Raw genomic sequence first — 60,948 nt, forward strand, 5'->3', positions numbered from 1 at the left:
ATCAAAGTGAAATGCACAAAGGAAAATAAATAGAAATAAGGGACACTAGGATCTCTATCAACACTAACTGAGGTCCGATTTGTCTAATTTCAAAACTATTAGGACAAAAGAAGCATTAAATAAAAGTAACGAAACGTACGAGCATGTTACCAGATATGTGTGGAATGCAAGATATTTTTTTGGTTAATCTAATTAATCTGTAAGATTACTTGGCATATTACCAGTTTCATGAGTTGACTTGAAACAGATCAGTTCAACCGAGAAACCGAAAATCAAAAGACTAACCGGTTTAACGTCTGATTTGGTTTTCATTCTTGGGGAGAGGAAGATAAAAGATGTAATCGCAAACAAAAACATTTTGAAGCAGTAGCATAAACAAGCTAGCAATGTATATGACTTAAACTTGATTATTAAAGAGCTTGTATTGTACAAAGCACAAACCAAATAACACAGAAATCCTCGGTATGGAATATCAATAATACATAAGCATGCAACAACCTTAACAAGCCATACATCCACACAACACATGCAGACAGGCCTTGACTCGTTTATTACTGACAATCCGAAGTTCCATATTTATACTAGGGTTCTATAAGACAGTATACCTGAGAGACGATTGCTGCCGATTTCATGCTGCAGTATCAACAGCTTGACCACTACCTTCCTTCTCCAAAAAGTTCTGAATATACTCCTTCCTGCAATGGAAATAAAATGTTGATTATGATTGATCCCCTCCGGAAAACGTGAAGAGGAAGTCGAGATTTTCACCACATTCGGAGGAAGAAACATACCTTGCGGGAAGATGATCATGTGGACGATTGAATGGAGTCCAAACTGGATCACCGACAAAGAGACGCATTGCCTACATCGATAAATTTGTGGGAGTGGTGGGATAAGCAGAGACAATCTTTTCAAACATTATCGAACTTTCATGCTCATTTATTAAAATAAGCACTTTTTGGAAGACGAAGAAGAAGAAGGTAGGTTGCTTAGTACCTTAATATAGTTGTCCGTATCCAGAGTAAAGCGATGATAAATCCCGGCAGGTAAAACTATCATGCCTCCTTTCTTTACCCACACGCGAATCCATTTATCGTTGTGATCCCTGACATCAAAATAGCCTTCACAAAGAAATAATTGATAAGAGAGGTAGCAATTAGCAACAGAAATGATAATCGATAAAGAAAATAGTCGAATATGATCATTTTTACCACTTCCTGCCACACAGTAACGGATCTCCTCATCAGTATGAAGATGTTCTTCAAAGAAGTTTTTGATCTTCTCTTCATAGTTAGGCAGCTTCTCTGGACAAACCTCGCAAAAGTCCTAAAGAAATAGAGTATCTTGTCAATGAAAGGGTGTTGTACAGTCCGGTTAAAGGCTATCAAGAGGAAGAAGAGAACAATTAGAAGCTTTAAACAAAAACCACGAAACCGACACAGGTATGCAGGCAAACAAACAAGAGGAGACCGAGAAAGTCCCCGCCCCCGGATCCTTAAGGCCAAGAATGATTCATTTGTTTACATCAAAATCGTAGGGACAAATTTTTAAAAGAAAATTAAACAAGGTACACACCATGTAGGAGTAACCACGTTCTTCACGTATTTTCTTCAACTCTTCACCATTTTCATAGTTATCAGCATCCAATCGCCAACTGAGAACTCCAAGTTCTTCAAGGTAAACATGACTACCGCGATGAGTATTATGTCAAAAATCTTTCGATAATCAAGTAACAATTGTTTCTTGTTGGATGCTTACCTGCAAGTTTATCCAAGGATATAAATTCCTTCGGCTCACGGTGATGAGGAAGCCTCTGGTCTTCATCACTATCATCCATGTACCATGCTTGAATCACTTCCTCCCTCTACAGAAGTACATAACACAAAAGCCTCATTTATTTTTCCAGTATTCTTAGAACATACATAACATATCGATCCAAAGAAAACCCGAAAATCAATATTAACTAGTTTATGAACCAATTTACTCCTCACAATGCCACATCATAAACAATCAAGCAATCATTAAACACTAGACAACAAGCTTATTCATCAAATCCTCAATTGGAGGAGTGATTCTTCAAAAATGACCAAAAAGGGTTTAGGATTTTGACTTCTAATCCTTAAAGCACATGATTCGAGCAACATACCAGCATGCATCAATATCAACTAAACACGAATATTCAAAAGAACACATGTAAATATAAGACCAAAGTATAATTAACACCAAAAAGGAGCACACATCAAGATAAAGATACCCAGTAAAGCAAACAACTTTACCAAGCCAGGCCAGTAATTGAAACAAAGGTAATAGCTTTCCAATTCCATGGCTATAATTTTAAATTTATAAAAAGAAACCCTTTGTTTTAAAATAAATCCCCTCAAATTCAGCAGCTTACCAGAAAGGAAATCTAAAAACCCAAAATCGGAAACACTTGACATAAACAAGAACTGTTCATCGAAAAATTTTCTCGGAAAAAAATTTAATTATGCGGTAAAGAATTTTTCCAATAAAACAAACAGCTTACCTTGTCCAAGGCAACCATGTTCAGAGATTTTTTTTCGTCGAAGAAAAACGAAAAAGTTCTCCCCTTTCTTCTATAAAAAAATCGCTTCGAGGCAACGCTATATGGTGTGGAGAATTTGAGGATGGAGGTTTAAGAATTCGCTGGTGACAAATGAAATGACCGATAGACCCTTTATATTTGTTTGGGCGTGCAAGCGTGAAAAGTCTAGAATGTTGACCTGATGAATTGAATCCTTAAGAAACAGAAAGAGATGAAGGGAGGACTTTATTGTCATTTCCCATGAGGAGGAAATGACACGTCCATATCATTAGTTTTATCATCATGACTAGCATTAGAAATAAAAAAATGGATCTTAAATTCTAAATTAGGTAAAAATCATCAAAGGTTTTTTTGTATTATTTTTGTATATCTTTTAATTTAAAAATAAATTCAATGTTTTTTGTTGACAATTTTTACGATGTTAACATGACAGTTTATTGTACTGACATAACATTTAATTTTAGTTGATAATGTGACGGATGATATGACTGATAAGTTAAATTGATAATTCAATCATAACAGATAGATTCTCAATCATGATAGATGGACTGTCACAACAGTACCATAGACTGTCAAGTCAGCACGTGAACTACCACTCCAACATGATAATGGTCAACGAAGGAAAAACGTTAATCGAATGATCACATTAAGTTTATTTTTTGAATTTGAAGATCACATTAAAAGGAAAAATAATATGATAACTACGTTATTTTTTTTTAAAATACATAAACCTCTAATACCTAGTTGTCTTTAAATTAAAAATTCTAAAATCTTAATCTTTAAACTTCAAATAAAATAAACATTAATATTAATCTCTACTTATAAAATACTTTTTCCACTATTAATATATGTATAGGACAATAACTCTAATAGACAATAGATAATAGACCAATATTTAATTTAATAAAATAAATTGTACAAATATATTTGATCGGTTGTTGAAGTTGTTCATCTTTATTCTCTCATATTTTCTTAAGTAATAGGTTCTAGACTCACTAGGAGTACTATCGTTCATTCCCTTAGAGTCCTCTTTTCCCTCGTATTCAGGTAAGATTATAATTAAATTTAAAAGTTATTGAAAAATTAATAGATTAAATTAATAATTTAATAGAAATTAAACAAGATATAAAAGTTTATAAATCTATAAATAAAATTTCACAATTGATTTGCCAATTAGTTTACAACAAATAAGTGGTATCTTAATCAGTTGAGACAACGTTAAATTTTATCTTAAAAAAATTAAATTAAAACGAAAAAAATTATTATAAATATATATAAAACATGTCATAAAAACAGGAAAAAAAACGTGACCTAAGCTTCTATAATTCTCGTTGAATTTCATATTTGTTTATTTTAGGGGATATGGTCATTTTTATATCCAAATATTAGGTTTAATATTCCGTAAATTCAGCTATGGTCAACTTGAACTTTGGGATAAAATAAAAAGTTTGAATTCGAATTCCAAATTTATAATACTAAGGGTGTGTTTGGTTGGGGGAATGTGAGATTCTCATGGGAATAGAATCCACATTCTCCCGTTTTGTTAGCCGGGAATGTCATTCCCCCGTTTGGTTAGCCGGGAATGTCATTCCCGGTAATCTTACATTATTAATAGTGGATTTTTTGGGTATATTACCGGGAATGTCATTACCTTTATTTCCTTAGGTATTGTTGGATTACCGACGTTTTGGACTAAAATGCCTTTAACTTTTTTCTTTATTTCAAAAATATCCTTATTCTGTTATTGAATAATAAAAATTCTATGAAGGTTAAATTACAAATTTATCTTTAAACTATTTTAGATTTACAAAAAAAATCTATAATTAAAATTTTATATGAAGTTCAGGGGTTAAAATAAAATTTTACCCTTTCATTAAACCTTTTTATATTTTTTAATTTTGTAAAAAAAATTATATAAATTTTATGAATTTAAATTTTTTAAAGAAAATATATAAATATTTACTAACTTGTTAAAAAAAACAAATATATAATAATGACAATTTGATCAAATATATATTCCAATAATATTTTATTCATTTAACCAAACACGGTAATCTTACATTCCCGCTAAACCAACCAAACACAAAATATAACATTCCCAGTAATCCTATTCTCTGGTAATCTTTTATTCTCACTGGTAATTTTACATTCCGTGAACTAAACGCACTCTAAAGGTGATAATTATTTGATTGATTTCAAATAAATAATTAAAAAATTATTGTTAAACTTAAAAGATATAATGACATTTTTAGCCCCCATTTTACTAGTTTAATCATTTTGACCCTTGAACTTTTACTACATTTCTTTCAATTTATTACATTTGTCATAATTGAGATGTTGCCATCGACTTACTTTTTTTTAATAAATTTTAAATGTCTTTTACGATGTGATATAAAAAAATAAATTAGCTGACATTAACATTTTAATAAAGAAAAATAGGGCTGCCACTCATCACATTTGAGTCAATTCGACAAAAAAAAAGTCAGATGTCGAAAAGAACATAAAAAAAGATTAAGGACTGAAATAATTAAACTAATATAATTAAGGGGCAAGAAGGTCATTATGCCAAGTTAAAAGTGTCTTCCAGTTATCACCTCCACGGCCAATAGAAGATTCCTTGATTAACAATTGAAATCATGGTCATAGGTGAATTGTTGATGGCTTTTCATACATGAACACACACCCGGTTGAGATTGAACGCTCACACCCATATCATTCATGCTGCTCGAATTCGAAACCTCAAGGAACAACAACAATGCTCACACTACTAACATTTATGATGCTCGAACCCGAAACCTCAAAGAACAACAATAATTCGTTTATCACTGAGGTTGCTAGGTTTTATTATAACCTATTGATCAAATAAATTAAGAAAAATAACATGTGGACCTTGAAAATAAAAATGTCTTTAATACAACATATCAATGAAAAACAATGCATCTACTTATCCTTCATTAATTGTTGAAATAATAGTCTTAAATCCTAAACCTAAACCCTCAACTGAACATGTCACAAACAACCTTACACCATATAGATAAAGCATCACATAGTAATAGATTTTAATTTTACATCATCCTATGATGATTCCACCGATGTTACCGGGTTTCCAAATGCATGAACTTCAGTTCATAAGATGAGCAAACCAGGAGCGCCATTGGCATCGGAATTATCAGGGCATAGAGGGCATTTAACTAATCTCCATTTGCTCACCATCTTCGTTTTGTTCCGTTTGATCCTCATCGATCTGTTCAAGGTTTGTGGTTTCCGTTTTATCCTCATTCGTTCCTTTTTCGTCCACAGTGTCTTCTTTAAGCTCGTTGTTTTCTTCTTCAGGGACATTTTGTTTAGGAGGCTCCGGCAACACCTCCACCACCAAATTAACCAGCTCTTCTAGTTGTTCTCCAAATCGCTTTTCGGATTCCTCTATTATCTGGGAAGAGAAAAGGCAAAATTAAGTAAAGTAACTACCAATTACTAAATAAGACGGGTAAAAGATTGCAGATGTTGGAATTTGAACTCTAAACCTACTTGAGACCATCTCTACAAGTGGCTACCCTGGGTTCAAAGAAGACGGTTCATTGACAAATCAATGTGGCTATGCAATAATGTCACTCTCTAATGCAGAACAATTATATTATGCTCCAACATTCGACATACTATTTAACATGAAGGAATTAATCGAAGCATAAAAGAAAGTCCACGGGATGTCATACTGTTCACTGCTGGCATAAAAAATCCCATATCCTAGTGAATGCAACGTAGCTATAAAAACAAGATTCTGCAATGGATGACATGAATAAGATACTGGTTCTCAAAGCAATACATCACTAGAACACACCAACATGTAAAAGAAAAGTTTTACCGGGTCGATTTCAACTAATGCAGATGGTCTCAGGTTGATGATATTGAGCACCTCAGCTTTTGCAAGTTTATAACTTTTACACCTTGTCAAGAACTTGTTGATTTGTTCTTTTGTTTGATTGCAAGCGGGGCTCTCCAGTAAATAATCATAAACCTAGAATACAATAAGAAAGACGACGGATACCGTTTCTCATTTCTAATACTTATACCATTACAGTCTAAATTGGAAACAAATAAACATAAAAATTCAACCTTAAACTCGGATGGTGCTATTGGAGCAATAACTCTTGTCGGATCCTTCGACGCCCCTCGAGATCGTAGAAAGTCGAGTACTTCAAAATTCGTAAGTGCGCCGGCATTAGCTTCTTTTCTGTAGAAGAGTCAACCTTATTACAGAAGATAAATGGCCAATAATTTGACTGAAAATGATAAGATTACAAAGTAAAGCTAAAGAAGGAATGGGACATACATCTTCATCCTCAAGGGTAAGGGCAGATGATAAATTATAAGGGCAATGCACAAGCACAGGCAGCGTCAACTAGAAGGCTAGGTCCTGCAAATGTGAAAACAGGGAACTAAGTACACAACAATTGAAATAATGCATAGTGAAATAAATCGAAAAATAAAATAAAATTATGCCTTCAACAAATTCAATTGGGAAGAAAACAAAAAAAAACTAATTCAAATAAAAAAAAGAGCGCAGGAAAACAAGGTCCTCTCGAATCATGATCGAAAAGCCAGTGAATATCCCCAAAAAAAGAGCTAGAACTCACGTTCTTAAGCCAGAAGGGAAGCAGCGAAGAAAGTAGCAAAGAAGGTTGCACCAAAGAAGACACCGTCGGTGGAGGCGGCGGAGGAGGGAGGAGGAGCGACTAGGTCAGCTGAAGTCTCGTAGGCCGGAGCAGCGACGGTTGCACGAATGAATTTGGGATTCTCTTTTCAGAGATTTTCAGAATTTGGGTTAAAAAATAGGGTTAGCTATCAGTCATGGGTTGGATTAATAGGGAGGTAACGAGTTTCCTAATCGGGTTTAGTTGGGCTTGTCTAAGAAACATTTTAGTCCCTTTATTATATTTAAAAGTTTATTTTAGTCCCTCTACTATAAAATAATTTTTTAAAAAATAATTTAGAGTCATTACAAAGTAATATTTATTCATAATCTTTTTTAAATACTGATAACATATACACTCGTAGACACAACTGATTGAACCCAGAACTTCTAACATTTGAAAAGTAAATATTTATTCAAAAATACCTCTCAATCATTTGACATTAAAAGTTTACACTTTTAGCATCTATGGTGTTCGAACCTAATTCCTTAAAGAATAACAACAATTCATTTACCACGAGACTGTTTGATTCGTGCCAGACTTAAAAGTATAACTAAATAGAGAGTCACATATATATATATATATATATATATATATATATATATATATATATATATCATAAATCCAAAAATAACAATTTGTCATTAACAAAGCAAACAAATACAAAATCATATACAATTCAATTAAAAGAATGTACATATAGCATAAATACTTCTCAATGTTGATCCTTCAAAGCCCAGGAAAAGGCATAATTTGATAAATGATCACGTGTGACAGTCTTAATATACTGTTAAAAAATGTGTTATCGGTTTTGTTATTATTTAAATAACAAAACCGGTAAAAAAATTACCGGAAACATTATTATTTCTACTGGTTTTGTTATTATTGGGCATTTTACCGGTTTTTGTTAACAAAACCGGTAAAGCGCTACCGTTTTTGTTATTGTTGGACACTTTACCGGAAATGTTAAAAAACATTGATGTTTTAGGTAATTTTTTACCGATTTTGTTATTTAAATAATAACAAAATCGGTAACAACTTTTCTTAGTTGTATATTAAGAGTACTGCACTATATAACTTCCCGCATAATTTGGTACATTGGAACAGTTTCTAAGGCATTCTTATAATTCCAAACAACTAGAATCTAGGTTTAAGGATATATGTTGTACTAGACTAATGAACTATACTTGCATGACTGAGGGCTTAAGGCCATAAAACACTGACAATGCCCAACAAGATCAACTGAGGTAACCTAGCTACTCACCACTGACAATGTCCCATTAAGGCAACTGAGGTAACCTCATCACACATTGGCATAGTTCGACATACTAAGATAAGATCATCCTCTTTACTAGCTACTATCTCATTCGTCCTTTTATATAAAAGGTTATTAGTCTATTATTTCTGATAACTCATTAAGTTACTCTATTATAATTATTGTCTCTTAAGGGTATTTTAGTCATTTCTATATTTAAAGAGGTCTTTATACGTTTTATGATTTTATGATGATTATTGTATTTGTTGTTCACTGTCTGTAATACTAGCTAGCTTGATATCTGACTCGGTTTCATTATTGGGTAGCGACACTCTAGTCGTTCTTATCGCACTTATCTTCACAACCCCTTGAATTAGAGTGACAACTTATATGTTCTCGTTCACTAACGTTTTTGAAGTATACGACTTCGCTACTACGTAATCTGACTTACTTATCGTATCGTTTGTCGATACATCTTCTACAATGATCTTGGTTCTTAATTATTTGATACGTGCTCAATTGAAGATACTTAGACATATTACGCTCTGGTATGATTACTTATGTTTTAGTCCACTCTTATGAGTGTTTATAGGCTCCCTTGGTCACTTATGTCCCTCATGGGCTAAGTTCCTTCATTACAAACCATCCTTAACTTTTACAGACCTTAACGAGGTCAAATCTAACCATCTAAAGTGAGTAGTATCGATACTCTGCTTACATTATCGATATCCTAGGATCAAGTATTGATACCCCATGAGTATTGATACAAAAATGGCTTCTATTTGTTGAAAATTGGCCCAATGTCGATACTAGGTATCTTTAGTATTGATACTATAGGGGCAGTATCAATTTCTCCCCCCGGTATTGATACTTCATGCTATAAATGCCTAGATTTTGTCCCAGTTGATCCAATATCAATACTATTCATCCAATATTGATACTCGAACCTATAAATGCCTTGTTTAAGTTCGGAAAACGCCAAAAACAATCCCAAAGGTCTTAGTATGGTTCAAATTCATGTGCTAGAGCTTTAGGAAGTTATTTAGGGTAATAAAGTGTCATAAAAACACATGTTTTACATCAAAAATGTCATTTAATCATGAAATCAAGCATAAACCCTAAAATGCTCAAATACTAAAATTTTAACAAATCTTCATGCTTATAAAAGCCTTAACACCACAAAAGATTGTAAATACACTACCTTGATGTTAGAAACCCGAAATGAAGCTCATTTCGCAACAAACTTTGCTTCTTTCTACTATTCTTGAACTAAGATTATTCTCAACCCCTTTTTCTAGCCAAAAAGAAAAGTTATGAGATTCTAAACATATAGGATGTTACTAATGAGATTAGGGACGAATTATAAAGCATAAATGGCTCACCTTTAGCTGTGGAACTTAGAGAAGAAATGGGAGAAGGAAATGAGAAGAAAATGAAGAGAAGAATGAGATAAAAGCTCTTATCTTTAAGAAATGGGATAATTACACTTTTGATATCATTTTTCTACTATGTAAAAATCACTTTTTATGATTATTTGGATCCAATTCTCATCCAATTAAACCCACACTCGGCCCAACGAATTAAATTATGAAATCATCGAGACATATGCCTCTTAGAAAAACCTTAAACTATTAGCCTAAAATTTGAGGTGTTATAAAATATCTATAATTGTCATCTATACGAATAGATTTCATTATCCGCTAAAAATGAATGTCTTAATATTTGTCCAAATAACATTTCCATTATCCATCTTTTCATTATTCATAGTATTTTATTTTTGGGTAGGTTACATGTTTAGTATCTTAATTATTACTTTTGTTCTATTTTGATACTTAAACTTTATTGTTTTTCAAAAGTATACCTAATGTTTATTTTATGTTTCATTTTGAGCAAAAATCGTTGTTAAAAACTTAACTGATATGTTGACATGTCATCATAAGATAATGTCATGTCATTATTGAAAAAAAGATATGTCAACATTTATGCTAATTTTTTCACGAGAATGTGCCAAATTGAAACATAAACTACATGTTAGGTGCAATTTAAAAAAATTATGTACTAAAACGAAATAAAAACGATAGTTTAAGTATTAAATATGTAATTTATTATATATTTTTTGATTTTTTTTTCAATTGATTTTTTTAATATATAAGTATATGCTGGGTGGATTCTGCCTACAAGATCTTTTTTTATGTCCATAAAATAAAATGGATTTAAATTGTAAAGAGTGTTAGATCTAGAAATATAGTTTGACTGTTACCTGATCGGGAATATAGATCTTTTTTGATGTCCATAAAAATAAAATGGATTTAAGTTGTAAAGAGTATTAGATCTAGAAATATAGTTTGACTGGTAACTGATCGAGAATATTAAATTAAAAATATGATTTTTTTTTTGAAAAAACGCCTTATTTTGGGGGGGGGGGGGAATGCGGAATCTGTACTTGTTCAACAAGTGATTAAAACATTCCTTTTACCAGACAAAGGGATGTATAGTTCCGATGTAAGTTTATTGAGGTTTGTGTCTACTAACATCATGTTTTTAGGAGAAAAATGTGGAAAATTTTATAATTAAAATGTAATTATAACAAATTTATAATTGGGTAAATTATACTATGGTCCCTTTATTATAGGGTATTATTTTATTGAGTCTCCGACTATCAAAAATTACAAAATGATCTCTCAAGTATATGTTGTTGTTTTGTTGAGTCCTTTTAAGTCTTTTTTTTGTATGATCATCGGTATCCGATCTATTAATCGACTAATCTGGATCGGGTACTACAAAGGAAAAGACGACCCTCTCAACCCAGTTTACTCCATTCGTATTTATTAGGATTCGAACTTCTAACCTTACTTAATAGATCTAATGATTCTTCCCACTAGACCAATTGATTGTTGGATATTATATAGATAAGTACTTTTGAATCAACAATTTTAACGGTACTAATTAAAACTTAATTAACAAAATATTTTATTTTTCAATTCGTTTTTTAGCCAAAATCTTTATAACATTTGAAAGTTATCAATTTAAATCACCCACTCAATTTATTTTCATATTTAATCTATGCATTTTTTAAATTCTAAAATTAGAATTAAAATACAATAATTTAAAATGATAAAATTAGAGAATATGAGCTAATCAATTATCAATACATCACAAACTTAATTGATTATATCTAACAAATTAAATCTTAAAATAAATTATATATATATATTTTAAAAATTTAACTCAATCTAATCTATAAACAATTATTTCATAAAGTTTAAATATATACGAAAAAAGAACTATTTTTTTCGTTGAAGATGGAATGTTGTCGTTGTTCGAAAACCGAATATTAACGATGATATTGATACATTATGGATAAAGTCAGTTGCGGATCTAGAAATAATTTTGAGAGTGGGTACACAAAGACTAGTAATCGAAAATTTTGGACGATAAACACAACTAAAATTTTAGGGTAAACTCCATCAGTAAAATAAAGAATTAATCAAAAAAATATAAATTGTGTTGAAATAATATAATGTAAAGTGTCTAATAAAATTTATGCATTGTTGTTATATATATATATAATTTATGATATATTGTGGATGGTTATAAAATAGTATATGTTCATTTTTTTTAAATTATTAATAATATATACTCTGCAAACATAATTACTCGACTTCAAACATCAAGAGATAACAACGCTCTATTTAATTATTGAGATCGTTCAATAGATTCGATACATATTAGTATTCATTGAAATAAATGAAAGATATCAAAATTTTAACGGGAATGAAACTTAAACTATTTGATAGTATTATTTTAGAGCCAGTCAAACCTTTACTCTCTTAAATGATAAAATTTTAACTTTAGTCCCTTAAAAATATAAAATTATAACATTAGGATCATGCTTTTATGATAATAAAAATTTAGTATTGACCACAATCTAGAAAGAAAAAAAAACTTATTTGTTCCTCTTTGCTCATGGAATTGTTGTGTATATATCTCATTTTCATCATTTAAAACTTCATTGCTATGCTTTCGTGGTACTTTACAGACCTTGATTATTAAGATACTGTAAACAAGGATGAACCGAGGGACGGGTGGAGGTATTTACGCTAAAAAAAATTAATTTTTTTTATATATTGTAGAGTTTTTCTATGTATTTTCAATTAAAAATCTGTTTTAGTTTCCGCTGAAATTTTATAAATTCAAATTCATCCCCAAAAATTGATATCCATTATTCATTTTTATTCACTTAAAAAATTCATACAATTTTTAAATTTAACACTTTAAAATAATTTTTCTCGAAACTTGACACCCAAAAATAATTTCTCGAACTCCATCCCTGTATAAATGAACTCTTAATTTAAATAGAAACTCGTATTATATTAATAAGAGTTTTTTAAAATATAAATCAACCACCAATAACTTATTCCAATGAAAATTAAAATTTTCCAAATGAGATTAGCTTAATTATAAGGAAGATACCATAAATCCTTTGGGATTACATTTTTAATTATTTAAGTGAAAAATATAAAAATTAATTATTTTATTTTATAAAAAGTAATAACATGAAAAAAATAAAAAAAATACATAAATTATCAATTTTGATATGTTTTAAAATTAATATTATTACTAGAAAAATGAAAAAGGAGAAGATCAAAGATCAATTATTAAATTTAAAATTGATATTATTATCGATAATGAAAAAATAAAAAATTGACAATTTGTTTATCCTAAACAAATTGACTGCTGCTAGAGCTATTAGACCCAAAAGTCCAACAAGGCGGCTACACAAATGCACCACTTGCTTCTTGCTCCTCACTCGAAGGAAATCAACTAGGTTCTTAGCAAGTTCTTCAAGCCATCATCTTCTTCATTCATATATATATATATATATATATATATATATATATATATGATGCAGGGGATCCGAGACAGATGATGCTGAGCTATCAGATTGCACTTTGATGACGTTGAGATATCATGAGTTGGAAGATCAGCGCAAAGGCGGGAATTGATTGTGACATGTTCCTCATTGGAGTCGTTTTGAGTGTGTTTCAGTCTTTTGGCCATAACTTTGGCTACAGGTGTCAGAATCGCGTATAAGACCTCAATCCGAAAAGCTCTTTTCGACGCGCACGCTCTCCACATGGAGCGTCGCTCCATGTGGCATTTTTTTCAACCTCAAATTCTGTCATTTTCCCATCCGAATCACTAGATTTATATATTTTTTACTATTTATGGTAATATTTTGATTGTCAATTAGGAAGTCAATTTAAATCCGTTTTAGGTCGGATTTTTTGGAGATTGCTTATTTTATTTCAAATTTCAATTTAGAGTGATTTTCGAGATTTTGCTATTTTTGGCAAAGTTCGAATAAAGATGATTTTTGACTATAATATTTCGGCTTGTGGACTGATTTTGGATGGTTGGTTTTTATAATATTTTATTAAACCCTAAAAAAATTTTCTCTGATTTTTTAGGCGAATTTTCTCTTGTGAATCATCTGTTAGAATTAGCCTTCAGGATAATCATTATTATATATATATATATATATATATATATATATATATATATATATATATATATATATATATATATATATATATACCATAGCTAAATATCCAAAATTTTCATTTCATCACATCCAGGGACGAACCCAGATTTTCTCACAAGAAAAACAAGCATGGAAGCCACCTTTGTCGTTCAATCACATCAAAACAAAGCTCAGGATGAATGTCCAAACCTGTATCTTCGGCCATTAGATGTTGCAGACATAGATGCTTTCATGGTCTGGGCCACCGACGAGAAAGTGGCACGCTTCTGCACTTGGGAGCCATACACCAACAAAGAAGACGGCTTGAACTTCATCAAGAACGTCGTGCTGCCTCACCCTTGGTTCCGAGCAATATGCGTCGACGACCGTCCGATCGGGGCCATATCGGTGACTTCGAATCCGGGGAGCGATAAATGCAGGGGCGAACTCGGGTATGTTTTGGCGTCGGAGTACTGGGGCAGAGGGGTCGCGACGAGGGCCGTGAAGATGGTGGCTGGCACCATATTTGATGAATGGCCTCATCTGGAGAGACTCGAAGCCCTTGTCGATGTGGGAAATTTGGGGTCTCAGAGGGTTTTGGAGAAAGCCGGGTCTGAAAGAGAAGGTGTATTGAGGAAGTACGTTATTTTGAAGGGAAGGACTAGAGATATGGTCATGTTTAGTCTCCTCTCTACTGATCATCGTCCAACTTGATGATTGTTTGTGAAAAATGTTTTAAATGCTCTTGTTTTCTGGCAAAAATGGCCGAATAGGTCAGACCCCAAAAAAATAGTTTATTAGTTCATTTCTAAAATTATTTTGTATCTACCGCAAATGTTACAGTACACATAAACACGTCAAGCTTAAATAATAAATGTATTAAAATAATATACGAATTTTAAATCACTATAACAAATATCATATATATTTAAATATGTTTAAGTCACTAAAATAAATATCATACATCCATAAATAATTTACTGTGTATTATTAGGTTAAATAATTAGCCTACCTGTGATATTGATAGGGATGGGCATAGGTCGAGTTGGGTCGGGTTTTTGATACACCTGACCCGACTCGAGAACAACGAGTCCTCCACCCGAGACCCGACCCAACCAAAATAACTTTTCACCCTACCCTGACCCGATATATAACTTAAAAACCCGACCCGACCTGAAATAATTAAAAAATTATTTGTATTCAATAAAAACAGTTATTTAATTGAAAAAATAATATATAAAGGGGTATTATTGTAATTATTCTTAAATATTTAAGGAAAATTATATATTTTTTCTGGGTTGAGTCGAGTATTTTTCAACCTATACCCGAACCCGACTCGACCTGAACATTACATTAAAAAACTCGACCCGATCCGAACCTGTTTTTTTTTTTAAAAATCCGACTCGATCAGATTATGCCCGTCAGGTTCAGGTCCGTACCCATCCCTAAATATTGAGGCAAATTAGCCTTGCTTTCTTGGTTACTGTTTGTAAAATTACAGGCTTATGGCCCATATGTTCTTGAATAGTGTAAGTAAATTGAATGCCATGCTAGACATGATTCATTCACATGGTACATAATTTTTTTAATTTTAGATATTTTTAAGATAGTTGAACGAGTTTATATAAATAATTATAATTAATAATAAAATATGAGTAAATATTTTAAAAATATATATATTCAGAGTTCAAATTGTTTATTTTCACTCACTAGACGATTTTAAAAAATAAAATTAAAAGTTGTATACTAGAGGTGAGTGAATTCTAATACACGTGTGTATATATGTGTAATTTAAAATATAAGGTAAATTATACGTTTAGTATATAAACTATCAATTTCGGTTTGTTTTAGTATTTAAACTTTTAATTTTTTCATAACTATACATAAAGTTTAGTTATTGTTTCATTTTAGTATCATACTGTTAAAAACTTTAGCTTTTGTTTCATTTTAGTACCTCCGTTCAAGATCTAACGTTAATTTTTTTTTAAAAATTAAAGTTTTAGGTATTGAAACGCACTAAAACAGATAGTTTAGCTACTAATTTACTAAACGCTTTAAGTTTTTAACGGTTGGGTACTAAAATGAAATAAAATAAAACATTATGTATGATTTTTAAAAATATTAAAAATTTAGATACTAAAACATACTAAAATTGATAATGTAAGTTCTAAATTCATAGTTTACCTAAAAGATAATAACAAACTATAGATAGTAAAATATTTTAAGAACTCATTTAATATATAACACTAATCCCTAATATCTATTTATAATTATAGTTATACACTTATACTATTATAAATTAAACTTGTTTAATAAAAATATAATTATATTAGGTTTACTACTATTAGTTAATATAAAATAAATTAAACTTCCTACTCTCAAGGTTTTTTTCTTTTTTCTTTTCTCAATATTCTCTTAATTTTATATTTTATTAGATCAAACTCTCGTTAAATTTTAAGGTAAAGTACACATTTAGTATCTAAATTATTAGTTTTAGTCTATTTTAGTACTTAAACTTTTATTATTTTAAAACCATACCTAAAGTTTAGTTTTTTATTTATTTTAGTATCCACTGCTAAAAACTTTAGTTTTTGTTTAATTATAGTTCCCCGTTCAAAAGTTAACGTTAAATTTTGAAAAATTTAAAAATTTAGATACTAAAATAGACTAAAAATGATAATTTAGGTACTAAACATGTTAAGTTTTTAACGACGGGTACTAAAATGAAAACTAAATGTTTTGTATGATTTTGAAAAATTGAAAGTTCAGGTACTAGAATAGATCAAAACTGACAGTTTACATACTAAGTGCATAGTTTATCCTAAATATTAATAATATATTAAGGACTAAAATGGCTATTTGAAATACGTTTGAGGGCTAAAGTGTCATTAGGCAAAATAATGGTTGAGGGCCAAGATCCGATAGAGAAAAAGAAAAGAGAAGGAAAAATACGCGGCCAGATAGCTCAGAACTTTAGCGACGATCATAAGCTACAAATCGATCACTACCAAAATCCAATTCAACAACACAAATCTCTGTTGCTAAACCCATCGTCCCTGTAAGAATTTCCCTCTCTTTTTTTCGGTTTTTTTGCAAACCAAAGCGAATGGACCCTCTTTCCGCCCTCCGCTACTTCACAATCCGGGGCGAAGTCGACAAAATCGTGCGAGTCAACGACGAGTTCCGATTCGGCACCGAGTATTCCTTTCCCTGCTCCGCCGAGACCGCCTACCGTTCCAAGCAAGGGAATCTCTACAACCTCGAGACCCTGGTTTTCTACATCCAAAACCACCATCTCAAGCACACCGATTACATGCACAACTCTCTTGCGCTCCGCATCCCCGCCGTCACCTTCACCGACCGGAAACCCCTCCTCGATTACTTAACCGGTAAAGTCTCCACCTCCGATTCAATCGTTTGGAACCCACCCAAGTTCCCCGACGAGTTTCGACCCGACCCATCTGGGTTCGATCCGGATAGCGCCAAACCCAAAGGTAATAACACCAACGATGTTGTTTTGGATGATGTAGGAGATACCCATTTTAGTGTTAAGGATAAAGATATTGAAATTGCTGATTACATGGGAATAATTCGATCGATCGAGAAACCCTTGAAGGATAGGGAAGGGATTTTGGAATGTAAGAATAAGGATTTTTATAGTGTTCTTGTTGCTGCTACCAAAAGGGAAGAAGAAAGGCAGAGACTTGAGTCTCAGCAAAGGAAAGATGGGTTAGTTGCTAAGAGTAGGTTAATGGGTGCTGAAGAGGGGGGGTTGGGGTTAAGTTATGGGGATGATATGATGGGATATGATTCGAAACCGAAAATGCATTTGAAAGGAAGCAAACTTGGGGAAGGAGTGCCGATTATTCTAGTGCCGAGTGCTTTCCAGACTTTGATTACTATTTATAATGTGAAGGAGTTTTTGGAAGATGGGATTTTTGTGCCCACAGATGTGAAGGTGAAGCAGATGAAAGGGGCGAGACCGGAGTGTGTTACGGTGCAGAAGAAGTTTAGTAGGGACAGAGATAGGGTCGTGACGGCTTATGAAGTTAGAGATAAGCCTTCTGCTTTGAAGCCAGAAGATTGGGATCGCGTGGTGGCGGTATTCGTGTTGGGGAAAGAGTGGCAGTTCAAGGATTGGCCTTTCAAAGATCATGTGGAGATTTTTAATAAGAGTAAGTGGGATTTTTTCTAGGTTTAACTGGACTGTTGTTTGTGTTTCTATTATCTTAGTGCTGGCCGTTTTAAGTGTCGTGTAGAACTCGACTCTGCTGTGAATTTCGTCTAATATGTATGGTGATCATTATAAACTATGCATATGGTGAGTTTGTGCAGTTATGGAGTTAGAATACATGATAGTTTTTTGCATGTTGTTTTTCACCTGTCGAGATTTAAGGTTGCCTTCGCATTGTAGATTAGCATAAATCCTTTGGTTTCGTGTTCTTGATTACTAAATGCTCATCTTGAATTTTATGCAGTTATTGGGTTTTTCATGCGGTTTGAAGACGACAGCGTAGAATCTTGCAAGATTGTGAAGCAATGGAATGTGAAGATTATATCGGTAAGAGTCTAAGAGATCCCCCCAGCCTGCCGTACTATTGGTGGAACTTAGTTATTTTCCTGTCATATCATGTTTGCTGTTTTATCTCAATGTGCAGATTAGCAAGAACAAGAGACACCAAGATAGGGCTGCAGCCCTGGAGGTCTGGGACAGACTAGAAGAATTTGTGCGGGGGAGATCGCATTCGTAAATCGAGCAGCTTCTAGGTAACATTAACATGTACGTGTCCGATGTTCGCGTGCTATGCTCTCCATCCCGGATGTATTTTGGACTTCTTTTCAAGAACTCAAGAATCTTGATAAGCATTTTATGACAGTAGGGGATATCTTTATATATTATTCTTGTGATGCATTGCAAATTAAGTTGCAGCTTCAAAATTATAATTCAAGTTCCTTTCCTTCCTGACCACGTACACTCGACGGCTTTGCATTTTAAGACGAGTTGTGGCCTGAGTAAGCTCGTGTGGAATATGCTAGTGTCCATGACAACGGTTGGGCGCAATTGAAAAAAAAGAAAATATTGAGGGCTTTTTTGTTATAATTTCTTTTTCATTCTTGATTACTTTAAATAAAACAATCACAATCAGTCATTAGTAATTGGACGCAAGATTAGTAGATCTATGTACAGATATCACTTATGATCATCTATAGGATAATTTTTTTATATGAAATGTTTTTTTATTAACATCTTTAGTGTAACAAATTTTAAATTTATCAGTTTTAAACTCACATAATTAATTACAAGCTAATCAATTATAAATTAATAATGTCAAGTTATCTTCGTGGTTAAAGGATTGATAGTTATTCCTAGAGATTTTAGGTTCGAACACTAAAATTGAAGGGTATTTAGGCGTTCATTGTCAAATCGTTGAAAGTATTTAGAATATATATTACCAATTGTAAATACCCTAAATTGATATATATATATATATATATTATCAAGATAAATGAGTTTCAAAGAATATTGGAATATTATTTATAATTTTCTTATTTACAATATCATATTTCTTTTAGTTGAATTTTTATTTTATTTATATTTTTTTGGTATAACTACTGATTTTCGATCTATTGATCGACTAATCCAGATTGGATACTACAGAGATAAGAGCGACCCTCCCAACACAATTTGCTACATTCACAATCGCCATGATTCGAATCCCTGACCTCTTAAAAGATCTAGTGTATTGTCCCACTAAACAAACTGGTTGTTGGTATACTTCTTATATTTTTTAATCATTCAAATAATGTTATTTTATAAAAACAAATAATATCATAAAATAATTTTACACATTTAAAATAAAATTATAAGTAAAGAGTAAAAACCCTAATAGCAAAACCCCCCTCAATATTTATTTTTTTAATTGTGTCCTTAGCATTATCATGCTAGTAAAAATGTTAACAATTAGTTGATCATTCAAAAATAATTTTTTAAAAAAAAAAAATATTATAACTTAAATTATAAAAGGGAAAAATCAAGGAATTTTTTTTTTAAATTATAAATATTGAAGACTTCCTTTACCATTATGGATTTAAATTTTTTGTACAAATTTGACCAAGTTCCAATCTTGACATATTTTCTTGCCGATAAACAATGGCCCCAAACACTTGGGCGAGTTTGCCGATAAGCCTTTAATTGCTTCAATTACAAAGCTAATCTCTGATTGTATGTTTTAGTTTAAGCCTTCTAATTCCAAAATCACTTCCCAATAATCCCATTTCTAATTCATCTTGTACGAAACAGTCCCTCTTGTACCCTACAATCCTCATAAACCAGTCTCCATGTACCATAGAATCTTAGAGCCGGGTCTTGCGATCGCGATGGTGACAGTAACCGTGCTATGGGGTCGAACATTGGCCGAATCGGACTGCAACAGTGTGCTGATAACGATGGCTCCATGCGCTGATTTCGTGACCGGAAACTCCTCGACCCCGACGGCTGCATGCTGCTCGAAATTAGCTCATGTCGTCGGCACGCAACCGAGTTGCCTTTGCCTGGTGATCAGTGGGGATGGTCCACCGGGAATGCCGAAGATAAACCGGACACAAGCTCTAGCACTCCCTGAACTTTGCAATGTGACAGCTCCTAGCGAGTGCAAAAGTAAAAAAAAAAGGACCAATTTGTTCAATTTCATTAAATTTGTACTTATATTAGTGTTCGTAATGATTGTGATATCTGATTTTGTGTAGTTGCTGCTGCTAAAGGACCTGCTGAAGCTTCAGTATCCTCTCCTCCTCCTTCTCCTCCTCCTCCTGAACACGAATCGCATGATACCCCACCCCCTAAATCACCACCATCAGGTGCGAGTGTTACACATAATACGCGTACGATAAGATATCGATATTTTGTTTAAAAAAAAGAATTCAAGATATTTTCGATTCGACTCATCGTATGTTCTTCGTGTGTTTGAACATGTTTAAACATATTTGAATTCAAGATATCTTTGATTCGGGTCATTTATAGCATTGATTCAAATGGGTGCAGGTGCATGTAAAACAAAAGCTACCCAGGGTGCTGTTATCTTCAAAATTCTACTTCAGTTCATCCTTCTGTTGCTGCCCAATATGGGCATATTGTAAGGTTCCCATAGTCATATGGGACATGCCTCAATTACTATTTATTGAGGATATGTCTTATTTATTGAAAAATATAATCAAATTTTTTTTTTAGCATTTTAATTTATTTTAAATATTTAAATAGATTATATATTCGAATACACTCAAATCCGAACAAATAAAAAATAAAATTCTACCGTTGAACAGTTCAAAATCAAAATCACATCATATTCAACAAGTAACCACAAGTAATTCATATATATATATATATATATATATATATATGTGTGTGTGTGTATTGTATTGTATGTATAATATATGCTAACAAGTATCACGAGAGGTAGGGCAAAACTAGAGAACATTCTCAGTGTGACAAGAAGATCGAACTATATGATGTAGCCAAAAGAAGGAAGATGAACGACGCGATCGACAATTTGGCGGTGCTTCCGTCCGATGAGCCGTCCTCCTGTGCCGACGGTACGCTTTTAGATCCATCTCCTGCATCCATTGTTAACGTTTTTGAGTTCAAGGTGAACTAGATGCCTGTGCAAGGGAGTAATTCGGATAACTATCGTTTTATACCTGTTGGTATAGTTGTCCCGGATTCCGGTGATCCTACCGGAGCATCTACCGGAGAAGCAGCTGATAACATGCAGGCAATGTATTGATCAGTACTATTATTCTTGTATTGGTACAACGAAAATGCACACATGTAATTGCATACTTACCATTACAGAGGCTGACGGGCGGAGTCCGAACATTGCACGCGCCGGGTAAGGCCAAAGCTTGAGTCTGGTTGACGGTGATCCCGAGCGATGAAGCGCCACCGTTAAGGACCTGACACAGGCATTGCGGCGAGGAACGCACGATGCTAGCGAGCTGCGTGCAGCACTGTTGAGACGGGGTCGATGAGGTCCCCGTGATGTAATTCAAACAGGGGGATAGGCTGATCAATACACTAGTGCAAGCAGACTGAGCCGTGGCCCCTGCACAAAGCATACCTACTAGAACCAGAACGAGATATGGCGCCGTTGCCATCTTCCGGTTCGCCGTTTTTTTTTTGTCTCGTTATACGGTATTGTCTGAGAATTCCTGCAGATTGTGAGGCTTTTATAGGGGGAGACTATGCAACGACGGCTGTTGTAGGTGACCAACTAGAGGTGTTTACCTTTGAACTGTTCAACGGTGGAAGATCTTATATAGGTGACCAACCTATATATACACATATACATGTATATATGTATATATATATATATAATGAAAATTTGATGCAAAGATGCATGGATTCAACTATGAAGAAAGCATATATATATATATATATATATATATATATATATATATATATATATATATATATATATATAATTTCATGGAGGCTTGTTTAAAGTGTTGATTTTAACAGAGACTTGACATAATGAAAGCATTAGATGAATCGAGTTTAGGTCTGTTCAAACTTCATTTAAATTGGAATTAATTGGTTAAATCGAACTACTTAAATTAATATAGGTTACTAGGAATAATTTGATCGATAATTATTTTTAAAAAAAGTTTAATCGTAAATTAATTAATCGAATTAACTTCTATTAAATAATTGAATTTGATTATTAAATAATAAATCCTTTATCTTGATCGGAGTTATATAACTTATTAAGCGATCTTACTGATAAAATATATTATGGTTCTCCTTAAAAATTATGGGTTCGAGTATCTGTGTATATAGAGTGTGTGTGCATTATTAATGACTATGAAGAATTTTGAACAAATATTATCTTCTGATCATCCGAAGAAACTTTCAAATTTTATAAAATCATACCTAAAGTTTTGTTTTTGTTTCATTTTAGTACTCCACCGTTAAAACTTAACGGTAGAGCTGACGTGGCATTTTTTATGAAGACATTTAAAGTAAGATTCTAATCATAACATTGGTAATGGACTTTCGTTAACCTTGACTATCCAAATTTTAATATTCAAAGATATAATTCTAAAAAGTTAAAATCAAATTGATAAAACTTACTCATCTTTAATTGAAGTTGGAGTTTAATATTTAAATCGGACAATTAAAAAGGCTTAATTCGTATAATTAAAAGCAAAGGGATTAAAATTTGAAATATCCAAAAAGTATAGGGGTTGAAGGCAGAATTAGACCTTAATAATATTAATAATTAGCTTATTATCTCATTTACGTGATAACATAGACTAGTACAAATAAACATAATTTGCTGTCACTTGAGACATGAAATGACAGTAATTGGAGTAACAAGAGAAAGGCAACTCCTTCAAGAATAGAGGCTTAGGTGGAATTGACGATAATACTAAAGGGTAAAGTATATAACGGTCCCGATTATAGGGTATTATTTTATTCAGTCATCTAAGTTTTAAAGTTATAAAATGATCATCGATGATAAGGTATTATTTTTTTTAAGTCCGTCGATTATTAAATTTTATTCACTTCATGCAAAAAGCCCATAGGAACTTTGTCTTCATCAACCTCAAATTTGATAAAGATTTTGACATTTGATAAGGTTTTAGGTCAAAGTAAGCTTCTTCTACACAAACGTGGCTAAGCAATTCTCCATTGCTTCACTCAAATTATAATATAGTTAAAAGGTAGTTGATCTTCAGAACCAAACCCTTCCCTTTCCCTCCTCGTCACCTTTACCTATAAATTCACATTCCCATCATCTTTGTCTTCCAATCATCAAACTCCATTTCCAACATAAATAAAAAACACCAACATCGGAATTCCCTCTGCAATGGAGCTCTACAAGACATGTTCTCGGCTTGTCCCGCTTCTGGTCGTTGCTTGGACAGCATTGTTGTTGGCGCCCGTTTGTGCGCAGAGTATCAACACGCCGTGCAATCCGTCGGTGCTCGGCATCGGCTTCACTCCATGTATGAACTTGCTTACCAATAGCAGCGGTAATGGTTCTTCGCCGTCGGCGGAATGTTGTGATTCTCTTAAGAATTTGACTTCCGGTGGCATGGACTGTTTGTGCCTCCTTCTCACCGGAAGTGTTCCGTTCAGTTTGCCGATCAATAGAACTGTGGATATTTCTCTTCCTCGAGCTTGTAACATGCCCGGTGTTCCCGTTCAGTGCAGAAGTGAGATATATACATGGAAAAATGAAAAATTGCATTTTACATTGTTTTTGTCCATAATATATACGTAGATGCGTGAGTTAATACATGTGAGTAGAGTGGGGATGGACAAGAAACAAGTTGATCGGGTCGAGTCAGATAAATGATATGTAATTTTCGGGTCAATTTAGATTTGGGTGGAAGATGCATAGTTTTAAGTCGGGTCGGATTTACCAAAAGCTCGACTTTAACCTGATTCATTACCATCCCTAATCCTATCTCTTTGGATTGAGTGCCGTTTTATCTATTTTGACTAATGGAAATACTTATTTGAGAATTTTCTTGTTTTGCAGCCCCTGCCGGTGTACCTGTTCCTGCCCCAGGTATGATTGGCCCAACATATCTTGCTAGGGTCAAATTATGATTGTGGGTCTTATAGTATTCCAAAACATTGGATTCAGTCCTTGTACTTTAATTTAACATAAATTTGTCGATTATTTGCTAAGCTTTGTTTTTGTCCTCCTACTTTTAAAATATCATTGGTGAGTACAAATGTTAATACTCTGAACTATTCCGATTAAAATGCTGATTAAATTATTATTGACAGGTCCGAGCTCATTTGCACCCACCCTTTCTCCAGGAGCTTCACCAACTTCAGCCCCAACAGGTTCCATTGTCCCGGAACCAACCGGATCCGCCGAATCACCAGAATCCGACACCGTGCCGACTTTAACTCCGCCATCCTCGACGGCCGGTTCCTTAGCCCCGACCGCCACGACAGGGGGCCGCCCTGCACTCGACCCCCAATCATCAGCTGCCGGTCGTTCTTGCAGTTTTTCAACATCATCACTTGTGCTGTTGACATCGGGATTTGTTGTTTTGAAGTACTACCACTAGAAGCCACTATCTGATATCTCAATTCATGTGTTTTTATTCTTTTAGTGGTGTGAAACTATTGTTTTTAGAGCATATTTTGGGTGATTGTTTCGAAATAAACTGAAATTTTAGTGTTTTTATTAGTAAATAAAAGAAACTCAGTTGACTTTTATAATGGATCTTCTTGATTACTTTGGTTAATTCGAGGTCCCAAACAAATAATTATGTATATTTGAGCATTGTTGATACTGAAATTAAATCTCGACAACTTGGATTTCTTTTCCAATTACATGTGTAATTTTTTTATTAATCAGATAATAAATTTAATTTTGATAAATTATAATAAAAAATAATTATTTTTAATTAATTTTGAATCCAGGCAATTACACTTATATATATAAGTTATCTTAGTTAAAGAATATTCTAATAATATATTAAATACCAAAATAAATCAAAAAAATATTTTTAACACTTATTCGTAAAAAAATATAATTCAAATATTTATTTTATATTTAAATCATGATTTTATTTATAGATCACATACAAAAACATAACATCCATCACCATCTCTTCACGATAAAAAAACATTTTTTTTTAAAGAGGATCAACAAACATAAGATAACATGAACGTATTGTCAATCAACCCATCAGAACAAACGAAGACACGGTATCCACACTACTGAGCGGCCCTGGAGGTGGTCTCAACATTCTCGCCGGAACCAGCCGACGAACCGATGTCTATAACCTTAGATCGCCGCTTGACCTCCTCGGCGAACTTGGGCACGGTGATCTTCAAAACCCCGTCTTCCAAATGAGCCTTGATGTGATCCAAGTCGGCATTCCCGGGCATCCTGAACTGCCTCCAGAACTTCCCGTTCGTCCTCTCCGCTCTGTGCCATTTCTCTCCTTCCGCTTCCTGTTCCTCTTTTCTCTCGCCGCTGATCCTCAACACTCGGTTCTCTTCCACCTCGATCTTCACATCTTCCTTCTTCATCCCCGGGATGTCGACGGAGATGACGTGGAACCGCGGCGTTTCTTTCCAGTCGGCGCGAGCCAAAGCCACTGGCTCGGTGGGTTTTGGGACGGCGAGGGGTGTGTGTTCGAGGATTCGGAATGGGTCTTCGGGGATCATCATGTCCCATAGTGACCTTGTGTAGGGCATTAAACCGTTCACTTGGATGGTTGCTGCCATTAGGAAGATGAAGGCTCTGGTGAGGCTTTCGATGGCCATTTCTGGTTATGGGAATTCGGATAATTGGAAACTTTGGTTAGCTTTGTTGGTGATTTCTCAATGTGAAGTGATGATGTTGTTGACGACGACGATGGTATTGGTATATATACGTTGAAGGGATTTCTCTGGATTTTTCCCGTTTGTTGAGGAATTTTCTAGGAAAAAATTGAAGTTTCTGGATCTTAATGTCCCGAACGACACGTGTTGCTCTGGGCGACTGGGATTACATTCAATGCTTACCAATTCCATCTGTTACCTTTTAATTTCATTACAGCAAAATTTTGATATTTATTTAAAGGCTAAATTACAAAGTTGGTAATCGAAATTTACTCTTTCTTCTATTTTATTTTAAATTCTTTTAATTTTTTTACTAAACTTAATATATCAAGTTTTTTGGTCATTCATTCGTTTTTCACTAACGACGCTTTAAATAGGTTTTCATTTAGATGCAAAACGATGTCGTTTTGGTGAAAATTTTATTATTTTCAAACAATATTGTTTTAACGCAATTAACTATTTAACGGCGGAGTGAAAATAACTCAATGTATTAAGAGCCAGTTTGACATGTCTTTTGAAAAGTGACTTTTTAAAAGTGTGGTAGATTATTTTTTAAAAAGTGCAGTTTAAAAATTTAACTGTTCGAAATTATTGTTAAAAAGTGAGTTTGAAAAGATAAAATTTCTATAGACATTATTTTATAAATTAAAATATAGAATTTAAATTATATTTACACCTATTAACATTATGATATATGAATTATATAAATTATAATAAAAATATAAAAAATATTTTAAGATAACTCATTAATATATTTTATAAATAAATATTTTATTAAGAAAAATATTATTAATCCTTTTGAACATTAGATATAAAATTATTACGAAATAATAATTTATTTACTTGCTTTGACAAAAAATATTACAAAAAAATACATTAGTGCTTGTAAATTAAAATTAATTTTAATATATAAACCATGAATTTTATTTACTTTTAAGTAATTAAAAGAAATTATTAAGTAAAAAATTATTTTTAAGGATGTTAACATTAAATTATTAAAATTAAAGATAAATATATAATTGAGTGGAGTCCATGCATTAGTAAGGATAAAATTATAATTCGTTTCCACCGTAATTTTTTTTGCCCGTTTATCATTGATTTTACGATCAAAACGGGATTTCTAGTTGAATTGCGTTTAGAAAGACACATCAAACGGGACCTAAGTTCAGTGAGGAAATTGAAGATTTTTAAAATTTAATGAGTAAAATATGAAAGATAGTAAAGTTTAGTGATAAGATTTATATTTTAAATTGTAATTAAATAATTTTTTTTAACTCGTAAATTATAAATTTAAAATGTTCAGAGATTCTATGGAATTATTTTTTATAATGGTGAAATTATTATGAAAATGAATAAATAAAAATATAAAATATATGAACTTATTACAATTTATATTAAACTAATTATTAAAATGTATCATTTTAAGTAAATTATCGACCAAGCCCGTAGTCTAAAATTAACATAAAGAACTGATAATAGAAACAGAGCAAGTTAAAACAAACAGATCAAAATATTCAAGAAACTTGACCTAACCGATCCCACCCAATAAGTACTCTATTGGCAATGCATCACTAAATTTAGATGGAAACACACAATAACTCAATGATCTTCTCTGTACCTGGACGCACACAAATGTTTCCATTCCAAGATTAAAAATAAGAAGCATCATCAAATTTCCAAATCTTTTTCGCATAATCAAGCCAGTTAAACATTGCTTTTAATACTAGTTTTGGCTGCGCCGAGACACGTTGTTTCCTATCGGTAAATGCAAATTAAACATCCAGAACCGAAGGGCAAGTCCACCACAAGTATCTTCAGGCTGAAGCAGCTGCAGCATCCTTGACAGATTCACGCCAGGCGTACTCTCTGGCCCCGTCTTTGTCGACGATCTTGATGACAAAGTTTGGTGGAGCCACAACCAGTCTTGATCTGATCTCCGTTATGCATTTATCAACTAAATCGATGGCTTCTTCCACTGTCATGCCACTGTGGTAGTGCCTGTCCATCATGGACAGAGAGAAGTAGGATCCATAGCCAAATGCTCCCTTATCCACCTTATGAAGTGTAGCGATGTAGTCGATATAGTACAGAGACGGGCCTGTCTCTTTGTCATAGCCAGCAAGAAGGATGTTCACGGAATATGGATTCTGAAAAGAAAATCGCCATTGTTAGGAATAGGAGAAACAAGGAGGTGAGAAAGAGACCAAATTTAGCATTCTTATGGCACGCAACAGAGAATTAAAAATTCTTTCTTGTGCATGGATGAATAGTTAAGGTGTGATTGAAGGCACTTGAAAGCAACAAGAGTACAACCGAAGATCAAAACTTTAAGCGACAGTTCTAGGAAAGAGTTTATTATAGTAAAAGGACATTAGATACCCACATCAAAACTGAAGGCGAAAACCCTATACATTAGTTCAATTTGGTTGAACAAAGGATTTCTATTTAATGCAGTACGCTGTTAAGGAATACGATAATGACACCTCATTAGAAATAAAGTTTTCACAACTGTATTCGAGGGTGCTAGGCACACTCAAGGCACTAAGACACCTCAATATAACCTGAGGGGCAAGGCACGAAAATAAAGCATGCCTGAGTAAAATGGCATAGTATAAATGTAAGGTAAACCGGCATAGTTTAAACTTTAGACTGTTAGATAATTCAAGAACAAAAGACAAGTCAAATAGGTGAAGCCCACGTGGGATCTTCTTTTTGAGTAGTCTTTTTCTGGTTTTCCCAGTTTTCCTGTATCCCTCTCTTGAGTCTATTCATTTTCTCCCAACTCTGTTCCATTTTCTTTCCTTTTCTTTTTGCCTCAAAATATTACACTCTTAGGTCCGAGGAAACTAAAAATATCTTCATTTTTCTCAAGTTTTCAACTTTATTTTCTGGGCTTTTGAGCAATTCTCTTCCCTTCTCTTTTTTCATGCACAACAGAGGGGCCAGCTTCAATGAGGTGAGCTTTTTTCTCACCTTGCTTTGAAGCCCAAGGAATGGTGAAGTAGAAAAAGGCGAGCGCCCTTGACAACATTGGTTATCTATATTCATTTTTGAAAACCTCTAATGAGATGACATAATTTGGCACATTGACAGTGCATGTATCGACCATAGATGCATCAATTATGAACTCTAAAAATAAATTCATTGCTAAAAGAAATAACTTATTTCAGAACTAGATGTGCAAGATTCCAGGAAAACAAAGACCAATAAGTGCACCGAACTCCAGGACACAGCAGCTGATCAGATAAAGAAGAAACAGAGGTCCCAAAACAGATGAAATGTTTTAAGTTATCACTGGAACACCAAAAAGATAAAATATTTTCATGGTATACTTCAAGATTCCAGAACTGTTCAAAACTGATATTCTACTAAAACAACAAGGACCAATTCCATAAAGGTTCGAAAGGTGTTCCATCATAAACTACATCATACTAAATTGAAGAGAGGTAAGATAAGGTCATTGATTCATGAATCATGCAATAAAAGTATCAACTCTACTTTGAATCATATATCAACCTTACATGGTATTATGTCTCTCTAGTTCAAACATTCTAGGTAAAAAAATAGCACAGGAGATTCTAGCCTTGTTTAGCACATGCAATTGAAGCAAGCGTTCTAAGTACCAAATTCCAATGCCTACTCTTCATAGATACAAAATTCCACTGAAAGAATACATTTACAAGAATCTCATTCAAGAACGTATGGAATAGGAAACCTCACAATCTTACCATTCTAAGTAAGTCACGCAATAATTCCAAAGAAAACATCTAAAGAGCCAAATAAAACCTGAGGCAAGTGAATCCATATCCAGCAACCTCAAGCATCATAAACAAATGCAGTTATCAAAATTAGTTTCCTTCGGTAAGTAAATGAGGTTTCCAAGCAAGTTCAGAATTCTCTATAGGTTAGCTAAGAACTTCATTTACATCACCCACGGAAAGTAGCAATCATTACCTAGGGATCTCCTAAAATTTGGCCATAAATAGATATTCTGCTATAAGTAAAAAGCAAGACAATTAGAGCTTAGCAGTCATTAACAATGCTTCATCTCAAGTCCAATTTGTTATACAGTAAACAGGCAAAGAAGCATGGTGAAGCTTTATTGTACAAGGTGATTGCTACAATTCTAGAAGGCGAAAATCTCCAACTCATCAAACCCTCTCTACGATTTACACCTAAATTTTAACTAAACAAAGGCCATCAGAAGTTTAAATTAGTAACAAATCACGACCTATTGAAACCCTAATTACAAGTCAGCTGATTTGATACCTTCCTTAAGGCAGTGGCAAGCTCACCGCGAGTGAAATTAGCGGCCGCCGCAGTCGTCAAAGGAATACCGTTTCGGAACTGGTACAAAGCCACGTTTTTCTGTATGTACTCCGTGAACTGCACTCTGATATGGAGAAAAAGCAAGTTACATTACTATTTTCTTTGAATTCTACTATGACGAATAAATATACCTATATTTGCACGGAGTGAAACAAATAATTGGAAAAAAGAGGGGAAACCTGTCGCCGGGTTCACCGCTGGCAGCGACGAGTTTGTGAGAATCGAGGATCATGATCTTGTCTTCGTTAGATTTGTGGACGAGGATGCTGTGAACCGCAGATGTGTCCGCCGCAACGACGGCGAAATCGTTGCCCACTAAGCCGAACACACACTCCATTTTCACTTCGATCTGTTAATTTTTTAGGTTATTTCGAGTTTGTTTTTGTCTATTCTTCTTCTTCTGTATTTAATGGAACTGTTTTGAGGAGAAGTCGCTCACAGAGTGGCAAAATAGGGGATTTTGGAGAAATGCTGGGGGCTATTTAGTCATTCAAATGTTTGTCTGGCCCAATAAAGAAATTTAAGGGCCCAAAAGCCTATAACCGAACGAGAGCACACAGCCCAAACAAACAAAACAAATAAGGATAAAATACATTGTAAGCCACTAAACTATATTCAAATAATCGTTTTGCTATTGAATTTTTAAAAATTATAAAATAGTTTTAGAGATAATTTTATAATAGTTCAATAAATTTAGGGTCAAGTATAAAAATGGTCCCTTGACTATAGAACAATGCTTTCTTGAGTCCCTTGACTATTAAAAGTTACAAAATGATCCCTCAATTATAGTACATTATTTTTTTGAGCCTATCGACTATTAAAAGTTACAAAATGGTCACTGACTATTCATTGTGTTCCAAAATCGTTATTTTTCGATAAAAAAATAATGGAAATTTGAGTTGGACGCTAACATGTTGACTAAGATATGATAGTCGTTTGAGATTCTGGGATCATATTTTATCATATTCCAGTTAGCTTGTTAACATCTAACTCAAGTTGCCAGCAACCTTTTAACGGAAAATGGCGAGTTTAGAACATAATAAATAGTCATGCGACCATTTTGTAGCTTTTAATATTCTGGGGACTCAAAGAAGTAGCATCCAATAGTCAGGAGATTATTTTATAATTTTTAATAGTGAGAGACTCAATAAAGGAATACCTTGTACTGGAGGGACCATTTGTGTACTTTACCCTAAATTTAATGATCAAAATGAATAATTGAAACATCAACGAAAACAAAAGCAACTGAATAATAATGCATACACACAAGTTAATAGCAACTGAATAATGCCAGTATCAGCCTCGGTTATTTTGCTGTTATAGGAAACTAAAAGGTTTAGTCCCATAACACCTGTGTTTTAAGTTCTTTGAGAGTGATGGATTTCTTCAAAGCGAAAACCCTTTTAGAGGAGCAAATTTAGAAAGTATTTCGGCCTCTCGTCTTTCCGCATTCTCCTTCTTTCGATCCCATTTCGGCTTTTTCACGTTCGCGAGCTGAACTTCGTGTACGACTTTTGGAATGGAGTTCGCCACCAGCTTTTGGTTGTATGTCAGTTCCTCCTTGTCTTTCTTCCTGTTTTCTATCAACTTATTAAGCTGTGCACGACGGGATTTGAGTTGCGCGATCTGATTGTCGATTTCTTGCACGGTCGAGGTGTTGGAATCGACCTCGGATTGTATACGTGTTACTGTTCTCTTAAGTCGCTGTACTCTTGTCGGAGTGAAGTAACCTTGGCCTTGTTGGCCTCGAGCGTTGTAAAGAACTTGTCGGCCTGCTCCATAATTTCCTTGTTCTCCAAGAAAACCTCGCAGAACGATGGAATCTCTTCGATCAGCTTCAACTTCACAAGTTGTTCAGCGGTAAGGGTAGGATCCTTCCGAAGTTTAGATGCTAGACTTGTGAGTTCATCCAGGTCTTTGAAGCAAATCAACGAAGGGAAATCCATATCGAGAAACGAAGACAGTTTCATTCGAGCTTCAGCCATTTCGTTTTCTGCAGCGAAGTAGTTGTGCAGCTCTGGAAGAGAAACCGGTTCTTCGGACAGAGGTGGCACGAGCATTTCATCCAAAGCGTTGAGATAGTTGTCAAATTCCGCTGTAAAAACATATGAAAGACAACGCTAAAACGTGCATTGATGCTTTAAAATAAACAATGGTTTCATATTCTAACCTCTTGTTGTTTCATCATCCAAGAAAGACAATTCAGGAACACCATTTGTATCTTCGGTTTCGGGTGGGGGCGGGGCAGAATTTTTAACACGCTGCCGAGTTTTTCGCTTAGGTGTGACCGATGCTGGTCCTTTAGTCGTCTTCTGCTTTTTCGGACTGCTTCAGAAACGGGAGTCGTCGGTGGGGGATTCCTCTTCCTCCCGCTACCATGAGGGGTCTTTTTGTTACTTTCTCTTTCAGCATCAATAGTGTTACTTTCTCTTTTAGCATCCTCCATTCCTACTGCTGGTGCTGAGTAAGTAAACAAGTATGCTCAGCTTTGAGAACTGTACACCTCGACTAATTCGATTAGGCTCGAGTGAAAGCTCACTCTTCTTCCCTTAGAAACTTAATGAAAAGAGCAAATGCAAAGCTAAACATGCATACTAAATGATCTAGTACCATTGTTTATTACGACACACACCGGAAAAAATGCTTGTGAACAGTTTTGGCTACGAACGAGTCCGTATTAAGTGTCCCACAAGGTGAAGTATATATGCCTGTGCATGCATCAGTGTCTATATCTCTTAGGAGTCTAGGCTATGTTCTTATTTCCGGCACTAATGCATTTCAAACTTCTTTAAGTAGTTGATATGAAATTTAATGACTCGACTCATTAGATACCGATTCGAAACAAGCACAAAACAGAGATCGTTGTTCACCTTAAGAGTTCACAGATCGATCATTTAAAAGGGCAGCAAAATACAGAGAATGGTATATGATTTTCAGCCAACCTTTCATGGGAGACTCCAAAACTGCAGGGATCTTCCAAACAAATGAAGCAAAGAACGCGTTCATATCAGCATCCGGAAAATGTGATAGGAGAAAACGTTCAAGCGTTGGCTTGCTGGCAAACATTTTCGGACTTCCTCGAAACCAAAGACATTTCGGAACATTGATGAATCGATCGCTGTAAAAGCCATCCTTGTTGACCCTCTTCCCCACTCTCCAGCTCCAAACATCACCGGTGTTTGGCCAATCTATAGGAGCATAAGGCAATCCTTGCCCCGAAGTACAAGGCGGAACCGGTGCAGAAGCTAAATCGTTCTCCTTAATCGTAGGAGGAGCGTCATTAATTCCATTAGGGATATCATTCATCCGAAACTCTCTTTCGGCGGCACAGATGCAATCGGAGTAGATCCACCGTAGTAACTGTAACCGAGATAAAAACAGCATTTAATCGAACACAATGTTGAAGCTCTAAGCTCCCTAATTGTTGATACACCAAGACAACAAATCAACAAGAGGAACATTATGCAACAATATACGAATTCGAAGCAAGAATATTCGATTTTCCCAGGATTCTAAGTGATGAGATTTCCATGCTTCTTCCATGAAACAGAAAACTATACATATTGCATTGTACAACAGCCTAAATTCCCATGAACATCACTGATCATTAAAACAGAAAACAAGAAAAATGAGCAATTTTAAAGAGATCAAACGTACTCTAGAAACAGATCTTGATGAAGATCAATATGAAGAGGATCACCATCAATCTCAGGACGAGTTTCATGGATCGATGGAGAAGGAATTGGCATCATTGGAGCTGAATTCTCTATTTGACCTGCAAAACCTAGGCACTCCAGAGATTAGAAGAAAATCAAAGCTTTGAACTTTACTGATTCTCAGTCAACTGTGATCATTGATCATAGGAAACTGGATTTGCAGATTATGTAAAAGAAGAATAGGAAACCTGGGACTTTGAGAAATGATGTCTAATCATTTATCGAGTAAGCTCAATGATTAAAGAGATAATTAATTTTCTCGAGATTCAATGTTTGAATATCTATATCAGTATATGTGCATTGTCGTGACTATTAAATAAATTTGTATAATTATATATTTAATTCTTCATATTTATACAATCAATTATTTATTCTTAATTAAAAATAATAATGAATCGAGCCTTTAATATATATAAACCAGTTTTATCTAGGGATAAGCATGAGTCGAGGTGGGTTTTATTGCAACCTCCATCCGAATCGAACCCGACATGTCCATTTGAGATAACGTTCGAATTCAACCCGACCTGAAATAATATATTTATAAAAATAAAAATAGGGATTTAATTGAAAAAATAATATATAGAGGGGTCTTATTGTAATTACCCTTAAATATATAAACTAAAATTATATTTTTTGGGTCGAGTCAGATAGTTTTCACCCTAAATCCGAACCTGACCAGCCCAAATATAATCTCTAAAAAATCTGACTTGAACTCGAATTTGTTTTAAAAAATCTCTTCTAATAGGGTTGGGTCGAATCCTGTCGGATTCGAGTTTCATGTCAATCCCTAATATTTTTCCTAATTTTAATTAAAAATAATTTAATATTTTTCTCCTATAAGTCTAATAAAAGATGTTATAAGGGTAAATTATAAATTTCAGTACTGAACTTTACTCTCTCTCCTATTTTGCTCACTAAACTTTAAAAAATTTCAATTTCCCTACTGTTAATATATTGAGTTTTTTTTTGTCATTGAACTTTGTCATCTCTTCCCTATTTTGGTCACTACACCGTTAAATAGTTAACATCATTTAAAACGATGTCGTTTAAAAAATGGTAAATTACACCAATCATCATTGAACTTTACTCTCCCCCTATTTAACTCATTGTACTTTAAATTCGTTCAATTTCCTCACTGAATTTAATACAATTAATATTTTTGGCCACTCAACCATTTTGTCACTAAACGGTGTCAGAAAGGAGCTGTTATATAGATGCAAAACGACGTCGTTTTGGTGAAAGTTTTATTTTTCTAAAACAACGTTGTTTTAACATCGTTAAATATTTAATGGCCGAGTGATAAAAAATGCTAATTGTATTAAATTCAGTGAGGAAATTGAATGAGTTTAAAGTACAATGAGTGAAATAGGAGAGAGAGTAAAGTTCAGGGATGATGGTGTAATTTACCCTTAAATACAAAATTTTCACCAAAGTGACATCGTTTGCATTTATATAACTGCTCATTTTAACGTCGTTAACTATTTAATGGCCGAGTGACCAAAAAAACCCAATGTATTAAGTTAAGTGGGGAAATTGAAAAGATTTGAAGTACAATGAGTAAAATAAAAGGAGTAAACTACACGCGGATACTATATAGACAAGAGAATGTCCATTTTGATCTCTGTTTTCCAATGTGGAAAAAAGTAGTCAATCAACCCACTTGGTTGTTTCCATGTAGTTTCTGCATACTAGAGAAAGGGGAAGTAGAAGGAATACAACAGCTTTGCCCAACGAAGAATACAAGTCAAAGTAAACACTTGAAGTAAAGGGAACGTTGGGCAAAATCTTTCCAATTGGTGGAAGAAGATGCAATACTGAGCTTGTATTTATTCATTACTCTGGAAAAATGCAATAACCGAGCCTGTAGCACACAGATAATCAAGCTTAATTAAACATGGTTTCGTCCTTCACCAATCCCATTGTTCTCTGGGTAACCATCCTTGTTTCCTTTGCTGCAACAGCAGAGCAGTCGCCATTGGAGTCTAAAGCCAAAGCTCTGTTAACGAGTGGATGGTGGAATGGCCATAGCAACGACACTTCACAGCCTTGCAACTGGCCCGGTATATCATGCAACCCCGCTGGAAGCATCACCCAAATTTATCTTAGTGATCGTCGGCTTGGTTGGAATATCCCGCCTGGAATAGTTGAGCTATCGGCATTGGAGTACCTTGGCTTGTCCTCTTGTGCTTTATCTGGTGAGTTACCTCCTTCTCTTGGAAATCTTTCCCATTTGCGGTTCCTTGACTGCTACTAATCTTCATATTTATGAAGGAAACAAGGGTTTATCGCCTTGTATCAGTTGCTCGACAAAGAAAATTCGATACATCAAAATATGCCTCCCTATTGCCATCTTTGTATCGAATTTTATCATTAGGGACTAAGGATGCATTTGGTTAACGGAATGTAAGATTATCAGTGGCAATGTAAGATTACCAGTGAGAATGTAAGATTACCAGGGAATAGGATTACTGAGAATGTTTTATTTTGTGTTTGGTTGGTTTAGCAGGAATGTAAGATTACCATGTTTGGTTAAAGGAATAAAAGATTATTGGAATGTATATTTGACTAAATTGTTCTTATTATATATTTGTTTTTTAACAAGTTAAAAAAAATTTATATATATTTTTTTAAAAATTAAATTCATAAAATTTATATTTTTTTTACAAAATTGAAAATATAAAAAGGTTTAATGAAAGGGTAAAATTTTATTTTAACCCCTGAACTTCATATAAAAATTTAATTATAGATTTTTTTTGTAAATCTAAAATAGTTTAAGGATAAATTTGTAATTTAATATTCGTAGAATTTGTATTATTCAATGATAGAAGAATGATATTTTTGAAAAAAAATTAAGGGCATTTTAGCCCAAAACGTCGGTAATCCAACAATACCTAAAGAAAGGGAGATAATGACATTCCCATTAATATACCCAAAAATCATATTACCAAGAATGAGATTTCCGAACCAACCAAACAGCCCCCAAGGGGATTTGATCTTGGGACTAAGGGGAACAAAACTACACACCTTATCACTAAGCCAACCTGCACAATTGGGGTGTATTTAATAGATAATATATATATATATATATATATATAAAGTAGCTAATGATAGAAGAAAAAAATAAAAATGCTTATGGGATTTGAACTTAAGCCAAAAATTTTTTTGAATGTACCAAACCATACATTTATATAATAATTTGGTAGATTTATATATAAATTTATCATTAATTTTTATTTTTTAAATTAAAAAGACTCAATTTAAGATTATATACAATCACTGAATTATGAATGTGAAAAAAATATTGAATTTATTTTAAAATTATATACATTTTAAATTTAGTTTTATGTTAATAGTGTATAAATCAATGTTAAGCTTATATATAAAATCTACCAAATTATTATATAAATGTATAATTTGGTTCAGTGATTTGGTACTTTCAAGTGTTTCTTAACCTAGGTTTAAATCCCTTCTTAAGCATTTTAATTTTTTTCTTCTATCATTAGCTACTTTATAAAATATTTATATTATGTTATAAAATACAATCCAATTGTGTAGTTTTGGTCCACTTGGTCCCAAATTCAAATCCCCATGACATCAATGTTGTGCCTTACTTGTCACCATCTGGTTGGAAGATAAATAATTAAATTAAATAAATTTAAATTAAGGAAAATATCATTTAATTTAATGGTGGCATATGTCTCTTTCTGATTGGATGGTTAATTTATTAAATAAAGTTAAATTAGGACCAAATTGATTGAATGTACAAGCATTGAGGTTCAAATCTGTAATTATATCAATTTTATTAACTACCATGTAAGCGCTTCCGTTAAATACCAATGTCGGGTGACTATATTGAATCCAATTAAATAGTTCAGTGGTCATACTGATGTAATTTGCAAAATGATGATCATTTTGATACCAACCCCATAGTTGGATGGTCATTCAAGTATTTTACCCTATTATTAACAAAAGATCCCAAAAAAATGCATACCATGAAAAAGGGAATCTCCAATTTCCAATAAATGATGCAGAAATTTAAATCTTTACCTACAATATTATATTTTGATCTAAATTATAATTGATAATTCAATTAAATTTTATTATATTTATAATAATAGAAGATTATTTGATATTTATGTTTATTTAATAAAATAAATATATATATTAGGGAAGATATTTTATGAAGAAAAAATTATTAGTGACCAAATATTTCATTCTATAAATAATTATAATGTCTTAGAGAGAGAATTATTTGAAGAGAATTTTTTAGATTTATGTTGCAGAGATACTTTTGTAGGATATTGGAAGAGTGTTTTGAGATATATCGACTTTTAGTATTGAAGATACCAAATTTCGCCCAGAAACATAAACACGTGAAGCCCAACAGACTTCTATCGCCTCTCCACCAGCGCAGCAACCCTCATATGTGAGGACTCTTAACAGCCGCCATGCGCACGCAACTATCTCCGAGAATCTCGACCATTATCAACACACCAGCGTTAGTATTTTACTAGGATTTAAATACCCAAAAATAGGAGTACATGAACACTATAAATACATTGTAATCCCTTCTGTAAGGAACACAGAGATTTCATACGAAATGCAAGCTTTTTCTACACCCATACATACGAAATACTCGAGCAAAAAAACAGTGAATAACACAGAAGCTTTCCAGCAAAATCACACGATTTACACTAGAAATTGCACAAAAAAATACGAAGGAATATACAAGGAGATCGAAGCTTTTGTACCAATCTCGAAGCTAAATAAAAAAGACGAAAAAGGTTCTTAACCGAGGCGACGCGGGCTAGGAGCCTTTGGGAGTCGGCCACTGTGAGATTTGTGAAAGGTTAGGGATCTGTTTCCATCGCACGAAATAAAAAGGAAAGGGATATTTGTTGGTTCACGTGATCTGGAGTTAAGATAGAAAGATGAGTGCTTTTAATTTGGTTTTTTGGGTTAATATGACATAGGGTGCCTATATTTGTAGTTATCTTTTACTTTGGTCGCTTAAAGTATTGGTTTATTCACATTCAAGTCCCCTCAATTCCTACCGTGTTTTGCATAATGACCCCAAAATATATGCGTAAAAATTGCATTAAACCCCCTTAAATGTCACCATTTTTTTTACATTATGGTCCCTAAAATTCTACATTTTATTTATTTCACTTTTTGGCATTTTAATTTCATTATTTTAATTTAGCCACTAACATGTTTCTGGCTTTGTTTATTTCTAATTTTGACACTTTATTTTCTGTCTATTTATTTTAGTAACTGTTTATTCCCAATTGGTACTGCTTTCTTATTTTTGCATTTTTATCTTTGTTTATTTTTAGCTATTATTTTATGTTTTCTTACACTTGGATTTTCTTTCATTCCTTTTATTTATTTATTTATTTTTTAAAAATACTAACTTTTTTAATGATCTTTTAGGATAATTTTAATTGATCAAGAGGTAAATAATTATAATCTAATTCATAAATTCTAATTTAAATTTTTAATTTTCGCAATTAAGACAACCGGTAAATTAATTGGTACCGAAAGGGCGGTTCAAGGGTGCTAATCCTTCCTTGACCGTAACCGACTCCCGAACCCAACACATTTATGGTAAAACGCAGATCAGGTAAGACATAGGGTATCCGATCAACCCATTTATTTTAAAATAAATGATCGGTGGCGACTCCAATCCACATTTTTCAAGTCGAAGCCCAATTCCGGGGCCCAACTGAAAGACGGTTGCGACAGCTTGGCGACTCCGCTGGGGACAGGTAAGTGAGTCAGGCCAGAATTAATTTTCGGTTGTCTTTTTATGCGAAAATTGTAAATTTAGATTTTAATTTATTTATTCGATTCCAATTATTTGCCCTTTGATTATTTTTCCAAGTAAATAGTTGTACTAACATTTTTTCAATGATCTCAGATTTTCGAAAAGTTTCATCTCAGGCTCTATACCCGAGCTCCGAACCCTTTTAAGTGGGGGTGAAAGCGACGCATTCGTGTGAATTTATTCACCGCATATGCCTAGCAAGTAGCCTTCGGGATTCATATACCTTATGTCTTCGTGTGAATTTATTCACCGTGCGGGCATAAGGGAATGTGTCCCCTCGAGTTTAACTTAGTCCACACAAGCCTGTGATGGGTTTAGGACTAAGGGTCTGGTAAGCCCAAGGGGGCACCGGCAAGGAGAACTCGAGTACCTTTTAGAACCTAAACCGGGAGAGTACAGGGAATTAGAGCCCACCCCGAAACCTCATTCCAAACCCTAGGCTGTTTTATTTCCTGCTTTATTTTCTGTTCAAAGCATGCGAACTAGACAAACATGCGGCTAGGATTTGTTTGAAATTAGCATGCGGGATAGAAATCATGTCTGTGTAAGAATATTAAGCATGTTCGGGTAGATTATCATGTGGGGTAAGACTTTTCATTTTCATCATTTTTATTATTATCATCATTATCTCACTAACTTTTTTTTCTCTTCCTCCTTTCATTTTTATTCTTTGGCATTTTTTTATCATTCGCATCATTAAAACGAGGTATTGATCCACAAAAAATGTGTTTGTTAAACATGAATAATTTGTATTAATGGACAAAGGGGTTATAATACAAAGAGATAAAAAGCTCAGAAGTCCAGCCGTGGTCAAAAAATACTCAGAGGCAAAGGTTGCAGGGGCAAGACGAGGAAAATGTTACTGGCCCAGAAACTCCTTTTGAAAACTACGATAACAAGTGGCGGAACCCCAACTAAGCTGTAGACCATTAATTGATGAATTCCAAAAACAAGTCGACAAACTTCGGATGGAAGACTCCAAAGACACTTTCGTTTGGAACGAGCTCGGCATAGAGTGAAGGCCGGAGATGCAGTCATTCGAGATCTTTTTGGGGCAAGCAACTCGTCACCCGCACAAGTTTAGCCAAAGGAGCTGGAACGGTTCGACAGGATATTCAACCGGTGAAGAAGCGGAAGACGAATCAACTTGCCAGAGGCTGTGCGGGATCTATACCATCAAAAAGTTTTTTGTCTCTTCAGACGTAACATTTTTGTCCCCAATAAGGATTATTTAGAATAATAGGCACATTTTTCGGATCAATGCCTCGGACATTTCATGATTCATGCATTTAAACATTTTGCATTTTGTTCATTTCTTTACATTCACATTAACTATCTTCACATGATTCATCAAAAAATGAGAACACTTCGACCCTATGACATATAAGGAGCTTTACCAACATTTGTTCGACGCACATGTGGTGTCACCATATCCAGAGAAATTCATGAAGCCCCGTACCCCAGGTAGTATGATGAGAACGCTCATTGCAGCGGAGTCCCAGGGCGCACTATCGAGAATTACTCCACAATCAAGAGAATCATACAGAAAATACGTAACAAGAATCGGATCGACTTCAACAACTTAGGGGCATCCAAGTGAGGCATATCATTTCATCATTTGAGCCATTCTGTTTGGATTTGTTTTTTCATTCTTTTCTCAAGTTTTTGCAAGGACTTTTAAATAAATTTATGTTGCTTTAATGATGGCGAGCAATAAATCACATTTGCAAACTTGCAATTCTTTGAATATCATTTGAATTAAGAAACTCTGTTAATGGTTCAAAGTTACGGATCTTTGACAAAGTAACATGATTTAAAAAAAAAAGGACTTTGACCTTATCCAGAATATACCCTCAAACACCATACCCTGCTCTTGTAATTAACCAATATACCCTTTTCCTTTCATAAGGTGTGGACAACATGGGGCATCATTTGCATATGACAATTACTATGTTTTTTATTTAAGACGTTCAATGACGATGATGATCTTTACAAATGAAAGAGTCGAGTAGGTGAATCCAGTTTAGGTCAGTTGCTTGAAAATTGAACTCTAAAGATGAGATTCCTTGACTTTCAAAAACACCTAGGCTATAACAGGTTCTTCTTGACAATCTTAGGAAATTAAATCCGTAAAACTGAGCTATTCCACTAAGGCAATTGGTTATAGAGGAAACTTGAAAGCCCTGGCCTTATGAGTAGATTACGTTCAAACCATGACATTGCTCGAACACTTGGCAATTCGGTGTTTGCTCCATTGCTCTTTTCAGGCTGAAGACTCTGTGATGAGATGAACCCTTCAGTTAACTTGATAACTGAGATTATAATATTAAGATGTCCCTCTAAAGCAATTGGTTAAACACCCCGGCTTTATGGATTCAGCTAGTCAGATAACGCCAAATTAAATCAAATTTATCTAAGCAAGAAATTTTCGGTAAAATGGACTAAGGGAGTTAAGGAACACCTGTTATAGTCAACTACACACAAGCACTCAAGAATTTCATTTTTAGACCGATGTTTTTGCACTGCCTTTGTTAGAGGAGCCTACAAAGCTTGAACAAATATAAGATTTCAGAGGACTGAAATAAAAGGTCTAGTAAGTGATCATGCTAGTTGTGTCATTTTGTCCGCACCCAATTGAAGTGCCAAAGCATGTTGCGATATTTCAAAAAAAAATGACATTTTTTTTATCAAAACCTTAGAAAGGAGGCCAAGCTAAAGCCAACTCATCCATTTGAACACTGGTCAAAGAGCTGTAACTCTGAAAACGTTAAAAGAGCTATTGATTCCTTTGATATTCTTTGAACTCACGTTTATAATTTGATTCAATTGCGAATGATATTTTACAGCATTTTTATCGTTTTCTCTCCTGAAACAAGAAAAATGAGAAAAACATTTTCAAACAGAACAATCTCAGATATGAAATGTCTGTAAAGCCCAAGCTCGAGAAGCAAATGGGGCACGATCGATTCCATGGACCAGATTGGCAGATAAAGCACGAAGAGATAACACATAATTCATTCATGTTGCATGCATCTTAGACATAATTAGGTGCAACACATTCCTCATTTTGGCATACATGATTTTTGCAGCTTTTAGAGTCAAGGATACTTGATTCGTAAGCGCCTTTAAAGAACGATGGTGGTTGCTTAGCTCGGCAGCAAAAAGCTACACTTCGACCAACTCGACAGATTGAAAATTTTCTCTCGAACTCACAATTTGCTCGAGAGTAAATTTCAACTTCTCAATTTCAGAGCCAATTTCAACTTCACAGCGAAGGATATTGGACTCCAGACAACGCAAGTTCAACTTCACGACGAAGGGACCGCTGGTTGTCAACAAATAATTTCCTAATTTCATAGCCAATTTCAACTTCACAACGAAGGATATTGGACTCCAGACAACGCAAGTTCAACTTCACGACGAAGGGACCGCTGGTTGTCAATAAACAACTTCCCAATTTCAGAGCCAATTTCAACTTCACAGCGAAGGATATTGGACTCCAGACAACGCATGTTCAACTTCACGACGAAGGGACCGCTGGTTGTCAACAAACAACTTCTCAATTTCAGAGCCAATTTCAACTTCACAGCGAAGGATATTGGACTCCAGACAACGCATGTTCAACTTCACGACGAAGGGACCGCTGGTTGTCAATAAACAATTTCCCAATTTCAGAGCCAATTTCAACTTCACAGCGAAGGATATTGGACTCAAGACAGCACAAGTTCAACTTCACGACGAAGGGACCGCTGGTTGTCTACAAACAAATTCTCAATTTCAGAGCCAATTTCAACTTCACAACGAAAGATATTGGACTCCAGACAACGCAAGTTCAACTTCACGACGAAGGGACCGCTGGTTGTCAATAAACAACTTCCAAATTTCAGAGCCAATTTCAACTTCACAACGAAGGATATTGGACTCCAGACAACGCATGTTCAACTTCACGACGAAGGGACCGCTGGTTGTCAATAAACAATTTCCATATTTCAGAGCCAATTTCAACTTCACAGCGAAGGATATTGGACTCAAGACAGCACAAGTTCAACTTCACGACGAAGGGACCGCTGGTTGTCAACAAACAACTTCTCAATTTCAGAGCCAATTTCAACTTCACAACGAAAGATATTGGACTCCAGACAACGCAAGTTCAACTTCACGACGAAGGGACCGCTGGTTGTCAATAAACAACTTCCAAATTTCAGAGCCAATTTCAACTTCACAACGAAGGATATTGGATTCCAGACAACGCAAGTTCAACTTCACGACGAAGGGACCGCTGGTTGTCAATAAACAATTTCCCAATTTCAGAGCCAATTTCAACTTCACAGCGAAGTATATTGGACTCCAGACAACACAAGTTCAACTTCACGACGAAGGGACCGCTGGTTGTCAATAAAAACTTCCCAATTTCAGAGCCAATTTCAACTTCACAGCGAAGGATATTGGACTCCAGACAACGCAAGTTCAACTTCACGACGAAGGGACCGCTGGTTGTCAATAAACAATTTCCCAATTTCAGAGCCAATTTCAACTTCACAGCGAAGGATATTGGACTCAAGACAATGCAAGTTCAACTTCACGACGAAGGGACCGCTGGTTGTCAATAAACAACTTCCCAATTTCAGAGCCAATTTCAACTTCACAGCGAAGGATATTGGACTCCAGACAATGCAAGTTCAACTTCACAACGAAGGGACCGCTGGTTGTCAACAAACAACTTCTCAATTTCAGAGTCAATTTCAACTTCACAACGAAAGATATTGGACTCCAGACAACGCAAGTTCAACTTCACGACGAAGGGACCGCTGGTTGTCAATAAACAATTTCCCAATTTCAGAGCCAATTTCAACTTCATAGCGAAGGATATTGGACTCAAGACAACGTAAGTTCAACATCACGACGAAGGGACCACTGATTGTCAATAAACAACTTCCCAATTTCAGAGCCAATTTCAACTTCTCAGCGAAGGATCTTGGACCCAAGACAACACAAGCTCAACTTCACGACAAAGGGGCGGCTGATTGTCAACAAATTTCATTCAGAGTTAATTTTAACTTCACAGCGAATGATATTAGACTCGAGACAGCACAAGTTCAACTTCACAAACGAAGGGACGGCTGGTTGTCAACAAACAACTTCCCAATTTCAGAGCCAATCTCAACTTCACAGCGAAGAATATTGGACTCGAGACAACACAAGTTCAACTTCACAACAAAGGGACGGCTGGTTGTCAACAAATAATTTCCCGGTTTCAGAACCAATTTCAACTTCACGACAGAGGTATTGGACTCGGAACAATGCTACTTACTTGGAAGGATATCCAATTTCAGGCTCAACTTCACGACGAAGGGGCCCTATACGATTCCAAATTCACAAACAGATTGACCCAACTTCACGACGAAGGGGTCATCTGTAACGTCACAACACCAAAGTCTTCAGGTCAAGTTCCACCTTCACAACGAAGTATCTTGAGCCAGAAGACGACTCAGAGGCCACTTGTCAAAAGCTTTGAGCTCGTTTTCAACTTCACAACGAAGGATTTCGTGCTCAGAGTTTTCCATTTTTGACTTAACCTCACAATGATGGAGTCATTTTGTGATTGACAAACCAGTCTTAATATCGGACTTCAACTCTACGGCAGATGATATTCGATATGGCCGAAATTTATATCTTTTAATCTTTGCTCTATTTTCATTACACGATAAACGAGCAAAGAGGGGCAGCTGAAGATACCAAATTTCGCCCAGAAACATAAACACGTGAAGCCCAACAGACTTCTATCGCCTCTCCACCAGCGCAGCAACCCTCATATGTGAGGACTCTTAACAGCCGCCATGCGCACGCAACTATCTCCGAGAATCTCGACCATTATCAACACACCAGCGTTAGTATTTTACTAGGATTTAAATACCCAAAAATAGGAGTACATGAACACTATAAATACATTGTAATCCCTTCTGTAAGGAACACAGAGATTTCATACGAAATGCAAGCTTTTTCTACACCCATACATACGAAATACTCGAGCAAAAAAACAGTGAATAACACAGAAGCTTTCCAGCAAAATCACACGATTTACACTAGAAATTGCACAAAAAAATACGAAGGAATACAAGGAGATCGAAGCTTTTGTACCAATCTCGAAGCTAAATAAAAAAGACGAAAAAGGTTCTTAACCGAGGCGACGCGGGCTAGGAGCCTTTGGGAGTCGGCCACTGTGAGATTTGTGAAAGGTTAGGGATCTGTTTCCATCGCACGAAATAAAAAGGAAAGGGATATTTGTTGGTTCACGTGATCTGGAGTTAAGATAGAAAGATGAGTGCTTTTAATTTGGTTTTTTGGGTTAATATGACATAGGGTGCCTATATTTGTAGTTATCTTTTACTTTGGTCGCTTAAAGTATTGGTTTATTCACATTCAAGTCCCCTCAATTCCTACCGTGTTTTGCATAATGACCCCAAAATATATGCGTAAAAATTGCATTAAACCCCCTTAAATGTCACCATTTTTTTTACATTATGGTCCCTAAAATTCTACATTTTATTTATTTCACTTTTTGGCATTTTAATTTCATTATTTTTAATTTAGCCACTAACATGTTTCTGGCTTTGTTTATTTCTAATTTTGACACTTTATTTTCTGTCTATTTTATTTTAGTAACTGTTTATTCCCAAATTTGGTACTGCTTTTCTTATTTTTTGCATTTTTATCTTTGTTTATTTTTAGCTATTATTTTATGTTTTCTTACACTTGGATTTTCTTTCATTCCTTTTATTTATTTATTTATTTTTTAAAAATACTAACTTTTTTAATGATCTTTTTAGGATAATTTTAATTGATCAAGAGGTAAATAATTATAATCTAATTCATAAATTCTAATTTAAATTTTTAATTTTCGCAATTAAGACAACCGGTAAATTAATTGGTACCGAAAGGGCGGTTCAAGGGTGCTAATCCTTCCTTGACCGTAACCGACTCCCGAACCCAACACATTTCTGGTAAAACGCAGATCAGGTAAGACATAGGGTATCCGATCAACCCATTTATTTTAAAATAAATGATCGGTGGCGACTCCAATCCACATTTTTCAAGTCGAAGCCCAATTCCGGGGCCCAACTGAAAGACGGTTGCGACAAGTATCTATACTAGATTTTGTGATACATGTAATATAATGTATTTGTACTATTTATGTTATTTATGTTTATAGTGAGAACAAATTAATTTCAAATCGTCTAATTGTTTGACTCGATTATGATAATGACTTTTTTGAAGTATAAGATTTCTCTTGATCTTTTTGAAGGAAACAAGGGTTTATCACCTTGTATGAAATCTTCGATAACAAACAATACCAAAAAATATTATGACATTGAACATTCACATTTATAATATTTTCGATGCTCGAATTCATATTCTCAAAAAATATGCACTTTTTATCACAGAAAACACTTGATACTTAATTTTAACAGAATTTGAACTCCTAATCTTGTCTTATTTAAGAGATTGACTATGTCTTTGAGACCTTGGATTCACCAATTTTTATTATAATACAAATAATATCTATATTTTGTCAAACCTCTCAATCAAATGATATTGTGCAATTATAATACTTGCTAAGATATAATATTGATAATAATAAGGCTCCCTTTGGTTCAACAATTGCATAAAAGTTCACGAGTGAAGAAAAGGTCTTCGCCATAATTGAAGAAGATATAAAAGTTAACTGTAAAGGTCATCTTCATCAGCTCCGCCAGCCGAAGTTGCAAAAGGATCGGATGTTGCGGCCCTGGAGCCGGTTTCAGCAAACTTGAATTCACTTCCAAATCCCCTCGACTGTTGCAATGTTTGAGCGAATGCTTGGTATTTGCGGATGTCGGCATCGCTCACGCTCCTTCGAGCAAACTTCATTGATTCTTCGAAATGCGCAGCCTTGATTTCCGCCACTTCGTCATCCGCATCTTCCTCCATGGCTTCAGGGTTCTCACTTCTTCTCCTTTCTCTCTCAATGTCCTGGAAAAACAGAACGGTATCTCATGTTACGATCTTATTCATCGACAAGAACGAATGATAAACTAGGAGGCGAGGAAACACGCATAGTCGTACCTTCTCGATGTTCTCTCTGATGGCATATTTACATGCTCGTTGACAGATTTCGGTAATATCAGCTCCACTGAAGCCTTGAGTATATTTGGCAAGGGCTCTGAGGTCAACCTCTTTTGCAATTGGTGATTTCCTCAAGCAAGCCTTAAAGATCTGATGGCGAGAATCCTCATCGGGTAGAGGGATATAGATCAACTGATCAAGACGACCCGGTCGCAAAAGTGCAGGATCTATAATGTCTGGTCGATTGGTGGCTCCGATGATGAAAACAGTTTTCTTGGCAGACATGCCATCCATCTCAGTAAGAAGCTGGTTCAAAACCTATCAGCAGCACCTCCTGCATCTCCGACACTACTTCCTCTCTGCAATATGCAAGGATGAATCGGCATTTCATGAAAAACCCAACACCGTATACCACAAGCAAGATTTCATTGCTAGACTAATCCATGCGCACAAAGCCAGAAACTGAAAAAAGAATTAACATTGAACATACCTGGGTAGCAATTGAGTCAAGTTCATCAAAGAAGAGGACACAAGGAGCAGACTGGCGAGCCTTGTCGAAAATTTCACGGACGTTGGCCTCGCTCTCTCCGAACCACATTGTAAGCAACTCCGGACCCTTGACACTAATGAAGTTGGCCTGACATTCGTTGGCAATAGCTTTGGCCAGAAGCGTTTTCCCACATCCTGGAGGGCCATAGAATAGTACTCCCTTTGATGGCGACATCCCGAACTTCTCAAACTTCTCAGGATGCTCCACCGGATATTGAACAGTCTACGTGCCAAATTAACAAATTAATCCCATTTTCTATGAATTTAAAAATAAAAGGAGAGTAAACTAAGCAGTAACCAAAATCAGTGGACAGTATTACCTCTTGAAGCTCTCTTTTAACATTCTCAAGACCTCCGATATCTTCCCAACTGACATTGGGTACTTCAACGACCTGAAAAGATGCAAGGAAAAAACATATTAAAAAACAATTAAACCAAAAAGATCATAATTGGCAGTTAATCTGTACATCAAACATATTCATTATACTCACTGTTTCGCGCAGAGCAGATGGATTGCTTGTTCCGAGAGCAGTTGCGAAGTGCTCATTTGAAACTGCCATAGAGTTTAATATCTCAGCATCTATCGAATCATCTTCCAAGTCAATCACATCCATCTTCTCTCGGATGCACTGTAATGCTGCCTCAGTACAGAGAGCTGCAAGATCAGCCCCAACATAACCATGGGTTTCCTTCGAAATTTTTTCCAAATCAACCTGGCATTAAGTCGGGAAATTAATTAGATTTGATACTTGTTTAGACAGAAAAAAAATGGTTCACGATCTTTGAGGAAAGAAAATATGTTCCAATTTTGTATATTACATCTTCAGCCAGCTTCATGTTCTTTGTGTGGATACGAAGCACCTCAAGACGGCCAACTTCATCGGGGACACCAATATCAATCTCCCTATCAAATCTTCCGAACCTTCTGAGAGCTGGATCAATGCTATTGGGACGGTTTGTGGCCCCAATAACAATAACATGAGCACGGGATTTGAGACCATCCATCAGGGTCAAGAGCTGAGAGACAATCCTCCTCTCAACTTCACCATTTGTCTTCTCTCGTTTGGGAGCAATTGAATCAATTTCATCAATGAAGATAATGGATGGTGCATTCTTCTCTGCTTCTTCAAATGCTTTTCTGAGATTGCTTTCGCTCTCTCCAGCTAATTTTGACATGATCTCTGGACCATTGATGCAGAAAAAGAAAGCACCAGTTTCGTTAGCAACAGCACGGGCAATCAAAGTCTTTCCAGATCCAGGAGGTCCATAAAGCAAAATTCCTTTAGGTGGCTTCACACCAATTGACTTAAAGAGCTGTGGATGCCTCAACGGAAGCTCCACTAATTCACGTATCTGTGCCATCTGTTTTCTCACTCCACCAACGTCATCATAACCTACCTCATCTAATCTATTTTCGTCCTCCCTCTTTATAGGTTCTCCCTCACAAAATATCTCGGTGTCAGGTGCAACTACACAGTACTCAGCAGGGTCAGTCTCAATAACCTTGAATTCCACACTTCTCATTCCACCTCTGACAAGGAAGAAATCACCCTTCCTCACTGGGCGGTAGGCTTCCAGAAAGTAAGCTGTAATGTAAAACTATCTTAGTCAGTATTTATGCTCAACATTATATGTAATTTAACATCAAACCAAATCCTCAATTAGATTATATGAGTCCATCGGGGTGCACAAGATCAATTGATATAAAGCAAGTGAAAAGTAACACTCAGCAAGGGCTGTCTATAAAAAGTATTTTTCACATCATACATGCACATAAAAATAAGGAAAGACAAACTCCTTGAATGCTTAAGGCCGTGAATAAATGCCTTATGAACATACAAGGGTGCTCTACAATGTGAAAAAATGCACTCAATAAGCTAATTTATGTTATTCAATGAACCGATAGACTCAGAATTGATTAAAAAACAATCAGAACTATTTTGCCCCTTTAACTGCTTAGATCAGCAAATCTCCTCTTAATAAATAACAAAATACAAATCCATATATAAGTCGGGAATAAAGTATTCAGATAAACTCACGTTTAAGGTAAGCATCGAAGAGATTTCCAGTGACCCCTTCAATAGTGTCATCCACAGGCAAGATGTGCACCCGTTTCCCATACTTAACATCGGGACACTGATGCACAGATACAACATCACCGAGCCTTACCCTCAAGTTTGACCTGACAACTTTATTCATCCTGATCTTCGGTTCATCACATGTTTCGTCAGCGAGAGCAATGCAGATAGTATCTTTCCTCTTCTTCCCTATGGACCACAAACAAACATAAGCAGTGGTTAAGAGTTATGTATAAGCTTAAAGACATTGAAATTCCTAAACTTGTACACAAAAATTTGCAATTCCAATAACACAAACTAGAGAAATAATATTGACCCCCTAGCAACTTAATCATGTAAACGGCCTACAATGACTTCCATCACGCATTCCAATCTACCGCAAGGGAAAACACAAATCAAATATCAATTTAAAGACATCATAAAAAGGCCAATGAGACTCATAATTCATCAAACAAAACCCCAAAATCTACAAAACAACAAACAATTAACATAAACAAATCTCCATTAACCAAATAATAATGATAATAATAAAAACCTAATAAACAACCTACAATGAACTCTCATCATTCATCCAACCTAGCGCAAGAGAGACCCAGGTCGACTATGAATTCAAAACAGCATGAAAAGCCCATGAGAATAATCACATGAAACCCACAACAAACAACACCAAACATAAACAAACACCCATTAATCGAGCAAAACAAAAGAACCCAAATCCTAAAACAGAAACCTTGATGAGGATAGTGTCGCCGCGAAACAGCTGGAGCTTTTCCATGGTGTCGGGATGAATAGCAACAACGGAGTTATCATCGTTGACCGCCTCATCGACAACGAGCCGATTCGGTGCCTTCTTTCTTTCCAAGATCGCAGTACTGAAATCCCTCTTAGTCCCTTTCCTGAAAAAAACACAAAATCGGAATCGGATCATCGAAATCTAAAACGAACCCAATGAAGAAAAAGGGGAGAAAAAGGAGATCTGATAGTTTACGAGTCGGATGATTCTGCTTGGTTTGACATAGTTTTGGTTGATCGAAGAACAGAGAAGAACTTGGTATTGTCTGAATTTGATTGAACAATGAATGGGATCTGAGGAAGAGAGCGTTGGGTTATTTAAATAAGGAGGTGTCTTGTTGGGAAAGAAAAGGTTGGTTTTTTTCCCATAATACTATTAAATATTAAATTAAATAAATAAATCAAATAATAAATAATAAAATATTTTTAAAAAAAAATATGTACCACTTAAATATAAATTATTGTTATTTTTTTAAAGATTTTGATTTAAGTGTTAACGTCTAATATCAAAAAGTAAAGGGTTATTTCTAATTGATATTATCTTGTATTTACCTTAAATTAATAAAAATAGATTTAATATTAAATATAACAAATATTAATAAATGGTGCAAATTTCAATATAAAATTTAGGGAATTAAATGTTTAAATTTCCTCATATAATAAAATTTAAAAATAAACATTTTTTTCATTTATTTTTTTAATTTTAGAATTTTTATCATTAATAATAACATTAATTTAAAAAGTTTTACATCAGTAAATTGTTATTTTTACTAAATTTTATATTGTATTTTTTTCATTTTACAATTGTGTTAGAATAATTATAGCTTTTATAGGTAAATTAAAAAAAAATCCAAATGCATAGTTCCCTCCACGAGAATACAATTAAGGGCGAGTAAAACTCGACTCGATTTGAAAAATTAATTTTTTTCGATTCGAATTGATTTCAAGTTATAATTTCATGAACTCAATTCGACTCGAAAAAATTTCAAGTTCAAATCGAGTTGTAAAATACAACTCGAACAACTTAAAATTTTCTCTATCATCAATACTTGAACCACTCCGGCCTTCCTCAACTTCCAAGTGATCAAAATTTTTCAAAGGCTCGCCAACCTTCTTTTTCTTGTTCACCATTACCTTCAAAACACCATTTTTTGCCCTTAACCCTGATGGGTTCATCTGAATCAGCCATATACCTCTCCCTCAGGCCTCAACAACGGATAATGCATCTGAGTGCTATCTCTATCCTTCCTAAGCCTATTTCCATCATCATGATCACCCCGGCTCATCCCTTCACTTCTATCGAAGTACAAATCCTTCTTTTTCTTCTTCTTTACAGGAAGAGCATGGCTGCTTGGACCACTCTCATAATCTCTCTCAATACTCATCCGACCAACTGCAGGCATTGAACCCAACAGTCTCCTCCGGCCAACCTCTTCTCCACCATAATCAAATATGTTCCTTCTCATAATCATATCCTCGTCAAGTCTATCACACTCGTCAAAGTCAAACACCTCTAACCTACTCCTCTTACTCTCAGTCAAATCCTCCCCATTCCAACCAATGAAACCTTTGTCGCCTGGTCTCACCCTCTCGTCCCTATACCTCTTCCTACAGATTTCACTCTCTTCGTGAACAGCTAAACCATTACAAACTTGAATTGTTTCCGGCCCAACCCTCCTTGGAGGTGGCATTACTAGTTCGTCGCTGGAACCCGAATCACTCATTATCATCCTAGACCTCTTCTTCTCTGTTTTAGACTCGAAAATCTTACGGGTCACTTTGGACCCGGCTACACCCGAGCCATCCCCTTTCTTCCTCACAATCAAACATCCCGATTGTCTCCTATCCTTCGCCACAATCCCCGAATGCTCAGCAGATCTCGCCCTTCGATCAAATGATAACTTTTAATAAATCCTATAATCGGGTATCATTTACGTTCTTTACCCATTATTTAAATGATTTGTTTGTTATCGAATACATAATTAAATGATTTGGAATAGAGTTTACGCTTATTATTTATATATGATTTTGTTAATTTTATTTAAAGTTGGTATATTTTAAAAAATATTGATTACACAAAGATTAAAGAAATATTATAAATTAATACTAGGCCTGTAAATGAACTGAACGTTCAACGAACCGTTCATGAACCGTGCGGTGGGAAGTTTGTTTATGCGCGTTTATTTATTAAATGAACGATCATGAACAAGATTTTGCATTCGTTTAATTAAATGAACGAACATGAACAAAGGGCTCGTTCGTTCATTTACGTTCGTGAACGTTCGATTATATGTTCGTTTATGTTCGTTCATTTATGATCATTTATGTTCGAACAGATGGCAAGTTGAATATGTTACGAAGATTATTGAAGTTGTTTGGATTTCAAGAAGATTGTTTGTTGAACAAATTAACTTTAAGACATTGTTATGTTCATATAGCTTTTTTATGATTTATGTATGTTTTTGTCGTATTCGAACAAATTAACTCTAAAGTTGCAGGTTATATTAATGAATTTTAAATTGTTATTCTTGTTGTTTACTTTTTTACATTCGTTTGTTGTGTTTGAATAAGTTTTTTTTTTGTGTTTGTGTTGTTCGTTTATGTTCATTTATGTATTAAATGAAAGAACATGAACATACCTCCGTCGTGTGCGTTCGATTCGTTTACAAACCTAATTAATACATCTTTATTTTATTATAAATTAGTTATAAAATTCTCAAATACAATAAATAAGAAAGTTCATTATTAGTAATCCCACAATAATTCGAAATATTTTATTTTACAACTTTGGTAGAAAAAAAAACCATAGCTTTTTACTGTTTTATTAATAAAAAAACAAACTGCTTACGTAAAATGGATACCGATCAAATTTAAAATGAGATAGAAAAAAATTATATATTTTTTCCTAAAAACTGGTGGTAATTAATTACATGTTACAGTAAAAAAGTAAAGGATTTCAGTGATACGACTCTTGATCACACATTATGCTCCTCAGAAGAACCCGATTGATCTGAACAAAGATCCGATGTTTATTTGGTTTCCATCTCTATAGCATCGGGGTTTCTACGGGGAAGCCGGTTTCGCTAATTTGCCCCCGGAATCGAGATCGGCAGGCTTGTTTTCCTTAATCGAGACTCAAACTACAAAGTTCGTCGGAAATGGCTTCGTTATCGACTCAATGAACATCATCACGTATCGCCTTCATCAGAAGATTGACTGTTACAATGTCCATCGGGAGTATTTTTCTTGGTACCAGAGTCTGATTCTGTTTTATTTGCCTTGTCTACGGCGTTACAGTCCGTAGAGGTACTGGTATTTTCACTGTCCGAAGCAGATTCGGTTGCCTTGTTCCCCGACTGTGAATCAGTGCCATCATCAGACTGGTTATCTTCAGCAGGATTATGCTGCACGTCAAGTGCATCATGGCTTGAGCTAGGGCTTGCATCGTATTTACTATCCGGCCGATATAAATTCCTCGTGTCCGCTGTTTGATAATTAGTAAGTGCAGTTTCATTATTAGGTTCCGGGGATTCATCTGAGGAACCACTGGTTCCACAAGTATCATTTACAGACACATTTGGACACCGCGAATCTGAATCTGAATCTGCAACTGTAGTTTTACCATTCATTCGACTAGAAGGATGCAAACCACCATCATCACACTCTTTGAGTATCATTCCCAGATGATGAGCCGGGTTCGGATCCATTAGCCACCTCAGGAGTGATATTCTCATTAGATCTTGGCTCAGTCGTCAAGTTTGCATCCGTGTTTTCTAGCTTCAGCAGGACCTTCTGCAGCATAGCTATACCCGGAAAGACCAACATATTCATCGACCTCATTTCTTGTTTAACCGATTCCTCAAGAGTAGTGAAACCAAAAACTGCAGTCCAGGTATGTGTAATTTCAGCTATAGCAGGGATGACAAGTTTGTGAACCTTGAGAGAACAGAGAGCCTTCAGAAAAACAAAGAACAACTGAGTTAGGGACAATCCAGACATGATATACACATATGAACACGCTCCTCACAGCTTACCGACTCAATAGCACCGAAAAGCCGTCGGAACATCCCCTGATGCCTGTATATGTGACGTGTGCCGATGAATGGCATCTCTGCTAGCTGAGTTCCATGAAACCTCCATATGGAAATAAGATACCAAATCGGTATGCAGTTATCAGAATGATAGGTAATCCAGATGCATTCAGAGCAATTCTGTTTAGAGATTCTACCCTTCACAAAGGGGAAAAGGTGCAGAGCATACAGATGCCAAAATGTTAATTACCTGATTGATGCTGCAGAAATTATTTCATCGCCTCTCTCCAGAATAGCAGTGTAGAATCCGGAGTAATTCAGCCTGTTGAAGTTTGATCTTCGAAGATAAAAGCAGTAAATTGCAAACAGTTAGACGTTTGAAATTTGACAAAGAAGACGAGAATGGTAAGAGCATTAACCCAAATCATAGCATAGCAAGAGTTGAATGTAAATTTAAACTGTTGAATAAAGTAATATCAAACACTGATTAAATACGAAATTTATCCCTCGGACCCTTCAGAAAACTGTTATAATATATAAAACTGTCAGACATTTCTCTACGGCAACCAAAATGCTTACCCACAATTATAAAGGACATTCTTTACTAAGTTGATCCCACTCCTCCTGTCAACAATGGGCAAAAAGCATTCATCCATCACAGTCAGAGCAACAGCTAGTTTAGAATTGCATTCCACCCTTTGTGGAAGCCCTCTGGCAAATATATATGAATCTGCATCTATTCTTCGGATAAGAGACCATGAGAATCCTCCTTCTAGTTCATGTTTGACCCCTAGATACTTCTGTAAACACTCAAAGAGCTGTAGAAACAAAAAAAAAAAAATCAATATGTGCTTTCATATGTTTAAACATAGTGCCTTCATGGTATGATATGAAAGCAGGCAAGCCATGAACCAGAACAAAATGCATAGAAACAAGCTAAAAATATACCAATTTTTATCATGGGAAAATAAAAAGCGAGGAACTAGGACTTCATAATGCATCAACTGGATAAGGGAAATACCTAAAACAAATTCCGGAATCAAATGATGACATAGATGCATCTACCTGATAACAATATTACACACCCACAAACCAACCTTTCTGTTTAAACAATATGATAACAAAAAAAACACTGCAGCAAATACAAAATTTATTGCTACACATCATGATAAGTGTTTTACCCACAGGTACAAATCTACATATTTGCCTTGCACACTTCAAACGTTTCGAAGAAACAGTATGGTTCCCAAACAAAGATAAAGAAAGAAACTTTGAGATGCACAGCAATGGAGAAAAAAATCCCATGTCAAGTGGCATAATATACAATCTAGCAGATAACACATACATAAACCTCGATGGACTGTTTATGATTAATAGTATCATGGTAAAACAGTGAACACCACATTCGAATAAAATTTCATTGCCAATAGGGTTCATAGTAACATTGTGTTAGCCAAAAAACCATAGCAACAAAAGTCAATAACATCATGTAATGAAAACCGAAGTTACTTTCGAACGAACATTATTTCCTTCTCGACAGTTTGATGCAAGATAGGTTTAGATGGTATACGGAGGGCATGAATGCTTCTACAATCAATTCCCTTTTTCTTGGTTTACATCTAATTACAATATTCAGAATTCCAACAGAAGAAAAATATATTACCTCACTACATGTCTGCCCACAAAAAGGAAGAGCTAAACTGTTGGATTCAACATAAATCTCATTTGTCACTTTGATACAAGATTTGTGGTCTGCAGAAGTGGAAAGGATCAGATTATTTTTGAAAAGAAACCAAAGAGAGGAAACTAAAAAGGAACTTCAAAGTTAAAAGTATTGAAAACACCAAAAAGAAGAGAATGGGTACATCTTTTCTCGCACAGGCTGCAAGTGAGAAGGACACCATCAGTTATATCATCCTCTTGAGCAACGCTCCTGCCATTAGCACAAACTTTGCATATGCAATATGGGCATTGCCAATCACCCGCTGGTAGAAACTGTAAGAGTGTAGATATAAAGCTAAGTGAAGCCACTAAGCAGAGCATTGTTAACAAGAACAAGCCAAGTTTGTGTTCGACTACAAAGTAGAATAAGTAAACAAGCCCACAAAAAAACTTTCAACAGGAGTACAAATTCAAAAAAAAAATCTAAAATAGTGTTGCTGTAAGGAGGATAAGCTTATAGGGAAGAAGAAGAAAAAAGAAAACAATAGAAAGTAACCCCATTTATATATGCAAAACATTATATAGCAGGTGCAAAAGTTAGGCAACAATACCTCCATATTGAGGCAGCTCTGATGTAATGTTGAGGGACAACTATCACAACAAATTAGATCCCCACCATCTCCACAAATGCCACAAGTATCATCATTGGGGTCATCACCATTTACATCTACAGAATGATAACCAATCTGCTCAGACTCCACTTGTCTGTTCCATGCATCTATTTGGCACTGAAGGAGAGAAACACCAGAATCCAAATATATATTCTGAAAAGGCTGGCGCAATTTGCTTCCAGCATGAATCTCAAATTTTGAAATGGTTAGGATCTTGCTACAACAACCACAGTGAATTCCATCCCTTGTGATCCAGCCCTCTAGCAGTACTTTTGTATGCTTATAGTTCATATACAGCACCTTTTGACTCAACTGCACAGCCCCAGAATCAATCAGCCAGGCAAGCAGTGTTCTTTTCCCAGAATATGAAACAAGGTCACCACCCTCTGAACACGGACCCACATTAGAAACACGAACCAACAAGGTGCATCTTCCAAGTTTTCTACTTTTTCTTCCACGGACAAGATGAGAATTGGATATAGATGATGGTTTTTCATAGCTATCACGCATATGAAGATAACTTTTTGAATTTCCACTGAAGGCATCATTGTCATTCATCCTACATTTATATGACTCCCTTCATGAAGGAACTTGGTTTCTCTTCATGACTCAAGCTATCCATACTCTCTTCTTCATGCCTGATACTTGAATATTTCCTAGAAACAGGTTCTCGAGCATTCTCACTGTCACTTTCTCATCTTTTATCTTCTTTTTCATCTCCCTCTTCTTTCCTGTTTTCCTTGTTAATTGACTGAGTACTTTATCTGATAGTGGGGCAAATGCCGGACCATCCCCAAAGCGATTCCTGTTATTGTCCTCGTCTAGCTGCTTTAGAAGTGCATCATATGCCTTGATGATGGACCAGTATGCAGTTCCAGAAGGGTTGATGTACACTGCATCCAAGTAATGCCTGTTCCGCCTTGGTCTATAATCGATTGTCCAACCTGCTTCCTGAAGCATCCCCCTTATTTGTGTACGCAATTTCTGTTTTTCTGTACCACACCCACGCCTAACTTTTCCTTCTTTGATTCTGGTAGACTGAAGCTGCTCAACTTGAGTTTTCTCCTCTTTGCTACTTACCCTCTTTGTTGGGTTAGAAGTTTCAGAATCCTTTGGTCGTAGCTTCGGAGATGTATCACTGTCCTCTAAATCACAGTCAGAGACCTTATTCTTCTTAGTTGTTGTGTCCTTATCAAACTCTTTTTCTTTCTCTCTTTCCTACCAAATGAAACAGGCTTCTCGAGAACTCCTGTCTCCGAGTACAATGATGGACGAACATGCAAGTTCCTCCTAACTGCATCGTCAATCCTTGAACCACTCCGGCCCTCCTCAACTTCCAAGTGATCAAAATTTTCAAAGGATCGCCAATATTCTTTTTCTTGTTCACCATTACCTTCAAAACACCATTTTTCCCCTGAACCCTAATGTGTTCATCTGAATCAACCATATACCTCTCCCTCAACAAAGGATAATGCATCGGAATACCATCCCTATCCTTCCTGAACCTGTTTCTATCATCATGATTAACCCGTTTCATCCTTTCACTTTTATCGAGGTACAAATTTTTCTTCTTCTTCTCATGAAAAGCATGCCTGCTTGGACCACTCTCATATTCCGTCTCTATACTCACCTGAGCAACCGCAGGCATTGAACCCAGCAATCTCCTCCCACGTACATTGTCTCCACCATAACCAAATCTGTTCCTTCTCATAATCATATCGTTATCAAGTCCACCATACTCATTAAGGTTGAACGCATCTAACCTATTCTCTTACTCTCACTAAAATCCTCATCATTCCAACCAATGAAACCTTCCTCACTTGCCCTTATCCTCTCCTCCCTATTCCTCTTCCTACCAATTCCATTCTCTTCATAAACAGCTAAACCATTACAACTTGAAACGTCTCCGGCCCAACCTCCTTCGAGGTGGCATTACTAACTCATCGCTAGAACCCGAATCACTCATAATCATCCTAGACCTCTTCTTATCTGTTTTAGACTCGTAAATCTTACGGATCCCTGTGGACCCGGGTCCACCCGAAACATCCGCTTTCTTCCTCACTATCAAACACCCCGATTGGCTCCTACTCTTCACCACAATCCCCGAATGCTCCCCAGATCTCGACCGTTCTTCCATCAAAACCAAACAAACAAATAAGGAACCTAAATTCCTATTATTTTCCTCAAATTCATCGAAAATTAAAACAAAATCAGTTAAGAACAGAAGAATAAAATCTAAATCTCGCTCATGAACAAGATCTGTGGTGGAAAATTCCCTTAAAAATTGAAGAAAAGGTGAAAACCAGACTGAATAAATACAAAATTTAAAAGAATGTCTAATATTTTCAAACGAGATAATGTCTTGCGCGAAAAGTGATACCTCTCTGTTGATAAAACGCGATTTCGTTTTACCGGCAATTCGCCGGCGATAACTGACTTAATTTCCCGGCGAAGAAAACAGGAGAGGAAAATAGAGGGGGAAACAAAACAAATGTGCAGAGAAAATAAAATAAAAACAAGTCCATATTAAATTATAATTAGCGCTCTTTTTGACACTTTACATTTAGATAAAGTATATAAGAGTTCATTAATTTTTTTAATGATTTTTTAATAATTGAATTTTAAAAAATATATAAAAATTAAATTATTAATCTGAAAAAAAATTGTTAAAATAATTACCAAATTTAATTAAACAATTATAGATTTGATGATGGGCCCCACAATTTCCGTTTGCTTAGGTAACAATTTCTCGTTAGCCGTTTGGTCCGCGGAGAGTTGACTCAGGTGGTCCTCTTGGTTTTT

At 35.0% G+C, this 60,948-nt stretch overlaps 10 protein-coding genes and 3 pseudogenes across 11 annotated transcripts in view; 5 read left to right on the forward strand and 8 right to left on the reverse strand.

Moving 5' to 3' along the window:
- LOC120164081 (DNA-directed RNA polymerase III subunit RPC9-like) overlaps positions 1-7,372 on the reverse strand; it is a 16,316-nt gene extending 8,944 nt beyond the window's left edge. The window contains exons 1-7 of one of the 2 annotated variants that reach the window (XM_039173843.1): positions 7,198-7,372; positions 6,971-6,977; positions 6,894-6,935; positions 6,677-6,794; positions 6,426-6,578; positions 5,737-5,993; positions 5,528-5,594 (exon numbers count right to left, since the gene is read on the reverse strand). In XM_039173843.1, the coding sequence (XP_039029774.1) occupies positions 5,751-5,993; positions 6,426-6,578; positions 6,677-6,794; positions 6,894-6,901 (522 nt within the window). In that variant the 5' untranslated portion in view covers positions 6,902-6,935; positions 6,971-6,977; positions 7,198-7,372 and the 3' untranslated portion in view covers positions 5,528-5,594; positions 5,737-5,750. The other variant, XM_039173844.1, reaches the window with a different exon arrangement.
- LOC120164080 (1,2-dihydroxy-3-keto-5-methylthiopentene dioxygenase 2) lies at positions 465-2,649 on the reverse strand. The gene is made up of 7 exons (XM_039173842.1): positions 2,525-2,649; positions 1,759-1,864; positions 1,576-1,670; positions 1,212-1,326; positions 997-1,121; positions 792-862; positions 465-695 (listed from the first exon to the last, which is right to left on the reverse strand). The coding sequence occupies exons 1-7, from the start codon at positions 2,540-2,542 to the stop codon at positions 629-631; spliced, it is 597 nt and encodes a 198-aa protein (XP_039029773.1). The 5' UTR covers positions 2,543-2,649; the 3' UTR covers positions 465-628.
- A 6,751-nt stretch (positions 7,373-14,123) lies between the features above and the next one.
- Positions 14,124-14,747, forward strand: LOC120164037 (uncharacterized N-acetyltransferase p20-like). Its single transcript, XM_039173804.1, has one exon. The coding sequence runs from the start codon at positions 14,184-14,186 to the stop codon at positions 14,745-14,747; it is 564 nt and encodes a 187-aa protein (XP_039029735.1). The 5' UTR covers positions 14,124-14,183.
- A 2,260-nt stretch (positions 14,748-17,007) lies between these two features.
- Positions 17,008-18,909, forward strand: LOC120164036 (protein CDC73 homolog). The gene is made up of 3 exons (XM_039173803.1): positions 17,008-18,208; positions 18,512-18,594; positions 18,692-18,909. Exons 1-3 carry the CDS (start codon positions 17,140-17,142, stop codon positions 18,782-18,784), a joined length of 1,245 nt encoding a protein of 414 aa, XP_039029734.1. The 5' UTR covers positions 17,008-17,139; the 3' UTR covers positions 18,785-18,909.
- Positions 18,910-20,411: 1,502 nt separating this feature from the next.
- LOC120164006 (non-specific lipid transfer protein GPI-anchored 19-like) lies at positions 20,412-21,181 on the forward strand. Its single transcript, XM_039173780.1, has 3 exons — positions 20,412-20,691; positions 20,781-20,891; positions 21,132-21,181. Exons 1-3 carry the CDS (start codon positions 20,412-20,414, stop codon positions 21,179-21,181), a joined length of 441 nt encoding a protein of 146 aa, XP_039029711.1.
- A 280-nt stretch (positions 21,182-21,461) lies between these two features.
- Positions 21,462-22,378, reverse strand: LOC120164007 (non-specific lipid transfer protein GPI-anchored 19-like). The gene is made up of 4 exons (XM_039173781.1): positions 22,315-22,378; positions 21,875-22,210; positions 21,729-21,788; positions 21,462-21,644 (listed from the first exon to the last, which is right to left on the reverse strand). Exons 1-4 carry the CDS (start codon positions 22,376-22,378, stop codon positions 21,511-21,513), a joined length of 594 nt encoding a protein of 197 aa, XP_039029712.1. The 3' UTR covers positions 21,462-21,510.
- Positions 22,379-23,867: 1,489 nt separating this feature from the next.
- Positions 23,868-25,226, forward strand: LOC120164070 (non-specific lipid transfer protein GPI-anchored 19-like). Its single transcript, XM_039173834.1, has 3 exons — positions 23,868-24,248; positions 24,578-24,607; positions 24,832-25,226. Exons 1-3 carry the CDS (start codon positions 23,900-23,902, stop codon positions 25,119-25,121), a joined length of 669 nt encoding a protein of 222 aa, XP_039029765.1. The 5' UTR covers positions 23,868-23,899; the 3' UTR covers positions 25,122-25,226.
- A 550-nt stretch (positions 25,227-25,776) lies between these two features.
- Positions 25,777-26,346, reverse strand: LOC120164008 (22.0 kDa class IV heat shock protein-like). Its single transcript, XM_039173782.1, has one exon. The coding sequence runs from the start codon at positions 26,329-26,331 to the stop codon at positions 25,777-25,779; it is 555 nt and encodes a 184-aa protein (XP_039029713.1). The 5' UTR covers positions 26,332-26,346.
- A 1,762-nt stretch (positions 26,347-28,108) lies between these two features.
- On the reverse strand, positions 28,109-42,163 carry LOC120164099 (proteasome subunit beta type-2-A). The gene is made up of 4 exons (XM_039173859.1): positions 42,153-42,163; positions 30,897-31,108; positions 30,658-30,781; positions 28,109-28,535 (listed from the first exon to the last, which is right to left on the reverse strand). Exons 2-4 carry the CDS (start codon positions 31,052-31,054, stop codon positions 28,203-28,205), a joined length of 615 nt encoding a protein of 204 aa, XP_039029790.1. The 5' UTR covers positions 31,055-31,108; positions 42,153-42,163; the 3' UTR covers positions 28,109-28,202.
- On the reverse strand, positions 32,073-34,469 carry LOC120164009 (annotated as a pseudogene).
- On the forward strand, positions 36,244-36,890 carry LOC120164100 (receptor-like protein 52). Its single transcript, XM_039173860.1, has 2 exons — positions 36,244-36,628; positions 36,705-36,890. Exons 1-2 carry the CDS (start codon positions 36,328-36,330, stop codon positions 36,812-36,814), a joined length of 411 nt encoding a protein of 136 aa, XP_039029791.1. The 5' UTR covers positions 36,244-36,327; the 3' UTR covers positions 36,815-36,890.
- A 5,688-nt stretch (positions 42,164-47,851) lies between the features above and the next one.
- On the reverse strand, positions 47,852-52,083 carry LOC120164098 (annotated as a pseudogene).
- Positions 52,084-55,290: 3,207 nt separating this feature from the next.
- Positions 55,291-60,621, reverse strand: LOC120164010 (annotated as a pseudogene).
- Positions 60,622-60,948: the final 327 nt, after the last annotated feature.

The sequence above is a fragment of the Hibiscus syriacus genome, unplaced genomic scaffold (genome assembly GCF_006381635.1).
Source record: "Hibiscus syriacus cultivar Baekdansim isolate YM2019G1 unplaced genomic scaffold, ASM638163v2 tig00111504_pilon, whole genome shotgun sequence".
NCBI classification, from domain to species: domain Eukaryota; kingdom Viridiplantae; phylum Streptophyta; class Magnoliopsida; order Malvales; family Malvaceae; genus Hibiscus; species Hibiscus syriacus.

Excerpts from the sequence above, each read along its gene's own strand:
- LOC120164080 (XM_039173842.1), bottom strand. Across the intron at positions 1,327-1,575 it reads AACGTGGTTACTCCTACATG|GACTTTTGCGAGGTTTGTCC; the intron begins GTGTGTACCTTG and ends CTATTTCTTTAG. Across the intron at positions 863-996 it reads ATACGGACAACTATATTAAG|GCAATGCGTCTCTTTGTCGG; the intron begins GTACTAAGCAAC and ends TTATCGATGTAG.
- LOC120164037 (XM_039173804.1), top strand. The coding sequence starts at position 14,184 with ATGGAAGCCACCTTTGTCGTTCAATCACATCAAAACAAAGCTCAGGAT.
- LOC120164036 (XM_039173803.1), top strand. The coding sequence starts at position 17,140 with ATGGACCCTCTTTCCGCCCTCCGCTACTTCACAATCCGGGGCGAAGTC. Across the intron at positions 18,209-18,511 it reads TGTGGAGATTTTTAATAAGA|TTATTGGGTTTTTCATGCGG; the intron begins GTAAGTGGGATT and ends AATTTTATGCAG. Across the intron at positions 18,595-18,691 it reads GGAATGTGAAGATTATATCG|ATTAGCAAGAACAAGAGACA; the intron begins GTAAGAGTCTAA and ends CTCAATGTGCAG.
- LOC120164006 (XM_039173780.1), top strand. The coding sequence starts at position 20,412 with ATGGTGACAGTAACCGTGCTATGGGGTCGAACATTGGCCGAATCGGAC. Across the intron at positions 20,692-20,780 it reads AGCTCCTAGCGAGTGCAAAA|TTGCTGCTGCTAAAGGACCT; the intron begins GTAAAAAAAAAA and ends GATTTTGTGTAG. Across the intron at positions 20,892-21,131 it reads CCCTAAATCACCACCATCAG|TTCATCCTTCTGTTGCTGCC; the intron begins GTGCGAGTGTTA and ends ATTCTACTTCAG.
- LOC120164007 (XM_039173781.1), bottom strand. The coding sequence starts at position 22,378 with ATGTATATGTGTATATATAGGTTGGTCACCTATATAAGATCTTCCACC. Across the intron at positions 22,211-22,314 it reads CACCGTTGAACAGTTCAAAG|ACAAAAAAAAAACGGCGAAC; the intron begins GTAAACACCTCT and ends CCGTATAACGAG. Across the intron at positions 21,789-21,874 it reads GCCCGTCAGCCTCTGTAATG|CTGCTTCTCCGGTAGATGCT; the intron begins GTAAGTATGCAA and ends GCATGTTATCAG.
- LOC120164070 (XM_039173834.1), top strand. The coding sequence starts at position 23,900 with ATGGAGCTCTACAAGACATGTTCTCGGCTTGTCCCGCTTCTGGTCGTT. Across the intron at positions 24,249-24,577 it reads TGTTCCCGTTCAGTGCAGAA|CCCCTGCCGGTGTACCTGTT; the intron begins GTGAGATATATA and ends CTTGTTTTGCAG. Across the intron at positions 24,608-24,831 it reads TGTACCTGTTCCTGCCCCAG|GTCCGAGCTCATTTGCACCC; the intron begins GTATGATTGGCC and ends TATTATTGACAG.
- LOC120164008 (XM_039173782.1), bottom strand. The coding sequence starts at position 26,331 with ATGGCCATCGAAAGCCTCACCAGAGCCTTCATCTTCCTAATGGCAGCA.
- LOC120164099 (XM_039173859.1), bottom strand. The coding sequence starts at position 31,054 with ATGGAGTGTGTGTTCGGCTTAGTGGGCAACGATTTCGCCGTCGTTGCG. Across the intron at positions 30,782-30,896 it reads AGCGGTGAACCCGGCGACAG|AGTGCAGTTCACGGAGTACA; the intron begins GTTTCCCCTCTT and ends TCTCCATATCAG. Across the intron at positions 28,536-30,657 it reads TTGCCACTGCCTTAAGGAAG|AATCCATATTCCGTGAACAT; the intron begins GTATCAAATCAG and ends TTTTCTTTTCAG.
- LOC120164100 (XM_039173860.1), top strand. The coding sequence starts at position 36,328 with ATGGTTTCGTCCTTCACCAATCCCATTGTTCTCTGGGTAACCATCCTT. Across the intron at positions 36,629-36,704 it reads GTCCTCTTGTGCTTTATCTG|GAAACAAGGGTTTATCGCCT; the intron begins GTGAGTTACCTC and ends ATATTTATGAAG.